This window comes from Vigna angularis, chromosome 11 (genome assembly GCF_016808095.1).
Source record: "Vigna angularis cultivar LongXiaoDou No.4 chromosome 11, ASM1680809v1, whole genome shotgun sequence".
Lineage (NCBI taxonomy): Eukaryota > Viridiplantae > Streptophyta > Magnoliopsida > Fabales > Fabaceae > Vigna > Vigna angularis.
Window position 1 is genome coordinate 25,091,262 of NC_068980.1, and position 72,089 is coordinate 25,163,350.

At 33.4% G+C, this 72,089-nt stretch overlaps 7 protein-coding genes and 1 non-coding gene across 12 annotated transcripts in view; 5 read left to right on the plus strand and 3 right to left on the minus strand.

The window, feature by feature from the left end:
- Nucleotides 1-10,584: 10,584 nt before the first annotated feature.
- LOC108333018 (pentatricopeptide repeat-containing protein At1g79080, chloroplastic) lies at nucleotides 10,585-12,804 on the minus strand. The gene has a single exon (XM_017568329.2). It carries the CDS (start codon nucleotides 12,519-12,521, stop codon nucleotides 10,806-10,808), a length of 1,716 nt encoding a protein of 571 aa, XP_017423818.1. The 5' UTR covers nucleotides 12,522-12,804; the 3' UTR covers nucleotides 10,585-10,805.
- A 784-nt stretch (nucleotides 12,805-13,588) lies between these two features.
- Nucleotides 13,589-16,664, plus strand: LOC108332593 (pentatricopeptide repeat-containing protein At2g29760, chloroplastic). Its single transcript, XM_017567915.2, has 2 exons — nucleotides 13,589-13,604; nucleotides 14,115-16,664. The coding sequence occupies exons 1-2, from the start codon at nucleotides 13,589-13,591 to the stop codon at nucleotides 16,265-16,267; spliced, it is 2,169 nt and encodes a 722-aa protein (XP_017423404.1). The 3' UTR covers nucleotides 16,268-16,664.
- Nucleotides 16,665-19,258: 2,594 nt separating this feature from the next.
- Nucleotides 19,259-19,771, plus strand: LOC108333688 (SEED MATURATION PROTEIN 1). Its single transcript, XM_017569165.2, has one exon. It carries the CDS (start codon nucleotides 19,317-19,319, stop codon nucleotides 19,584-19,586), a length of 270 nt encoding a protein of 89 aa, XP_017424654.1. The 5' UTR covers nucleotides 19,259-19,316; the 3' UTR covers nucleotides 19,587-19,771.
- Nucleotides 19,772-21,476: 1,705 nt separating this feature from the next.
- LOC108334035 (uncharacterized) lies at nucleotides 21,477-28,090 on the plus strand. The gene is made up of 3 exons (XM_017569629.2): nucleotides 21,477-21,798; nucleotides 26,254-26,418; nucleotides 27,829-28,090. Exons 1-3 carry the CDS (start codon nucleotides 21,504-21,506, stop codon nucleotides 27,843-27,845), a joined length of 477 nt encoding a protein of 158 aa, XP_017425118.1. The 5' UTR covers nucleotides 21,477-21,503; the 3' UTR covers nucleotides 27,846-28,090.
- Nucleotides 28,091-30,916: 2,826 nt separating this feature from the next.
- On the minus strand, nucleotides 30,917-33,952 carry LOC108334034 (uncharacterized). The gene is made up of 2 exons (XM_017569627.2): nucleotides 32,592-33,952; nucleotides 30,917-32,478 (listed from the first exon to the last, which is right to left on the minus strand). Exon 1 carries the CDS (start codon nucleotides 33,887-33,889, stop codon nucleotides 32,624-32,626), a length of 1,266 nt encoding a protein of 421 aa, XP_017425116.2. The 5' UTR covers nucleotides 33,890-33,952; the 3' UTR covers nucleotides 30,917-32,478; nucleotides 32,592-32,623.
- Nucleotides 32,032-32,110, minus strand: LOC128194870 (small nucleolar RNA Z122). Its single transcript, XR_008246319.1, has one exon. It is a non-coding gene; the product is annotated as a small nucleolar RNA Z122 (small nucleolar RNA).
- A 3,863-nt stretch (nucleotides 33,953-37,815) lies between the features above and the next one.
- On the plus strand, nucleotides 37,816-41,228 carry LOC128194791 (uncharacterized). Its single transcript, XM_052870923.1, has 4 exons — nucleotides 37,816-39,863; nucleotides 39,955-40,178; nucleotides 40,255-40,512; nucleotides 40,601-41,228. Exons 1-4 carry the CDS (start codon nucleotides 37,944-37,946, stop codon nucleotides 41,115-41,117), a joined length of 2,919 nt encoding a protein of 972 aa, XP_052726883.1. The 5' UTR covers nucleotides 37,816-37,943; the 3' UTR covers nucleotides 41,118-41,228.
- A 22,671-nt stretch (nucleotides 41,229-63,899) lies between these two features.
- The window catches only part of LOC108334328 (uncharacterized), a 15,502-nt gene continuing 7,312 nt past the window's right edge, over nucleotides 63,900-72,089 (plus strand). For 4 of the 5 annotated variants that reach the window (XR_008246120.1, XM_017570105.2, XM_017570104.2 and 1 more), the window contains exons 1-6: nucleotides 63,900-64,118; nucleotides 64,204-64,299; nucleotides 67,539-67,622; nucleotides 69,231-69,305; nucleotides 69,483-69,563; nucleotides 72,001-72,089. The exon at nucleotides 72,001-72,089 is cut by the window's right edge and continues 51 nt beyond it. Coding sequence is in view for 4 of the 5 variants with exons in the window: in XM_017570105.2 (XP_017425594.1) it covers nucleotides 63,996-64,118; nucleotides 64,204-64,299; nucleotides 67,539-67,622; nucleotides 69,231-69,305; nucleotides 69,483-69,563; nucleotides 72,001-72,089 (548 nt within the window). In the remaining variant the exon portion in view is untranslated. The remainder of the gene's footprint in view (nucleotides 64,119-64,203; nucleotides 64,300-67,538; nucleotides 67,623-69,230; nucleotides 69,306-69,482; nucleotides 69,564-72,000) is intronic. The other variant, XM_052870843.1, reaches the window with a different exon arrangement.

The following is a 72,089-nucleotide window of genomic DNA, read 5'->3' on the forward strand; positions in this document are numbered from 1 at the left end:
CTTTTGGAAAGTTATTTTTTAGACGAATGTAATATAAACATTTTCACTCTGCTCCATATTTGTATCACGGGAAGTTTGTTCCACATGTTGGATGATGTCAACTTCTTATTCATTATTAACATTTATTTCTTAATAATTATATGTTTCATCTCGTAAATTTGTTTGATCATCAAAGTCCACATTTTCTTCTTCATTATTAACATTCATTTCTTGATAACTTTGTTTGATCAAAATTCACATTTGTATCACTGAAGCTTTTTTTTTCCTGGAGAAAGTTAGGAAAAAGTTAGTTCACCATCTTGAGGGAGTCATCTTGTTCAGTATTAACTTTGTTTTCACAACTCTTCCAACTATTGTAGCCAATCTTTCAACCCCTTTACTTTTTTTTCTAAAGCTACCTTATTAAATTTCAATTCCTCTATTCTTTTTTCTAAAACTTCATTACTAGAAGCTCTTCTTGTATTAGAATGATTTTTTGGATACAATTTATAGTATTAAAATAAGGTAGCTTTAACAAAAGAGTAAAATAGTTGGAAGATACTGATATATTATATCTTTTATCTTTTAGTTAGTTTGTTATTATTTCTCATTTGTATTTTGGGCTTAGCTCATATTTCTTCTATTATAAATAGAGAACCCTATGTGTGTTAACACAAGTGAGATTAATTTAATATATAGTTTTTCACTATATTCAACATGATATCAGAGCAGATTCTTTGATCTTCTTCCGAGTCTATGTTGTCTGCTGGCGGCCGACCTCCATTTTCTCTTCTTCTCAGTGCAGCCAGTCGCCGACCATCGTCGCTTTCCGCTGCCGTCGCTGCTATCGTTGTCGCCGCCACTTTCCGCTGCCGCCGCCGTCGCCACCGCCGGCCACCGTCACAGTTTCGACGGGTGACCAGCGGATCTGGACCGTCTCTTTAAGCGACGGCCAACCACGCCGGTTTCGAGAGCCAGTTCTCAGTTACGCGCCGCCACGCAACGCTTCTTTCCGGCCAGTCCGTCGCCAGCCGCCGGTCGCCGTCACAGTTTCGACTGGTGACCAGCATATCTGAAGCGTCTCCTCGAGCGACGCCCAACCCCGCCGGAGACAAGCACAGACTCCGCTCAACGCGCCTCCACACGCTGTCTTCTTCTCTTCAGATCTCGGGCGCGTGTTCTGCACGCGCTGCCTTCCCAGTGTCAGAGTTTCACCGCGACACCTCCATAGCTCTCGCCGGACCTCCCTCTCTCTGTTCAGACCTCAGAGCAGTCATTGCTTCCATCTTCGTAACGCCGTTGATGATCCAGGCACCGTTTTCCGCTGTACAAGCACTGTTTGTCGCTGTCCAGCCATTGTTTGCCGCCGTCTTCCGCTGTCCAGGCGCTGTCTTCCGCTGTCCGGCGCCGTTTGCCGCTGTCCGACGCCGTCCGGCGCCGTTTGCCGCTGTCCGACGCCGTTCGGCGCTGTTTGCCGCCGTTCGGCACATTTTGCCGCCGTTCGACACTGTTTGCCGCCGTTCGACACCGTATGTCGTTGTCCAGGCACCGTATGCTTCCAACAACTGTAGGCCCCCATCACCTCGTCAGTTAGTGATGTCAGTCCCTGTAGTTTTGTCGCTTCCAGCCACTACAGGCCCCATCAGTCAGTGATGTCAATTTAGTCCCTACAATTTTATAGTAGTCAACCGCCGCTGCAGCAACTACCGTCTCAGACAGACGCAACTGTGTCAGTTCTTCTTGGGCTAGAGTTTAGCCCGATCTTCTTGTGATACACTGCTAAGTATCACCACTTGGGAGTTGTCCAGCAAAGAATTTTGGACCTCCAATCTTTGGATCTTTGATGCCTTTATTTCAGCATTATAGCTTAGTATTTTGTTTCTGTTTTAGTGGTCTAGCAACTGTGATATTCCACATTTCCGCCCTTCACACTAAGGGGGAGTACGTTTCCAAGACACTGCAAGTCACATATATATGGGTGTAGTCCCTACAGTTTTGTAGATTTCAGCTACTACTGTTGATCCCGTCACCCAGCCATCATTGATGAGGATTTAGTGTAGTCCCTGCAGTTTTGTAGCTCTTAGCTTTCAGCTACCACTGTTGATCCCGTCACTCATCCATCATTGATTGGAAATCAGTCCTTGCAGTTTGTCATTGTCCACCACTGTTTTCCTTCATCCACTTTTGAAGTTGAAGTTTCACAAGCTGCTGTTAGTCCATCTATGTTTGCCTCACACTCTTGAAGACAAATCATCTAGTTCAACACTGAGTTCATCTATTCCAAGCTTAGTTCATACAATTTGTATGCTCCAGCTTGAGGGGAGTGTTAGATATATTATATCTTTTATCTTTTAGTTAGTTTGTTATTATTTCTCATTTGTATTTTGGGCTTAGCCCATATTTCTTCTATTATAAATAGAGAACCCTATGTGTGTTAACACAAGTGAGATTAATCTAATATATAGTTTTTCACTATATTCAACAGATACGATACAATATTTGGAAGAGTTGTGGAAGCAAAGAGTTAATATTAAACAAGATGATTCCCTCCAAGATGGTGGTGAACAAATTTTTTCCTAACTTCATACAAATATTGGTAAAGAAGCTTCATGTGATGCAAAGGTGGACTTTGATCAAACAAAATTTCAAGATGACACATATAGTTATCAAAAGATGAATGTTAATAATGAAGAAAAAAATGTAAATTTTGATGATGAAACAAATTTTCAAAATGACACATATGGTTATAAAAAATGAATCTTAATAATGAACAAGAAGTTGACATCATTCAACTTGTTGAACAAACTCTGTGTGATACAAATATGGAGTCGGATGGAGAATGTCTCTATCATGTAGATACGAATGTATCAATTATCTGAAAAATAACTTTAGAAAAAAAATTCAAAAGAATATCCTGAGATGATTTATTATAGAAAAACAAAAAAAAAATTGATCAAATAAACATTATGCTGTACTACACGTTATTTAGATCCATGATCGTCAAATAATAAAAATATTTAGAAATCAACTTTTTTCAGTCATTTAAAAGCAATATTTTTTTCTTTCGTTTGAAGTCTTCTCTCTTTAATATAATGTTTTACATGGTATGTTTTCATATGATAAGATTAATACGACATCTTTAACCGTAAATACATTTGAAACTTGTATCATGTTATATTTACGAGTGATGTGTTGTAAAAATATGTAAGAGTTATTTGAAGAACATTTCTTGTGCTATTGAACTATAATTGTTCAATCTGTGTTGTGGATGTAAATATGCAAGTTCTTCATGAAAATTTCATCGCTTGCATAAATACAAACCCCCTACCAATTTCATCGCTTGCATAAATATGCAAGTCTTTTTTAAGATATAAGGAGAAATTGGGGTGGTGCAAAATCTGTTAAGAGCTAGGAAAATACTTTTCTGTGTGCTTTACAACAAGACCTCTTGATTTCTTGGTGTAGGAATATCAAATACTGCTAGAACATTGGCTGCTATAACTGGAACAGTTGGAGCTGAGTTTTTTGTCAAACTAGTCGATTTCTTCCGAGGGTTTCTGTTGCTTACATTACTTCTTTATTTTCTTGCTACACTTTTCTACTGCCCATTCTACACTTTTCTTGCTTAAATTTTGACGATCCTGGTAAGTATAAATATATAAGTAATTTTCTTTTCAACTTGCAAATATGTTTAGAACTTTTCTTTTGTGGACACTAAAATCGTCCCGTGTTTAGTCTTTGCAATCTTGCAAACTAAACAAACAAATGTAGTGAGGATATGAAGTGAATAGTGTTTTTTTTTTAGTTAAAGAAACAAATATTGGATCTCACATAAATCTTCAAGCTTAGACTGTAAACAAATGTGACCTTTTACATTTAATTTTTATTATCTACATAAACTTATATTGTTACAGATTTATTCTGCTCACTTATAATAAATGAATCCTCCCTCAATGGTTACGTTTCCTCTCTAATGTCCATACTTATGTTATGTTTTACAGAATATTCTTTTGTACTTTAAATTACATTTTGTATTCTAATTTTGCTATATTAAATGTTGAACTCTTACTAGTTTGGAAATTGCTGATGAGATGTATTTCAAATTCTCTTAACAATTGTCTGATATGAAACCCACACAGTGTATTGTACAGTTCAGTTTCTTGTATAACAAAGGAGATAGCCGAATAATGACAAAGATGGTTACGCGTCTTAACATTCAAGCTTGTAAACTGTAAAACAGATATTAACCATCAACATAGTGTGAAATGATTGGTTTATTGGTTTCCAATATGCATTGACAGAAAACATTTGGAGTTTTTAAGTTAGGTTTAATATCTCTTTTGGTCCTTCGAAAGGGGACGAATGTTCAATTGGATCCTACCTTTTTTTAGAAGTTCAATGTGATCCCAAATTTTGTAAAAAGTGTGCAATTAAGTCCTTTTTGGAAACGGCGTTAATTTTTTAACGGAGCAGCTGACAGGGTGGACTGAAGTTTGCTACGTGGCTGTGTGAGGGTAATACGTGGTTTTCCTAATTCGAAAAATTCTAAATTTGAAAATTAGGAACCTAATTAAAATTAGAATTAAGAGGGAAAACTCCCAATCTGAAAGGATTATGAACCCTAAATTGGAAATCCCAATTTCTTTCTACCCTCTTCTTCTTATGTCTGCTTCGTCACGCTCATGTGAGGGAAAGATATAGTTTTCCCTTCTCTTCTTCTCCTTCGGCGCTGCTCTGCAACCATATGGCAGCTTCCTTTCTCTCACGTTGGGACAACTCGCGACAGCTTTGGGGTGGTCCGTGACGGCGGAGCTTGTGAGCGACACAGCGGCAGAGGCGCGACCCTTGGGGTTTCGATGGTGGTTCGCGCGGTGGGTCTCGAGCAACAGGTTTCCGGAGATCAACGAAACTTCGCCGAGGTTGGCCGCTGGATCTCTGGGTTTTGGTTTTTGTTTTTGGTTCTGGTTTTCTGTAGGTGGAGGGCTGGCCTCGCGGTATGGTTCGACTTCTTCGACCTGGTTCGTCGGCGGCGAAGGACGGAGCTTCTAGTTTATTCCTTCAGCGACGATCTTTGGTCTTGGAATGAGGGGAACTCAAGCAAAAAAAAATTCAAGTATACTATGTTTGCTAACAATAGATTCATCTCTGTATGTTTGCGTATGGAATTCGGCTAGCATATTCTATTCCTTCTAAATAACATGATTCCTGAATGCCGTGATCATTTTGGGTGACAAGAACAAGATGAATGCCACGTATCACCCTCACACAGCCACGAATCACCCTCACACAGCCATGTATTACCCTCTCACAGCCACATAGCTAACTTCAGTCCACCCTGTCAGCTACTCCGTTAAAAAATCAACACCGTTTCCAAAAAGGACTTGATTGCACACTTTTTACAAAATTTGGGACCACATTGAACTTCTAAAAAAAGGTAGGACTCAATTGAACATTTGCCCCCTTTCGAGGGACCAAAAGAGGTATTAAACCTTTTAAGTTATAATGTGTTCGGAGAATGTATCTAAAGAAAGGAGAGAAAAAAGTATAAAGTAATAACATTTCTTTTGTGATCATAACAGCTTAAAAAGTGATACGATTGTGTATTAAGGGTTAACGACATTGCTTTTTATGCAAGTTCTCTATATTCATTTTTGCTGGTACAAGCATATTTTTTTAATGCTTTTTTGTAGCCCTATCATTCTTCTAACTGGTTCTTTGAATAACAAAACCTGCTCTACGATTTTATTTTGTTTTTCACATTAGTTATTTCAAAATAATTAATTAAGTGAGCTTGCCTTATGGAGGACCTACATAAATGGAAGGATATCAGTCTTATCCATGCACTTGTTGGTGTACTGGTGATGATTTTTCAATGACAATGCTTAAGCAATATAATGCACCCACTTAAACCTGTCATTTTAGATTTTAGTCCGAAGGCCAGTCCTGACCTTTTCTAGAACTAGGCCCCAAAACTCATCATGTAATGTGGTTGACATTGCAAAGTAACTTTGGAATAATCAATTCCCAACTTTGAAAACAAAAAGACAGAGTGTGTTTATCTTAATTTTAGAGAAATGACATTGTATAATATTTTTAATATTTGAAAATGCTATTGGAGTATAAAACAATACAAGAAAAACAATGTGTTTAATTTTATATTTATGATATTGATCCCCAATTTATTATAATTTTATGTTGTTGGATTAATATCTAATTATTTTCAGATTTGTGATTTATTATTATATATTTTTCATGCTAAAAAGGAAAACCTATGGACTAGCTTGACCCATAAAGCTTGGTGGATATTTGACTCTAGATTTTTTTTTAATTAAAAATTACTTTTTAACAAAAGAAACAGAACTATTGAGCTAAACCTCTGCCAATTTTACAAATTATACAGAATTTATAGATATAGAACTCTGTAGTCTGATACGAGAGTGTCATTCACAAATATATAGACTATGTTTTCAAATGAAGTTTTTACATACCCATAATAAATTAAGATACTCGTAGTTAATGCATGTTGACATGTTAACATAAAAGACTAATATTTCATTAGTTATTTATGGATTGGTGTAGTGATCATTTGAAGATGACATGACAATATGGTTAGTCTACATTAAACAAAGTCTTACCTTCTGCAGACCCACTCGATTGATCGATTCTCGTAAAACATGTTAATAAAAAGCTTAACTTTTGGAAAGAACCTTCGTAAAACTAATTAATTTATAAAGTGAGATTTATATCTATTTGTATATTATACTTTCATTATATTTTTAGTTGATCTAGGAATAAATGTTCTTACATTAGTGATTCTGGTTTAACTAGTAGCAGTCTTGATTTGAATAACAGAGTTAAAAGCCAGCACTTTAACCTTAACTTAAAATGACAGTGATTTGCTCCTCTCTTATCAAGTAATAGAAAACACACCAAAGTCATAGCTTTGGAAATTTCTCACTTGTGAACAATTACTACCCTGCTATCTCTTGAACAATAGGAATGAACATTGCAACAATATCAACAAAACCAATCTCATCCCCACAAAAAAAGTTACCTATTTATACTTATTAACTACCTGACCATCTTTGCAGACGTTCTCTGTCTCAACTAGAATTTCCAATCTACCTATTTATACTTACCATTCTGTTTCCAGTGTCCAATGGTTCTTTTGCACCAATTGTAACCTATGCGCCTATCTAATTTAGGCTTCTTAGACTTAAGATTCCAAAAACCCGTGGCTTCTCATGTTCTACATACTGAGCAATTTGATTTAAGCCTAATCCCTTAATCAATCCAAAATACCTATCTAAAGTATCAGAATCAAACTTTAGGTTCTAGCTACTTCCACACAGGATTCACATTAAAGTCTTACACATTAGCTAGCCAAACCTTAACTCTGGCTTATCGTTACAAATCCTATGAATCATTGCTTCTACTCAGTTTTTAGTTAGCATGTAATACTGTGAAACTGTGAAAATCTCATTGCCCAAACCAGCTTTAGTTTCAGTTTGCCAACCCAACTTTCTGAACTAAAAAATCAAAGCAGTAACACCATAACCAATTAGTTTCAGTACCTATCAATCTTCACGTATTTGGCACCAGACTTCTTATGTACTAATGAAGATCAAAGGACTGGTTTCTACCACTACCAACTTATATATTAAACTTGCAACCAGAGGTAACACCGCAATATCTCCTATCACGTTAAACAAACTTGCACTTAACCAATTCCAAGCGCATTGAACTACTTACCTTGGTTACTAAATATTCATTTCTTAACCAAAATCTCAGTTAATGGTGTGGTTTTCTGGATTATAAACTATATCAGGTGAAATTCTCCAGCAATCATACAACATTGCACCTTAATCAATCAATTAATCCAATGTTCCTAGAGAACCTATCTAAATTCCTATTCTGCTTGAAACCCCTATTCGGACCAATTTCACAACGTCACATACAAATATTGCTAAACATAACTAAAACCTTATTCTAATCAAAGTACATGTTAATTTGCATTCATCATATTAGAAAGAATCGTTCACCCATTATATAATCATAACACCATATTTCACAGAATCAAAGATAATGTTTAGCGCCGCTTACCTCGGCTCTTCTTAGTTTCTTTTCTCTGCACCACCAGAATTCTCCTAACCTTGAGATTGATCCAGCAGCTTGCTCTACTGTTCTATTAAAATGCTCCCAGGAAGTTCAAATGAAATATATACAATTTAATGCTAAACTGCATAAGAAGTAAAGTAAGGACTTTAAACATAAGAGGGGGGGGGGGGGGGGGGGGGGGGGGAATAATACTGAGCTATTTTTTAATTTAACATATTCTAAGTCGGACAATTGACTGATGAGAAAATGGGTCATGGTCCACCCAGCCCCGTATAAGTGAGGATTTATAAATCCATTATTATTTTATAAATAATATACCTATCAAGGTAAATAATTCACGTTTATTTTTTACAACATCAATTGCTATCTGATGCACCTTAATAACTTAGGCATCAAAGTGCCATTTGCAGGCATACACTACCATCCATCTATGGAGGACAAGCACCAATGAGAGAGTGGAAAGAAACCCACTTGATGCATGCATAGAAGATTGAGGAAGTCCATAAAAATCATCTTCATAGGATACATTCGATGATATTCTGTGAAGAAAGAGAAAAACTACGCATATGCTCACTAGAACTAGTGATAGAAAGGGAGAGGCCACTACAAGTGAGAGAGCACTAGCGAGGAAGCCATATTTAATTGTTACACTAGTGATAGAACAAGTTTAAATACACTTGTTACAACTACTCAAAGTCAGATTACAACATTTAATTGGCTTTTTCTCAAAATCACATGCAGTTTCTTTTTTCAACATGCCTTTTTCACATTGATCAAACCAGATGGCTAAAATTCGTTTATGACTTTTATGCAAAGTAACAAAAGTCTAAACAAGTTAATTCTGCAATTTGGAATGTGAAGAAAAGGTTTACAATGACTCAAGAATAGAAATACCAGGAGTTCAGCAATGGACTTATGCTAAACAACAGATTTGAAAATTAAAAAAAATGACTCAAGCAAAGAAGATGCAGCTCGCGGCCAACTGCTAAATCAGAATTTGCTATTGTGTTCACGATTACAACCAAGCTATGCTTAGGCATTTGATGGCTTATGTGGTATGTACTTGTTACTAACTCAATTGAATCTCAAAACAAATTTGAAAGTTGTAAACAGCTTTAAATTGCCAAAACAGATTGCACAACTCAGCAACACTTTGAATGCTAGACTGATGCCACTTATCTTGCACCCGAGCTTTCAATTAATTTGTCATAGCTCATATGGTGTGTACATATTAAACACACAGCCAGCTCACAACAGAATCACGAAATGCTTCTAGTAATGGGCCCTTGAATAGAGTTTGGGCTTAGGCCCAAGTCATCAAGTGGACTGGCACATCTCTGTCCACAAGGACTGATAATATCATTGCTTAAGATGGCTTGAAACATCTCGACTTTTGCATAGGGATATAGCCTTTCGTACGAAGTCAGAGGCTAAAGATGTGTTGCGTCTTGCAAAGGCAACTATGTTGTATGTACTGAGGAGATAAATAGAAGGTATGAAAGAAACATTCCTAGAATATTTTCTTATCTCTAAATGTTCTTTTGATTCTTATGTAGACTTTTGGATAAAGGTATTGTACTGAGATGATCTACACAAAAAAAAGAGAACACAATACAACATGAAAAATAGTACTACATACATACATTAAAGCGTCAGACAATTAAGTGTCTAGGCATTATATGAGAATAAACATTTATGCACTATCTGTTTGAGTAACACATAGCATTTAGGATAAGTTTTATGTATAATGTTTAGCGCTTTGCGATTTTATCCTAAACGGTTTACATTGTTAAACACAATTTCATTTAGACGTTTTTTTAAACTTCAAAGCAATGTTTGCTTAGACGATCCTATCTTAACATATAGTGTTAGACGATCTTGTCTTAATAGACAATTGACTCATCAGGTAAATGGATCATGGCCCACCCAAGCCATATAAGTAACGACCCATAAACCCATAATTGTTATGTGACGTACTCTACTAACTTGGACATCAGAGTGTCTTTTGTAGATACACCACCATCCATCCACAGAGAACGAGCACTAAGAAGAGGGCAGAAGGAAACCCACTTGATGTATAGAAGATTAAGGAAGTCCATAAAGATCATCTTTACAAGATACATTTGGCTTCGGAAGTAGAAATAGTAAGCATAAATTTGATATATTCGAACAACAAATTTTGCTTTTAGAATTCATAGTTTGAAATAAATGAAATACTTTCAATGAAGAGGGTAAGAATTTGGATTAGTTTTTATGTGTTGTTTCTCAACTATTTCTTCAAAATATAGTGATGAAGACTAATTTTGATGTTTTATAAGATATATTAAAGAATTTTAATGCTCGTAACAAAAACTCCAGCATGAACCGGGGTAAGCATATATTCATTAGGCAATAAAAATGGCATGGAAAATAATTTATTACCAAAAAACAAACCTACAAATGGATAATACAGATCATTCGAAGAATTCAAATTGCCAAAATATGTTAAATCTAAAGCAAGGGAGAGAATGCAATCAGCATTATATTATCTGCTTGAGCCTTTTCATTATTCATCTCTAGACACTATGTTCAATCAAAATTGCAAGCATTTGGTAACTTGTTTTACTTACCTAATTAACAATCTAAAAGGACAAAACAAGCTGAGAAAACTCCATTCATATCTGAAGGCAGTCATAGGCCTACCTACTTTCTGTTAGGGGTATATGTCACTATTCTGCTGCTATTAATTCCTTGAAGTCGAATTGCATACAAAGCCTTTCAACAGTACTTTGGCTCAGAACCTCCTTCCCACACAACTCTTTCAACAGGTCTGCAGCTATATCTGTCTTCTCTTCAAAAGCAAGTCCTTCCACAATAATGGTATAGGTATTCTCATTAGGCACACATCCTTTGTTAACCATCATCAGAAATATCTCTATTGATATGTCTGTTCTCCGAGCTTTGCAAAATCCAAGTATAAGTGCGTTGTAGTTATCAATATTAGGAACGTGGTCATTTTCTTCCAAAATCCTGAATACCTTAAGAGCCTCATCTAGCATTCCCTCCCTACACATTCCTCTTATCATAGATGAATAAGTAAAGGAATCTGGAGTAAATCCATACTTTGTCATTTCGTATAACATCTGAAAGGCTGCATATGTGTTCCCTTTCCTACACAGGCTTGCAATCACGTTTTTGTAAAAATCATGCATGGGGTTGCTTTGTTTATTACTCAAGTTTTGGATTATAAAGAAAGCCTCCTGTACTTTACCTTGCTCACACAGCATTGCAACAGCACAGTACGTTCCATCATTAGGATTACAACGCCGGTGAATCATTTGGTCTATGCATTGAACAACAAGATCCACTTTCCCTTCCTTGCAGAGTCGTGCAACAATCGGATTATAGCTAGTAGCACTCACCTTGAATCCACTCCTTGTCATTTCATCCAAAACCTGAAAAGCTTGTTCTGTTCTTCCGTGAAATGAAAGTGAAGTAATCAATATGTTGTAAGTGACCACCGAGGGAGACTGGTCCCTTTTATCCATCTCTGCAAGAAGTTCGTTAGCTTCCTCCCACCGCCCTTCATAGCACAAGCTCCTCAGCAAAATGTTGTAACTCACAACACTAGGACTGAACCCTTTTGCAGGCAATTCCCTGAAAAGCCTGATAGCTTCTTCAGTTCTCTCTTCCTTGCACAACCCAGTTAACAGCACATTGTAACTAACCAAATTAGGCTCTCCACCCTGGGCAATTATCTCATCAAGAAGCTTCATGGCCTCATCCACTCCCCTTTCCTTGTACGCAGCTTGGAGAAGGAAAGAAAATGTGAATGCATTTGGAACCAAGCCCTTCTTTCTCAACTTATCCAAAAGCTGCAAGCTCTGCTTCAAGTTACCATGCATGCAAAGGCCTTTAACAAGAGTGTTATAGGTAACAGTATTAGTTGGAAGACCATGCCCCTCCATCTTCTCAACCAACTGAAGAGCATACCCAACATTGCCTCTCCTGCATAGAAAATTGACCAAGTATGTATAAGAGGCTGCATCAGGTATAATACCTGAATCAACCATCATATCCATCACCTTAACAGCCTTTCTAGCTTTGTTAAACTTGCAAAGATCATACAAAAGCTGAGTTGCTTGAGTCACCTCTGGCTTTTGGCCCTTACCCACCAAATACTCTAAATGGAGAAATGCATCATAGACCCTTAACTCTCTGTCCCTAGGGTCATTCCTCCCACCTCTCCAATTGGGGAGATTAAAAACCGCATCTTTTGGGGTAATGGCAATCTGGGTCGAAGCCGAAACCCTAGAAAAACCCTTGTTCATGGAAAAAGTGTGAAGATTCGGAACCTGGGAGTGCAAGAAACCGCCACAAGTGGGTCGTTTGGTTTTGGGGGATAAATTTGCAGCTGGTGACACAGTATTCAGAAGTGAAGCCATGATCGAAGTAGGAAAATGATGTATAACGATGGTGAATGAGTCCTAGTTGATCAAGTTTTGCAGATAGAACAAAAACTAAGAAACATTGTGGACAGGTTCTGCTTGCAATAGGTATGTTGAAACTAGTTACAGTGGATACACAGTGAAGTGTGAAGATTGATTCCTCGCGAGAATTAACAAGTGAGAAAGTGAGTGTGAAAGAGAAAGAGAGAAAGGTACCAACAACTGAAGATTTTCATTCAACAGCGTCCGCTACGTTCCCACCACACCTACGTTTTATCGTGTTATCCTCATGACACAAATAGTTGTGTTTTTTTTTTGAGATAAAAATGGTTTCTTTATTTTCACTGTATTCCAACTCAAAAAATTCTCTGAAACTTTGAAATTTTTTATAGAATTTCGAAATTAGTTAAAACAATATTTTAATATATTTAAAAATTCGTTAAAGAAAAAATTTTCAGTTAATTTTAATTTTTTTTCAATAAATTTTAAAATTCGTTAAAAATAAAATAAGGTGTATAATTTTTTAAAATACATACAAAAAAAAATGTGAGATGGTGTAAAAAAATACTCACCATTTTTTATCCTAACCATAAAAAAAAATGGATTGTATGAAAATAGAACAAATAAAAAAAAATATTTGCTAAAAGAAAATATAGTTATTTGATAATTATTCACAGAAAAATACATAGTTTTTTTAGTAGTTATTACGATTGTTGGAAATCTCATAAACTAGAAATAAACATGAGAATATGAGTGAATGTAAGTTTTACCAATTTTGTGAAGTTTAAAACATATAAATATATTAAACATATATTTTGTTTACGAAACCAATATTTAAATGTTAAGATCGGAGAACCTCTGGAGTATTTGAATTTGTTGGTCTCATCTCACATTGTATATTTTCTAATTAAACATGAGTTTAGGAAAAATACGTACATAGAATAAATTAGTCTCTAAGTCACTGAATTATTTTATGACTAGTGATTAGGCTTTTAAATTAAAAAAATGTAGTAAATTATTAGTTTACTAGAGTTAATTTAGTTGGATTAAGGTTACTCGAAACGATGATTAGTAGCCAATGTAATATTTGACAAGTATTTGTTTAAATAATTAGTTCTTTTAATATTTGTTATATCCATTGAATATAAATTTTTTCAAAGACTGATTAGTAGATATAAACTTTTAAATATATAAACTTTTAAATCTTCTTGTAGATTATGTTAAGTTAATTTTTAATTAAAATTCATTCTCTTTTTTATTTATATGTTGATTTAAAAAAACAATTTTAATAATTTAAAGCAAGTTAAATAGGCTTCGAAACTTGCATAATTATTTTTAACAGAAATCAACATATTATTTACTAATGCTGTAAGAGGTGTATCTTTTTTTATTCATTTTAAAAATAATCGTCCTCTTAACTTTTTTTCTCTAGAAATTCTTTTGATAAAAAGGCAATTACCTTTTCAAAAGAAAAAAAGGGAGCTTAATAATTGAAGAATATTAGAAACCATTAAAATTTACCCGACCCGATAGAGCTGAATCCGAATACAAAAAATGGATCCAAATGAATGAAATGAAGATTGTGAGTAGTTGTAGTCTTTGGCTCTGTTTTGCTACCTTTGTCAGTTCTCGCTCTCATAAAACTTAATCCTTCCTTGCGGAAGCAGCCACCTTCAACAAAGGTGGCTCCCTCTGTGAGCACTAACCTTCCATCTCACTTGGGTCACAGTCTTGTCAAGGCAGCTTTGAATGTCGGTGATTTAAGGCGTGCCCAACAACTGTTTGATAATATTCCTCAACCAGACCCCACCACTTGTTATACATTAATTTCAGCTCTCACTATTTATGGATTTCCACATGAGGCTTTAAGGCTCTATGCTTCGCTTCGGGAACGTAAGATCAAACCCCAGAACACAGTGTTTCTGGCTGTTGCCAAGGCCTCTGGTGCCTCTGGTGATCTCTTGAGAGTCAAGGAGATTCATGATGATTCCATTCGATGTGGGATGATTTCTGATGTTTTCTTAGGAAATGCATTGATTCATGCCTATGGGAAGTGTAGATGCACTGAAGGTGCAAGACGGGTTTTTGATGATTTGGTTGTGAAAGATGTGGTTTCTTGGACCTCCATGTCTTCATGCTATGTCAATTGTGGATTGCCCAGACAAGGCCTAGCTGTTTTTCGCGAGATGGGACGGAATGGGGTGAAGCCTAATTCAGTGACAGTGTCTAGCATTTTGCCTGCGTGCTCGGAATTGAAAGATCTGAAGTCTGGAAGGGCTATTCATGGATATGCAATGAGACATGGGATGATGGAAAATGTGTATGTCTGCAGTGCTCTTGTGAGCATGTATGCTAGATGTTTGAGTGTTAAACCGGCTAGACTAGTTTTTGATTTGATGCCTCATCGAGATGTTGTGTCTTGGAATGGACTTTTATCGGCATACTTCACAAACAAAGAATATGAGAGGGGTCTTGCCCTGTTTTCCCAAATGAGGAGCAAAGGAGTCAAAGCAGATGAAGCTACATGGAATGCTGTTATTGGGGGTTGCATGGAAAACGGGAAAATAGAGGAGGCAGTGGAGATGCTTAGGAAGATGCAAAACATGGGATTTAAACCTAATCAAATTACAATTAGTAGTTTTTTACCGGCTTGCTCTTTTTTAGAAAGCTTGAGGATGGGCAGGGAGGTACATTGCTATGTCGTTAGGCATTGGTTAATTTGGGACTTGACAACCATGACTGCGATGGTATACATGTATGCTAAATGTGGTGACTTGAATCTTTCAAGGAATGTGTTTGATATGATGCACAGAAAAGATGTTGTTGCTTGGAACACGATGATAATTGCTAATGCAATGCATGGAAATGGAAAAGAAGTACTTATGCTGTTCGAGAGCATGCTTCAGTCAGGGATGAAGCCCAATTCTGTTACTTTTACTGGTGTTCTGTCTGGTTGTAGCCACTCAAGGTTGGTAGAGGAAGGACTCCAGATCTTTAATTCAATGGGTAGGGATCATCAAGTCGAACCTGATGCTAATCACTATGCATGCATGGTTGATGTCTTCAGCCGTGCTGGTCGGCTTGGTGAGGCGTACGAGTTCATACAGGGAATGCCTATGGAGCCAACTGCCAGTGCTTGGGGAGCACTTCTTGGTGCTTGTAGAGTTTATAAGAATGTGGAATTGGCAAAAATTTCAGCCAATAAATTATTTGAGATTGAACCCAACAACCCTGGAAATTATGTTTTATTATTCAACATCCTTGTCACAGCCAAATTGTGGAGTGAAGCTTCAAAAGCGAGAATATTGATGAAAGAGAGAGGAGTTACAAAAACTCCAGGCTGTAGTTGGCTTCAAGTGGGAAATAGAGTTTACACTTTTGTTGTTGGAGACAAAAATAACATGGAGAGTGATAAAATCTATGACTTTTTGAATGAGTTAGATGAGAAAATGAAATTGGCCGGATATAAGCCTGACACTGATTATGTTCTGCAAGATGTTGACCAAGAGGAAAAAGCTGCTAGTCTTTGTAGCCATAGTGAGAGGCTCGCTGTTGCATTTGGGATTCTTAATTTGAATGGACAGTCATCTCTACGGGTTTTCAAGAATTTGAGAATTTGTGGTGACTGTCACAATGTCATTAAGTACATTTCTAAAATTGTTGGCGTGACAATCATCGTTAGAGACTCCTTGAGGTTTCATCATTTCAGAAATGGAAATTGTTCTTGTCAAGACTTGTGGTGATTATTTGAATCAGGCTGTTGTTCTTCTAAGAACTTGTTGGATATGATCTTTAAATTCTTTTAGGTTCAACAGCGGTTAGGTCAGCCATTATGCCCATGTCAGATTCTTAGCAAAAAATCAAATTCCTCTCAAGAAAATGCTTCGATGAGGTTGCTTGCACCGTGCATTCATCATGCAGTTAAAACAATATCGGAGGACCTTTTTCTGATTATTCTACGTATTTTGTGATAAAATATGCTTCAGTTATATATGGATAGAATCGAATAGACTGAATGAATATAAGTTGATTACTTGTTGAAATAAGTTCTGTGCATGAACTTCCACTTCATTGAAAGCCACCTTAGAGTTGCCTCTATGGATGGATGGCATGCAATGAGTTCTCTTCCTTTCTCTCTCACTTAACTTTTCTCTGTCTTCAAACGAGTCTAGTGTGTCCTACTAATCTTACTCATCTCCATTAAAACAAAGTGACACATAATGGTTTACATTATTTGGCTTATTCTCCACATAGGAAAGGAGTCCAATAACTCAACACTTACAACATATACTTACATGGAAACTCTTAAGGATCATAACTTTATTCTCCCTTAGCATCAAACTCTTTGTTGAGATAACCCAACAAAACATACATAATACATTCATAGGAAAAACTCATCACAAATATTACATAAACTCTATGCCCATTTATACACAAACTCTTACCCAATAATAACCACAAATAATCATAATCATATACACATGTATCAAAACAAGGATTACTAATCAAGATAATCAAGAACACATATAACATACAACCATAAACAAACAAAGGTAAGTTTTCTCATACCTTGATCAATCATAATGATTTATCTACAACCATAAAACACCACCAATCTTTCTCTGTATTAAGAGTTTTTCGTCGTTTTCTCTCTTCATCTCTCAAAATGTCAATCTCCTCTCTAAACACCAAACCACTCCTTAATTAATTTTTACACCAATTAAATAAAGGTAAAAGATTATTTTACCCCTAGCCAAAATTATAAAAATAAAGAAATAACAAAAATAATTATGTTATAACAAAAATATATACTCAACAATCCTAATTTCCACAAAAAAAACCCAAAGTTTCAACATTACTTTATTTTTAAAACTCTTATTTTCCTAAATCTTACCATAAACACATTCATTTAATGTTTATTTATAGACTCGTTTAATTAGTGTATAGAGAGAACTATGAAGAAAATTCAACAATAAAATTATTTATTAATAATTAAATATAATAATGATAAATATAGTATTTTATTGAAATTTTTAGAATAAGATTATTACATGATAACTTTTTTATTTAGTTGTGTAAGACATAAAAATATATATTATGTTTTGAAATAATATTATTTTAAGACATAAAAGTAAAGTATATGTTTTTAAATTTAATTTTTTAAATGATTAAGTAGTTAGAAATCATGAAAGGATAAAATTAAAAATGAAAAAAATAGTATAAAAATAATACTTTAAATATAATTTATTGAATAACCAAATAATTAAAAATTATAAAAAGATAAAATTAGGAATGAGAAAAATAATATAGAAAAAAATATTAATGCTTTAAATATAAGTTATGCTTTAATAATAAATATATTCAAAATATATTAGAAATTCTTTTTAATGATTTTTAAAATGTATTTAGTGAGACATTTGAAAGAAGTAATTATTTATTTATTTTAAAAATCAGATAATTTTTAAAATAAATGTTAGGAATGTCTATTATCGATCAAATTGATTAATAAAAGAATTTTAATTTTAAACATAATTGATAATTTAGAGATTGATATACAGATTTTAAATTTAAGAAACTAATAGTGTTATTTAATAACTAGAATAATAATTTATTATATATTAAATAAACATTTGTAATAATAATTTATTAGATATTAAATAATAATTTGTAATATTACTAAATATATATTATTTCAAAAGGAAAAAAGTTAAATATATTCTTTTAAATTTGATTTTATTAAATGAGCAAGTAATTATAAATATAAAAGGATAAAATAATAGTATAAGAGGATTAGTACTTTAAATATAAATTATTATTTAGTAATTTATTAAATGATTAAGTCATTAAAAAGTATAAAAAGATAAAGTTAAGAATGAAACAAATAGTATAAAAATAATTAATACTTTAAATATAAATTATTTTTTAATAATAAATATATTAAAAACATGTTAAAAAAGATTTTTAATGACCACTGAATGCAGACACCTTAAAAAAGTCATTATTTATTAATTTTAAAAATCAATTTAAATTTAAAATAATTTTTTGAGATACACATCATAAATTAAATTAATTAGTAATATAATTTTAACTTTAAACATAATTAATTCGAAATTAAAATTGAAGATTTTAAATTAATACTGTTATTTAAGACTAAAATCATAATTTATTAGATAAAGACGAATTTTTATGAGTGTTTAAATTTTTATTATTAATAAATATATATTAGTTTTCAAATAATATTATTTTAGAATATAAATTTAAATTTAATTTAATTTTTATTTGTAAATATATTTTTAAATTTAATTTTATTAAATAATCAAGTAATTAAAACTTAAAAAATGATAAAATTAAGAATAAAAAAATTATAAAAATATATTTTCATTTCAAAGACAAATTAGCTTAAAGTTAAAACTAATAAATAAAAAAATAAGTTAAAAATCAACTTTTAAAATAGTAAAATAAATATAAATAATAAAGTAAATTAATATTAAATAGTTGTTTGTCATAATAATTTTACCTCAGCTAAAGTTTTCCTAAACAAGGTTAACCATTAACATTTCTGGGTTTTCTAGTTCGAGAAAAAACTCAGTTACATTCTAGTTCTGTCCTTCATCCACCACATGTCACCATTCACTACATCCTCAACCTTTGTCACACACACTTGTCGCATAACCATGCAAAGAGCAAGCCACGTATCACAGCAATTAGGGCAATAAAGCCACCCAATTTCAGCCATCATCTCTCATCATGCAAATCTTCAACTGAATAACAGCAGAGTTGAGTAAAGCAATCATGGCGAAGAGCAAAGATGACATAAAGTATGGAACAGCACAGGCAAGACTTTCAGAAGATGAAGCAGTAAGAGTGGCGTATGTCAATGGCACTCCCCTTGAAGGGGGAATGATCTCTCATTCTCAACCAGTTGATATGTTTGAAAGTGCACGCAATGTTGCAAACAATGGTGCACCAAAAGATTCAAACGCTGATAATAATCAATCTCAGATGCAGAAAAGTCACAGACCAGAAGAAGCTTCTTCTGCAGAATTCACCAGGGATGGATAAACTCTGAACGCCATCAACGACACAACAACCTTAAAACTTTATGCGTGTGTGGTTTTGTAGTCTTTCTTGAACCTTTGTTTTGTTTCTTTTTTGTTTTGATTTTTCCCAGTGACGTGCATGGCATGTTATCAACAAAGAATGTGATCACTTCCTATGTTTTTCTAATAAATTAGAGGTTTTGTTCAGACTATTCCATTTTTTTCTTTTCATATGATGTTTTGGCATGCTTGTTTGATAGGTTTCTAAATATTCAAGGAAGAGGTGAAAAGTCATCACATATATGGTGAATTTAAGTACCAAACTTAGACTAAGGATGGAGTAATTAAAAATAAATTTTTTACATATACCTCTCTCAATGTTTCTACACTCTTCCAATACTAATTAAAAAATAATATTTTTTACAATAATTAAAATGTTGAAATAAATAATCACTTAAAAGTATTGGCTTAACTAACATTTTTCGTAATATTTATGGAGTTTATCAATATTCTTTAAATTTTATTATTTTGACTTTAACATCAGTGGAACAAGACCACGTGTAATTTATCTTGGTATTTTTTGTTCTTTGAATTTTCTTTTGGGTTTCAAAAGCTGATGTGTGATAGTTCAAAAGTTGTTTAGGAGTCCTTATTTATTGAATGGAAATCTTTCCATAAGTAATGCTCTTTAGTCTCTCCCAAGGGTACTAGCTACTATATGCATCATAATTTCATACGTGGCATAACTTTCTTTTAGAATAAGAAGTTTTCTAATGAATCTTTTAAGTATGCCAAGTCTTCCTTTATTAAAAAGATAGAATCCTTCAAAAGTAATATATCGATGTAAATATTTCATCATTTTCATATAATTTCATTATATCATCAAAGCAAACATAATTTCATTATATCATCAAAGTAAACTGTTCCAGATATTCCACCTAGTTTACATGTCTTTTTTTTACCCTTTTAAATAAAAGACTCATGATGTCCTTAGAGCTATTGAGAACATATAATTCATTATTATAACTAATTCATTATTATAAGTAGATAGTTCAAGGTAGGTTTGCTAGTTTAAATCTTTGGAAAAATCAGACAAAACTAAAATAGGTGTATGATTTTTGCTAAAGTATGCTACAGGATGCATCACACTCTAGTTCAAATCTTTGGAAAAAACTAAAATAGTTAACTTAGTTAGGTGTATAAGTTAACTTAGTTTTCAAAATCTTAATAAAAGATAAAGTTTTTCACCCCAAATAGTATCTCTACACATGTATCATACAAAAAACCACATGAATTCATTTTAATAAAAAAATAAAAAAGAAATATACAAATGAATCAAATCTTATTTGAAATAACCTTCTTATATGTTTACCCAAATCTCGCTTTGCATAACAGAATGTAAATATATATTCTCTACAAAATTATCAAGAATAAAATACTAGAGATACAAAATCCAGATAGACTATTAAATGGTGAAAAAATAATGCGTAACACTGGCTTTGCAAAAATAGAAAGAGAAACAAGGAAGAATAGTGTGTTGATTGGAGTTAGTTGAGTGGGTACAGATGGACTATGGTTCCAAGTTTATATTATACGACTTACCACGGCAACTGTATATTTCTTTTATTATAATAATAAAAATTGATTTTTATCACAATTATTAAAAAATGAGATCTAAAATAAATAATTATTATAATTTTATTATATATTTTTTGTTATAGATAATAAACTTGAAGTTATAAAAATATATAAAGATAAGATAATAAAAAGTTTATATTAATAAAAAAAAATCAGTGAATAAAAAAACAAAAAAATTAAAACTATTAATAAATCAATAATTTTTATTGATAAATATATATTATAGATAATAAATATATAAATTTATTTTGGTTTACTCGAAAACCTTCTTTATTTCTCTTTAATTAATGCACACCAAGGCATGAAAAAGGAGAATAATCAGGTTTTTCTCACTCCTCCCTCTCCGGTCACACTATCACTTACCTCCGTGAACCCAAACCATATGGAAACCCAGGAAAACGACAGCCTCGTCGTCGAGGCGGAGCCTTCCACTTCCGCTCCCGACGGCGACGATCCCCTCCGTCAGAGCTCCGAAGTGTTGGCGAGAGGCTTGTCTTCCATGCTCTCTTCGGTGATTACCGATTTCGATTGCAGAGCTAACCAAACTCTCCGAAGCCAGGACCACCTCTCTTCCGTCCTCGATCGTCTCACGGGAGGTTTATCTTTGTTTCTTCTTTTTTTACAACATTGTGCTAGGTTTTCGTTTTCCGTTGTTATTTGTCTTTGTCAGCAATTCAATTTACAAGCAGTGCATTGCAAGTAGTTTTTATTTTTTCCCTTTATGTTATTATTGCTATAGTTATCTGTTGAATTAGTTGAAAATTGGATTTAGTTCTATGATTGGTTAATTAGTTGAATAGGAGGCTCTTCTGTACCAACAGAGTCTTACTCGTTGTTGGCAAATAGCCTTGTCCCCGACCCAAAATTTTGTGAACAATGCGGAGTAGAATTTATAGATTCTCGAATACGTAGATATCAAATGGGCTATATAAAACTGGCATGTGTAGTAACTCATGCGTGGTATTTGAAACGTCTTCCTAGTTATATCGCAAATCTTTTAGATAAACCTCTAAAAGAATTAGAAAGTCTAGTATACGGCGATGTGTGATTTGATAAAAAATTTTATTGTACAGATTCCAAATGAGAAACTGTCATTTCATTTAATTGGGATGCCTGAATCTAACATGTCTATTGGGCTTAATTATGGATGTATTAAAAACTCTCTAATAAAAAGGGAATTAGTCTAGGGTCAATTCAGTAACAACAAAAAGATGAAATTCTAAATATAAATTTATAACTCTATCCATCCCGTGAAAAAAAAAAATCACGTAGAATTAGCTATTCTATCTTTTTTTAGAAAGAACTGAAATTATGTTATACAAAATGATCAACCTCTTAAAGTGATCTCAGTTTTTCCAGAGTCCTTAGCCCCTGCACGAGCATACCCTGGGTCACCCAAACAAAATTATAATTGTAGTTTTCTTTATCTTTTTCAATTCATAATACTTTTATGATATTGCTATTGCTTTTCTGATTATTATTTTTTTTACTGTCTTTGGACTGTTAACGATATTAGGTTAACTATATTAGGTTAACTATATTAGGTTAACGATATTAGGTTAACTATATTAGGTTAACTATATTAGGTTAACTATATTAGGTTAACGATATTAGGTTAACGATATTAGGTTAACGATATTAGGTTAACGATATTAGGTTAACGATATTAGGTTAACGATATTAGGTTAACGATATTAGGTTAACGATATTAGGTTAACGATATTAGGTTAACGATATTAGTTTGAGAGTCAGTTGTGTTATGACTTTTGAAAATTTAACAAACTGTAAAATAAGCTAATCTAATCCAAAGGTTAAGTCACCTTACTTGGGGAATTGAGGTCATGTCAAATTGCATGTATATTGTGAGTGAGCTGATCATGCGAAGAAATTCCTTGGGTTCTACTTACTATATGAAATTGTGAAGTAGTAAGTCTAGTAGTAAACTATAACACTATTGTGTTTAACTTACTAGTGTCCCAAAGAGCTCATTATTGTATGGATGGAACTAATACCGGAATATACATTTTTGTGGATGTACAACAAACACAGGTTTTTTATAATTTATACCACACATATATTAATACTAAAAACCAAAAGATTAAAAATTCAAACATATTACTAGAGATTGAAAAGAAATAATTCTTGAGGGCTTGATTGATCTATCATAATCTTCTATTTATAAAAATAAATTGATAAAGAATACATGATAAATAGGTAACCTAGACACAATATAATCATGATAAATAGGGTAACCCTAGACACAATATAATCATGATAAATAGTCTAACCTAGACACAATATAATCATGATAAATAGTCTAACCTAGACACAATATAATCATTATAAATAGGATCACTCTAGACACAATATAATCATGATAAATAGGATAAATATTCTAACAATATTTATGTTTAATAATCGAAAATCACATTCTTAAGCTAAGCACGTTAGTCAATCAGAACAAAAATCAAGAAATTAAGTGTGATTTTCTAAGCAGATGATACTATGATTGCTTCAGGGTGAAATTGAAGTTTAAAAAAAACAGAATAATTAGAGACAAAACACAGATAGAACAGAAGGGGTGATCATTAGACAGACTAAGGAGTACTTAGGAGGAGGACACGAGAGAAAAAATAAACAGGGTTGAGTGACAGAACAGAAGCAGGGCAAGAACCTTAAGACTTTTGTGAGAAATGAAAGCAATAAAGGAAGTGTACGCAATTGATGAAACAGAGTATGTACAAAACAGAAAAGTGGGTAAGCCTAGGCTGTGCTGAAAAATGCTTGGCCTGAAATTAGGGATGTAAAAAATGGAGCCAAACAGATTTTAAACATCAAAACTGAACCAAAAAAAAGTTAAAACTTGATCAAACCAAAACCGTAAAAAGAACAACTTTTATTGTGGTTTAGATTGGTTTTTTCACTTGCTGTTAAAACTAAACCAAACCAAACCACTCCAATAATGTGCTTATATTATTTGTAAAATTATGTAATGGTATTTTGAAATCATGAATGATAATATGTGATTCTATGTGGGTTGGAGAATAACATTGACTATATATGACTAATTGATTGTGAATGGTTCATTACATACTTCTTTATTTTTATAATGGGTGTTGGGGATCTTACATTGTCCGGAGATATGGTCAAATTATAATATACAAATGAAGTGCAAATCTCATCTTTTAAACAATTTTGAGAAATGGAATTAAGTTTAAAGTCCACTTTTTAAGAATAGGTCTATGAAGCAATTATTATCATATTCTACTTCTCTATTACTTATGGTTATGTAAATAAAATGTTCAAGGGTTAATCATGATTCAATTAGTTATCAGATTCCACACTAATTTGTTAGTTGTTATATTGAAGATATTTCAAAAGTCAATTTGTACCTATTTGAACAGCAAGAGATCGGTTCGTTTTAGTATGGATTCAAAACTGCCTTCAAATCGAACCATATTGAACCCTATATACTTTTATGTTTGGTTCAAATCATTTTTTGTCTAAAAACCAAACCATTTATGACCCCACTAAATCCGGCAAGCACTTGTTGGTTTGTGTCAAAACAGGCAAGAAAGCAATTCATGCTGCATGAATGAAGCTTTGAACAAGGTTTCTGAATACCATCCCTGACACAGTGAAATAATGCTATTCTGTCATCAGTTTCAGCTCTTACAGCCACTACGGTGAACTGCTCCACTATTTTAATTCTGTAGTGACCAAGGCTGCTCCATGTTGCCACTGTAGTGAACTACTGACTACTACTTTGCTATACGGTCAAGAGAGAGAACAGTTAATCACAATTTTTCTTGTGGTTCTTAGGTTTGTCTCTCCAAATGCTTTGGAAACGTTGGAAACAACTTAAACCTGAGTCTTGAGCGAGAAAAGTAGGCACCTTTAGTACTTGATCATAACTTTTAGCCTCAATCTCTCTAACCTTTATATTTTGGAAACTTGGAAAAGCCTTGAAGAGAAGAAAGTATTGCTTGTTATTGTAAGTATACTGGAAGATGGAAGAATGTGCAATTCATGAAGATGCATTGTCTAGTGTACTGGAGGTGCACGGGATTTTGATTTCTGTGGTTCGACTTAGTTTTTGTTCGTCACATAGTATCTAAAGTTGCACAGTAGTTATAGTCTAATTTTATGCATTTGCTTGCTTTAGTTGCTATTGGAAGAAGAATTTATCTGATGGCCCTGCTAGATACAATTATTGGACACTCTCGAATAATGTTTGCATTACGATTCTGTTATTAATTTAGCATGATGCATATACTGAAATAAGCAAGTTAAGCCGGAAAGTTATATGCTCCTGATGGGCTAATTGTTTCCGGTTTTTTCTTTCTTAAATTACTGTTTGCAACTGACAATTCTGCTGTTGTTAATCGGGTTTGATACCTTTGGTTTAACCCTCTTATAAAATTCTTATGTTGGAAACAGTTATGCCAATGAACTATGTGGTCCATATGGGCAAAATTGTGTAGAGGGTTGATTTCATAGCCTCTCGGTGGGGAACATTTTACTCAGAAAAGTTAATATCTATTTGAATTAATGCCTTGGTTTGAACATTTATTTTAAAACTCTAGAGAAGACTTCATTCCATGTCAGTGAAAACATCTATGGTATAGTGTAGCATATTTTTTGAAATATGCTTTGCTTAACCTCCATAAAAGAGTGTTTTACTATCAAGTGTTGAAAACAGAGCGTGAAAGTTATGTGTATAAAGCCAATTAGATATTCCACTGACTTTAAAATGTAAAATAAACTACACTCCTCCTAAGATAACTAACCTATATACTTGTCTGCATTATGGCAAAATTCTAGTGCTCTTGTAGTCTCCCTCCATGTTGTCTTCATTAGCATGTCAAACTTGTGGCTATGGTATACTAGTTTTTCCTTTGCTAACATGCTGTAATTTCTGTTCAGTCCTTCAGTCATGCTTGATCTCAATGCCTCTACTAAAGATTCTCCTATTACTTTAAGATGTCTTAATTTCTTATTACTCTAGGTGTCCAGTTTGCTGACCTGAAATTCATCTTTTTCTTTGGCAGAACTTGATCAGTTGCTTGAAGATGCACCTTTGCCATTCATAATGCAGCATGCTGCCAAGATTTCTAGTGTTAGGAAAAGAGTTTCATCCCTGAATTCACTTCTAAAGTCCATACAAGGGCGGATTGATAATATAGATCGCATGATATCTTTTGGTACTGCTCATGGTATAGACATGTCTCCAGAGACTTTATTTCATGGTTGTTTTCTAATAATTACTAACTGAGTATTGGATTTTTTTTGCTTTTGCTGGTCTCCGCCCCTGTGTATGCTCTCCCTTTAGTCAGTTTACAGTTTTATCTCTCTGTGCAAAGTTTAGATAAAATATGCACTCAAACTTTCTGACCATTTTTGTCAACAATCTATATCCGAAAGGTTCTAGATGAATTTACCAGTCATTGTTACATATTTCATCATGACAAAATCAAAAATTGAAGCATGTGAGATTATAATTTTCTTCCTTAGTAGGGGCAAGTGACTCTGGTCAAATGATTTCAAATATGTGCTATTGTACGGTAGGAATTTTGTTTTGCTTTATTTAAATTTCCTTATTATTGTGATTAATATAATTGTTATATTTGCTTTTATCATCTCAAATAGCTTGTGCCTCTGTGCTTGTGTTAAGTTGTCCGAGAGTCCAGGTTCAGCTTGTCAACTGTCAAAGTGTAATCTTCTCGGCTATATTTAAACCTTGGCTGCAAATTTTTCCTCTATTAAATGAATTAGTAAAAGCTCTCTTCCACGTAAACACCATCGAAAACTAATACTTTGTGCTATATATATTTGAAGTTAATAGTTCGTGTCTTTCACCACTTTCATGCAAACAAGTTATAAGCTGAACTACATCAGTTTACATCACTGTGTACGACTTAAGGATTCCTCTTCTTAGCCTAGCTCATAGCTCTGACCTGGTTTCCTCTTAGTTGGAGAAAGCTCCCTGACAACTTTTTCTTTACTTTACAATCGAGTTTTATCCTTTAGGCTTTAAGAGGAACTGTTGAATCCACATACACTTGCCATGAGAGAACTGGAATCAATCACTCTAGCTGGCATTTTCCAGATCAATCATGGAGTCATTGTGATAGTTATCTTATCGGGTAGACCACAAGGATCACGGCTGTTCTGGCCTGATAAGGAAAGTGGTCAGTATCCACTGTATGCTTAAATCTGCTTCTAGGGCCACTGAAGATTTTGACAACCCTATTAGTGATGATATCTACTGTAGCTTGAGCTGATTAGGATTGACTACTAGACAAATGATCAGAAGTCCTAGCATGTGACAATCTGAATTGATAACTTGCCAAAGTGAACGCTGTGCCTTTTTAGTTGACAGGAAGGTCGAGCTTGCATTTTGCATAAGATTTTTCGCAACAAGCAGACAAGATAGTGATTTTTTTTTTTTATTTATAGTGGCTAGTTCTTGGATAAATAGTTTTGTCAAAGAACTTCGAAGACTAAAATGAGGATGAATGATTTGTACTCCATTAGTTAGCCTTGACTTAATTAATAATATGCATACTTCAACCTTCTTTGAATCCCTTTTCTTATACCAACTTATTTTGTGTGCAATTTTGCAGAGAAAAACAACCAATGAAGTTCTAGGTGAAATGTCGTCAGAATAAGCAGCTTCCATTCTTCCCTCATGTACTTAATATGTAATGTATCCTTCAATTGAATTCTTATTGTCAAGCACATACCAGCTTAGTGCCAGTTAAGGAGTAAGGATTTTAGAATAGGAATCCAGTAACAAGCTGTATTTGGGTTACTTTTGACACTTCGTGTTCAAAGTCTCAAGTAAAATTCATTTCATTCATTAAGGAATTCTTATTTTGAACTGAACCTGTCTTAAATGATAAATTTTATATTAACAAATATAAGAATTGGAAAATTCTATTACCTTTGATAGTATTTACAAGTAGTCATTTTATTTCAATTTTATGCTTCTCTATACCTATCCCATTCCCTGCTTTTAGGAAATGGGGGGAAAATGAGGAAAGCAGGAAGCCATAGCATGGTGGGGCTACTTAACAGGTTCCTCATCTAAATTAGCATACGTTGTTTGTTGGTAATAAATCGGGCCGTTTGATTCATTGAACGTGTGAGACAGAGTCTGCAAATGCAACCCAATTCCATTGAACTATTGGTACCTTCTAGACCATCTAGATGCCTAGAAGGTGATATATAGTCGTAATATATTCATGACGTGCATTGTTTATATATAAATACTGAAGATTGGAACGATATGGTGACACATGCAAAATTTGCCTAGCATTACCAGATCTTATTTCCCGAAGTAAGTGGCCAGAATCATGCCTTTGTTTGCTGTTGTCGTTTTGCTGCACCACTGAGTGAAGAAGAAAAGGAAAGAAAGGAAATAACATAACATCTCAGCTCCAACCAAAGGTTCTTCTGATTGAGGTACAGTAAAACCGTAAAAAGTTGTCCAATGCATGCAGTACTAAATTCCAAAGGGACCCAAGCCCATTGCAGTTTTTATGACATGCGCTAACATAACAACAACAAATTATCCTTGACAGTCCAGCTCATGAAGATACTGTGATGTAACTCCAGTAGTTCACATGCCCCCACACTGTAGTACGGACTTCACAGGTGGTGGTAGCATTATTCTATTTCTAAAACATCCATCCTCTCACCTGCTCTTCAATCTTACAAGGGGGACCTGCAATGTTGATGAAGATGAGGACAGAGATATGTTCCCAAGTCAGTCATCTCTTCCTTCAAATTTCTTTCATGTCAAAAAGTAGAAGGACTAATACTAATAATTGAAATGAAGTGATGAATGGAGTGATTAATTTAATCATATCTTCCCTCTTTTTTAACTGTTTTATCTTTCACTATACAGAAATTATTTGTTATTTGTGTCTGTCTGCCCTCCTCATCTTTAGATTCTCACCCTTTTTAGCCGTTAGCATTTTAGCAACAGCACCCTCCTTTTCTCATCCCTTTTGTGCACTGACCCAGTGACCCACTCCCTATGCAAGAGAGAGGGGAGGGACGGGGGAGGGGGTTGGGGTTGGCAGTGAAGCATATGATAGGGTAAAAGGGATTGGATGAGGGGGAATCTGTGCAGAGACCCAACTGTACATAAGCACGTTCTCTCTTTGATGCCCCAAAACTCTCCCATCAGCCTTTTGCAGGCTCCCTTATTATTCAACAAACATATTGTTTTCTTTATGAGACACAGAAAATCAGAGCAAGGAGATCATGCTTTAAATACACTCCCTCCCTCCCTCCCTCCCTCCTATTAAATGATACTACTAGGTCTAGTAGTATTTAATTAATTTATTTAATGGGAGGGCTTTCATTAATTAACCTGAGGTTGCTTTTCAGCTGATTTAGCTCGCAAGATAGAAATCATTGCACTATCCATCCTCATCTCCATATAAAGCAAAAGAGAGAAAGTAATGACAAAGTTGAGCTCACTAACCAAAACAACCAAACTATTATAAGTCACGTCACACAATCCTGACCTCGCTGGCTGGCTTGCTGGCTTTCGTGATGAAATTAATTAAGAATACGAATAAACTAGCAAAATATGGCAAGAATCTAGGGGTTATTTGGCTTTAGGGAATACTACTAAAAAAATAACAACCACATGCACTTTCCTCCTCCACATGAGAAAAGACACAAGTAGCCTTGCGATGCTGCATTGGGACACAGTAAACAGACACCGGCAGCATGACTATAAAAAGAAGTGTTGGTAGGTGCATCCATTTTCACGTTGTCACAAAGCCCAAACTCTAATGGGAACAAATGTGGTATTATAATGGGGACTACTCCCTTAGGACTGGTCAACACAGCTCACCCATATCATATCATATCAGATGCATCAAAATCCGAGTATGGACGAAAAAGCCTATAAATATATAAAAAGAAAAAGAAAAGGTGAGCAAGACGGCTCATCATGCCTGCAATACTGCCTAGGTAGGGTTTTCAGGTTTTCACGCTTTTCTTCATTTCTACACACTATCGGGTGCAATAAATTGCTCCAGTGTCCAGTATTTCATGCCATGCACCCTCTACTTGTCACATTACTTTTATGTCTCAACTTTCTCATATACCATTTTTATCATTATCTTCAAAATTAGATTTTAATTTTTTTAATAATTATCGATAAATAAAGATATTTATTTTCATGAACATCAAAAGCAATATTTAGTATCAGACCTTATAAGTTATATAACCACTGAGAATATTAAAAATAGCAGTAAACATATATTATCATACTTCATTTTTTTTTTCATTTATTTGTTTATGAGAATTAATTATTTATATGGATATGGACGAAGAATATTCTCGGAGCACTGTGTTATAAGGGGTGGAATAGATATAGCATGATGTGCAACGGCTTGAATGGGAAAGTGTCGAATAAATAGTTCACAGCATAAATAACCACAACTGAATTTTTGTGAAAAAACCAACTCAAGTCTATCGTTTAGACAATTACGAATTATGACATCATCAATTCTTTCTCTTTCAATTTTGAAAGGAAAACATCTACTCTCACCCATCTTTTGTTTCCTTCATCGCTTTACTCATTCCTTGTTGAACGTAAGAGGTCTCGGTATTATTTCGTTAAAAGGACAAAAGAAGTTGTATATCGAGTTTAACAAATAAAAGTTGCCTCCACCAATATAGACAGAGTGATGCAGACGATACAAGATTGATTTTACTTATTTATTTAGAGAATTAAAAATGACCACGCTCTCTTCACATGGGTTTTGGCTTTTATGGTGGCTAATATAGCCTGAGAGTATGACAACATGTTGACCACGTGATTATAGACTATTCCTAACTACTAAAAAAACTAAACAAAAATGGAAGCATCATTATTTTATATCTCCTTGGTTGGTGCCTTTTTCGTTGCCGTTGCTGAAGAGTTGTTTGTTTGATCGCAGCTTGGTACCAGTGGAGTACAAGATGCGTGTGTAAAGATACAGATATAATATATATATATTATATGGATGAAGTTTGGGATTCGGAAATGTGAATAAATGGATCATGAACCGAGGCAACTAAACCGACAGAGGGTCCAATCTAATTAGGAGTTTAATCCCCAAGAATATAATTTGAATGTGACCAAGACCCGTGATAGTACCACGGAACTAGAACCATTTACTATCACCATAAAGGATGGATGGAAAAGGCGAAGGGGTCCAAAGCCATTCAACTTTTCAACATATCCCTTCCCTCAATTATGCACTTTGCTTATACCAAATATCAAATTGCTTCTAGCAAACAGGAAATGGTCCTACCATATCTAATTACCAACGGACCCCATCACATCCATGACTCAGATCTTTTCATCCAATGGATCAATCATAAAGTGAACAAAAAACTTCATCCAACAAACCATAAAACCCTGACGGACAACAAACATAGATCACCCAATTTGAGGGTGTTCTGTTCCACCCCTCCATCAATATCTCGGACACACACAAAGGGCAAATTTATAGTGAAATCATGTTCGATTATTCATTCAACCATCATAATCCCTTCTGGGAAACTCATTTCATCTCCAAGATCAAAGTACACACATCTTGATTAAAAGAATTAAAAAAAGAGAGTGAGAACAACACTGCCCCCACCCTATTGAATCTTCCATAAAGGTCACACACTCAGCTTCAGGTGTGGACCACCCCCAAACTAATTCCACCCAAGAAAATAAAACACAATATATCCGTACACCACACATCATAGATTTAAAAATAGACCATAATTGGTCACTTAGATTTAATTAAAACTTCATTGTAATAAGGTTTGGGATCAGACTGACGTGCAAATAATAATTCAGCAGAGCTGGCGCCTCTGTTTGAATTTTTGGCATCATTTCCCAAAACCCTTCACAACATAGAAAAAAATAACCACAAAACAAAAACCACAAACAGACACGAGATAAACTCAACATGTTACCCCCACAGATCTCGAAACATTTTAATTAATACTAATAAAAAAAATCACTTTTTTACTTTCCCACTATCAATTTAAAAAAAAATAACAGCGCCGTAAAAAAACAAAGAGCTCACTGTTACAAACACAGTAACGGGATCTTTTATCAATTATCATCTTGCTGAGAAAACAACAAAGGGCATCTAAAAATCCATCGAATCCCACCTCGCGTATTTACATTAATCATCCTAAAACTTTAACAAAATCAAATTAAATGAACCAACCAACCAAACCCCCAAATCAACACCGTCCTCTTCCTGCAATATTTCCATTCCGGAATTAGATAAAAACAAAACAGAGAGAGATGGATTGATCAAGTGGCAAAAAGATGAAAAAAAGACCAAAAAAAAAGCCTAGTCAATAATGTTACCCTTTTTCTTCCTCTAAAGAAGGGTATTTACGTCAATTCCGATTAGTCCTACCACTTTGGTGATGCCCCCTGTTACTCCCCGTCGTTTCTTTCTTCTGCGGCGAAGAAAACAGTTGCCCGAACCCAAAAACAGAACCGGATTTGGACGCGCCCCGGAGGGAGCAAACGGGGACGTTGAGAACGGGCGTGACTCTGACGTTAGCGGAATAAGAACGTTCCATGCCACGGTGCTTGAAGCGGGGCCCACCGTTGAACGTGCTGGGAGAACTCGAGCTTCGTTCCAAGCTCTGGAACACGATTTTGCCCGAAGAGTTCATTCTAGGGCTGTCCACAGAAACGCCCCTGCACCCAACCGTTTCCGATTCTCTTCGGATCGGACTCCTCCCAGGGCGGGAAGGCTGATCCAAAACGGTTTTGTTCGAGTCAAAGGACCCAGCGCGAGGTTTGACTAATCGGATTCTAGGGTTAGGGTTTCGGTGGATCGAGATCTGGCTGAGGTTAGGGTTTACGTTTGAGGTCATATTGGTGTTGGGGTTTGATTTTTCAGAATCGAGCGAGAGGCGAGGGAGGTCGTCGTGGTCGTGGCTGGACGAGGAGGATGAGAGAGATAGACGAGAGGAGATCGATAGGGATTCGGCGTCACAGGAGTTGGTGAGAAGTGGGGCGTTTTCGGAGCTGGTAGAAGACGACACCGTTTTGCGGTGTAGGAGGTTTTTTAGGGATTTGGAGGTGGTGGAAGGGGAGGGTTTGGTAGGGGTGGTGGTGTGGTAGAGTTTTTTTAGGCCGAGGAGGTCTTTCCAGCGGGAGGAACAGCGTGGGGCTTTGGGGGAGAAGACATATGGGTCAGTAGCCGTAGTGGCAGCAGTGGCTGAAGGGGATTTGGGAGTTTGAGGGGAGATTGTTGCCGTTGCGGCGTTGGTTAGGGTTAGGGTTTGGAAGGTGGTGGTTGTGGTGGTTGTTGTGATGGTTGGGGTTTTGAGGTGGAGAGGGACAAGTTTGCCGTCGGAGAAGAGCTGGTCGGCGGGGAGCATGGTGGCGGGGGAATCGAGGGGGAACTCGAAGTCCGGTTCGGGTTCGGATCCGCGAGGTGAGAGCCAGGGAGGGAGGTCAAGGAAGGTTGTTTCCGGCGAGATTGCGATGTTGTTGACGCAAGCAGAAGCCATTGTGAGAGGATCATGCAACGGTGTGTTTGTTTTGTGAGAAGTTGCAGAATGAATGAAGAAAGAAGCGAAGAAGAAGAAGAAGATGAAGAGGTTAAGGTTAAGGTTAACAATGGTAGGTGGCAGAAGGAGACGCATATATAACAGTTCTCTCAGCCTACATGGAAACTAGGGCCACGTGTCTCCCTCTTTTCTCTCTCTCCCCTTTCTCCACAAAATTAAAATATTCACTTCATCATTAATACTAAAGTCTGTCCTTTTATATTATTACAATATTATATGAAATTCAATGCATAAATAAACCTATTTTTTTATTATTTATTTGTAGAAATTATGTCGAGGTTCAAGCTTATCTCATGTTTTGTTTGATGAGTCAATTTTCATTTCCAAACCCTGTCCCATTGCTCTTATCCTCTTAAGCCCATTTTTTTTTTTTAAATATATTAGACACACATTAATTTTTTGTATTTAATTAGCTTTTTTTTTACATTTTATTCTATTCTTTTCTTGACAAATATAAAAGTTTATTTTTTTATCATTATTTTACTTTTGTACTGCATGTTGTATGTAAAAATGTGTTATTATGTCACGTTTTTTTTATCTAATCAATTCATACAATATAATATTCAAACTTATATCTAATATATTTTTTTATAATTAGAAAAACATGTATAAATAATATTAATAATTTACAATTATCTTGAAGTCATGTTAATTTAAAATTAATTCAAATATTTAAGATACTAAAGATTTTGATTAATATTTAATTTCAACTTTTTAGTATTATTATAAATGTTACAGCATACATATTTATGACCAATAATAATAATAGTTATTATTTCAACATTATCGTAGCATAACTATAACAAAACATTGAACAATAATATTTAGGGTGAATATAAATTATTTTCAATATAGATTATCAATATCGAATTTAATACTGTTATTATTATGGTATGTTAAAAATAATAATTTAATTATTATTAATTGAAAAAAATGAGTGATTAACTATTATTATTAATTTAACTATTATTTTTAATAAAATTATAAATATAGTATTAATTAGAGAAATAGTATTTAAAAATATTCAATGTATATTAAATTTATAAATAGTATTATAAATATATGGATAAATATGGTATAACATTATAAATATATTGTTATAATTAAATGTAATTTATTATTGATAACTAGATATAATATTTATTATACAAAATAGATATATCATCATTAATTTAAAGTTACGTTAATAATATTAATTACTTGTATTTTAATATAATTTTTTAATATATATATATGTATATATTAATATTATAACAAACTAAGGTCTACATCAAGTTTATTTGGACTTTAGTTATAACTGATGTCTAATTTTAAGCCTAATTATCTATCTATCTATATTATTTTGTCGATATCTAGAATTGTGGATTGATGATTTTGGACATTCCAGTAGCATTGGAAATATACGATCCAGGCCTTTAATTTGACATCCTGCAATATATTATTTTAATGACGATAAAATGGAGAAAATTAATTTTCAAGTTAGGTTACAAAATTTCACTTAGATGTAGATGCATTGAACTGCTAAGTTGTTAGAAATTGGGTTTTCGTTACAGTGGCCAATATTATCTCTTCTATATTTTTTTCAAGTATTTTTATTTCATTTTTCTACATTTCAGACATTTATTTAATTCTAAATTTTTGTTGGTGTTATAAATGAAGATTTTTCAAGCTTTTACATCTTACATTCTTTTTTTTAGTGATTTTATATATAGAACATTTTATTCATAGTGTTTCAGTCATTTCTACTATTTTATTCATCTGTTTGAAAATTTCTTTTATTATGTAAAGAATTTTTCATGCAAATAGGAAAACTTATTTTAAATATTTTAAAAGAAAACACTTTTTATAACTATTAAAGTTTTAACTTTCATAAAAGTAACACATTCTAGAATAAGTTTTTTTATTTGTTATAAAATATTCAGAGTTTTTATGTTTTCTGTATAAGCGTCTAAAAAGTCTATTTTAATCATCATAAAAAGTTTTTACTATATTAGTGTAGCTTTTGAATAAGGATAGTAAACAAAATCATTTCTGTAGATATTTCTCAAATTAGTGTTTGCTTTGATGGAGAATCTCATTACTTAGTTATGGGTCCTCTTATCATAATATTCACATTTAATTATTTGACTTGTTCTATATTTATAAAATTCATTCACATTTTCAAAGTATTTTCTCTCTTATCATCATCTTGATTAATAATGACGTATCATCAATTTTAAGTTTCACATTAGATTATTTTCATTCTTCTTTAATAATTTTTTTATTATTTATTTCTTTTACATGAGAATCTTTTACTCTTTGAAGTTCAAGGGTTTAATGGTGTAATCCTTTCATTTACTAAATTGTATAAAACAAACTTATTTTCTTACTTTTTTATTTTAATTTTTGTTTCATTTGAAGAATTTTTTGTTTCGCTCAAACAATTTTTCTTAGATTTCAATAGTTTGACTAGTTCTATATTTGAAAAGTTTTATTAAATCTCTCAAGATGTTTTATTTCTAATCATATCCTTACTTGTATATTATTTACTTTGTGCAATTTCGTTTAGTGATATAAAAAATCGTTTCTAAGAAACATTTTTTTCTTAATTTTACTTCTTTTTAATATTTCAATTTATTATTTTTTTTATCATGTAAAACAGTATTTTAGTGATTTTTTATATAATTATATCTATTTTTCTACTCATTCTCATAAATGTAATTCTATCATCACAATTATATAAACATATTTTATTAACTATAGTATAATAATTTAATGTCATTATCACGAAGTTTAAAATATAAAAAAACTTCGAATATTTCATTTGTGTATTATAATCGTTATTAATGTATAAAAAAGATATTTCATTATAATTTAGAGAAAGAAAGTAAACAGATACTTGAAATATTTTTAAACTTGAATATTTATTTTCTTTTTTAATTTTAAAAAATTATTTTTTAACTTTATTGGTATTTTTTTTAACATTTTCAAAATTAATGGATGTTTTGGTTGCCATGAAATTTGATTTGTATAATTGTGTTTTATTTTATATAATTCTTTCACTTTTATCCAATTTTTATTTGGTATTCTGATTTAAAATTTATACCATTATTTTTTTTTTAATATTTGACACTAAATATGTTCTTTTGATATTTAATTTTTTGATAATATAATGTTTCCTTTTAAGTGATTTTTAATTTTTCTAAAAAAATTAATTAATTGATATTTAAACTGATAACGAATATGGATATAAATGATTATTAGAATGAGACAAAAAAATTATATATATTAAGTATGAGAATGGGGATAAGTATTCAATTTTACTTTGTAGGATAAAGATAGATTAACGAAACATATCCCCTCTAGCCAATTGTTATCCTTAATTTTGAGATCACTCAACTAGTTAAAAGAAGGTTTAATCCTTTTCTACATCCCTATTTATGTACGAATGTCTCAATTGAGTCCTCGTTTTTTAAAGTGTATCAAAATGGTCCCTAATTTTGAAAATTGAGATCAATTGAGTCCTTCCCGTTAAGTTGGCTGGACGGCGTTAAAAAAATTGATGAGTGGGATGCTGAGATGACGAAATGTTACTGACGTGGCATTGACATGGCTTAATGGTGAGTTTTTTAGATTTAAAAAACGTGAAATTTGTAAACCAAAACGCAACGTTCTGATTTTGAACATAAACAACGAACGCTTTATCAGAAGGACGAATCCCTAAATTGAAGAGGGTTTTGTCGAGAGTTGTCTTTTGTGGTTCCAATTTGGCGGACAATAGGTATCGTTTCTAGATTTGCGAGTGATCTATCGGTGGTATTTCGGTAGAATCAGGAAGGTTTTGGCGGTGAAGCACGTGGAAAGCAGTGGCGAAAGTGTTCGAAGTGAACCACGTGTTCAGGTTAGTAAATGTGCTTTTGATTGAATTTTGTGATGAATTTGTCCTTTATGGTTGTCGGAACCTGTTGTATGTTGTATATTGTTTCGTTTTCGATTGCAATGTGGTCCCTCGTTATTAAAGCGTTGTTTGATTGTCTTTTTCAGTGGGTTGTGGTTTGAATATATTGTTAATGCTTTTTTTTTGTGGTCCCCCATTGTTAAAGTCTTTTCTTACTTTATAGGTTAAAATATAATTGTTGTGTTGTACGTAATGGAAGGAAATTTTGAAGTTGTTTTTCACCATGGTGGAAAGTTCATAAATGAAGGAAAACTTAAGTATGAGGGGGAGAGTACAAGTTTATCCTTTGACCCAGACATGTGGAGCTATTTCCTTGTAGTCGGTGTAATAAAAGGTCTAGGTTATGATGGGTTTAAGGAGTTGTTGTACTGCGTTGGTGGTGGTTCTGTTTTGGAAAATAGGTTGGAACCTTTGTTGGATGACATAGGAGCCATGCACATGATTACCTTAGCCAGGCTTAATGGTGAGGTTCATCTATTTGTTGTTCACAATGTCTCTGAACCTGAGGTGATAAATATGTTAGAATATATTCCTCAAAATACAGATGAAGTAGAAGTTGAACCTGTAGGTATGGTTATGGGTGAAGGTGAAGAGGAAGGCGGGGGTATGGTTGTTGAACCTGTTGTAGAAGAAAGAATTGAGGCTGATGATGTTGTTGAAGGAGAAATTGAAACAGAGGTTGGTGGGGGTGAATGTGAACAACATAGTGAAAGACAATTTGAGGTGGCTGTTAATGAAGGTGAGAGAGGACAGTGTGATGGAATCAATGAAAGTGTTGTGGTGTCAGAACAAAGAGTTGAGGTTGATGATGTTGTTGAAGGAGTAATTCAAACAGAATGTGAACAACACAGTGAAAGTCAATTTGAGGTGGCTGTTAATGAAGGTGAGAGAGGTGAGGATGATGATGTTGTTGAAGGACAAATTGAAACACATGTTGGTGTGGGTGAGGTTGAAGAGGATGGTTGTGATGTTCGAACCTGGACCAGTAGTGGTCATGATGATGGCAATGAGGAGGTTAATTACGACTGTATGGAAGGTCTGGTTGATGTTAATCTTGAGTGTGATTTAGAAGAGGAGGTAGGAGACAGGGTGGCAGATTGGTTTGGTAATGTTGAAGTTGATGTGCAATCTGATGATAGTGATGTGGATGATGGAATCAATAGTGATCATCATAGAGGTTTGTCCGATGATGAATGGAAATCTGATGAATTAGACAGTGGAGCAGACAGTGGAGCAGAAGATGATGAAGAGGAGGGTTATGGGAAGTTTGTAACCTTCTGCATGCCTAAGACCATGGTAGATTATAAATGGGATGTGGGAACTTATTTTGCTAAGAAGGAAGACTTTGTGGATGCCATTAAAACATATGGAATAGAAAATAGCAGAAATATTAAATATATTAAAAATGATAAGAAGAGAATGAGGGTAAAATGTATGGGTGCTAAAGGAGAGTGCCCCTGGATGGCATATTGTGCTTATATGGAAGCCATTCATACGTGGCAATTAAGGACTATTGTTGATGACCACATATGTAGTAGAGAGCACAAATTAAGATTAGTTAATGCAAAATGGCTCAGTAAAAGGTTGGAAAAAATTGTTAGAGAAAATCCACAAGTAAAGGGAAAGGAAATTCGTGAGAAGATAAATCGAAAATGGAATGTAGGTGTATCTAGATGTATGGCTTATAGGGCAAAGGCCATTGCTTCAGACAATGTTGATGGGTCTTTCAAAGACCAATATAGAAGGATTTATGATTATGCCAATGAGGTTTTAGCTCGTAATCCAGGATCCACAGTAAAAGTCAAAGTTCAAGAGAATGTGGATGGAATCAGTTTTATGAGGTTTTATACATGTCTAAAGGCCTGCAAGGATAGTTTTGTGTCCTGCAGGCCAATAATTGGGTTGGATGGTGCTTTTCTGAAAGGAAAGTATGGTGGTGAAATGTTAACTGCTGTTGGTAGAGACGCAAATGATCAAATGTTACCTCTTGCGTATGCCGTGGTCGAAGTAGAGAACAAGGATACTTGGAAATGGTTCCTCCAATTTCTGGTTGAAGATCTCGGTGGGGAGGAAGTAAGTTCATCATTTACATTCATGTCGGACCAGCAAAAGGTAATGCACATGACCTATTCCCCGATTATGTTAATTATCTTTGAGGTTGAAATCATATCTCTAACAACACTGTCATAATTTGATTCAACAGGGACTACTACAAGCTGTACAAGAAGTAGTGCCTGGAGTTGATCAACGTTTCTGTGTTAGGCACTTATACGCTAATTTTAGAAAGAAATTCCCTGGAAAACAACTCAAGCGTTTGATGTGGAAGGCAGCTACAGCAACCCATCCACAAGCATGGGAAGCAGAAATGAGAAATATTAAACAGCTTAACGATGAGGCTTTCAAATACTTGTTAAAAATCCCTCCCAGGTTTGTATTTAAATTTCTATTGTTAAAAATCTGCCAAATATTCACAGTAACATTGATGAACATATATATGTTGTAGGTACTGGTCAAGATCAAGATTTAGCAGCAAGGCTCAGTGTGATACTTTGGTTAACAACTTGTCGGAGGCTTTCAATAGTGTAATGGTGCATACAAGGTCTAAGCCAATCGTAACCATGATGGAGGAAATCCGGCTTTACTTGATGAAGAGATGGGCAACTAACAGGACAAAAAGTCAATCACTTTCTGGGAACATTTGTCCAAAAATCAAGAGTAGACTAAAGAAGGAGTCTCAGTTAACTAAATATTGGATACCGTGGTAAGAATGAGGTTTGTTCACTTATGATTTGTTTTAAAATGTGTTAGTGGTTTATGATTATAATGTGTTTCTTGTTTTGATTTTAAAGCTGGTCAGCAAACAAGATTTTTGAAGTTCGCCATGTGTCCCAAGCCGGTGAAAAATTTGTAGTCAATTTAGATGAAAATTTGTGTACATGCAAGAAGTGGGAAATCACTGCCATACCATGTTGCCACTCGTTAGCTGCTATGAAATTCCTAAATCTTGATGCAGAGGAATTCATTCCATGTTGCTTTAGGAAGTCAACATATGAAGAAACATACTCTTCAATTATCTATCCAATAAATGGTAACAATATGTGGGAGATTACCACATATGAAGATGTTCTCCCTCCACCAAAAAGAACTTTGCCTGGAAGACCAAAGAAGAAGCGAAGGTTGGAGCAATGGGAGTTGGTGAAGGATGACAAAAGAATGAGGAAGGGTGGTTTTAAGAAAAGATGTGGCATTTGTAAGGAACTCGGCCACAACAGGACTTCTTGCACCAAAGCACAACAAACACAACAAAGTACCCCATCAACTCAACCAAACATCCCATCATCAAATGAAGAACAAGCTGCAGTTTAAGGGGATAAATGAACAACTTTAATGTATTTTTTAATGTGTCTTTGTATTAGACAGCAACTTCGTGCTCTTTTGTTGTATTAGACAGTACTTTGGTTATCTTATGCTAATTTTGATGTTAAATCCTCTTTTTTTGTCTTCTTTTGTAAATAATTTTTATGTCTTCTTTTGTAAATAAGAGCACGCTCGTCCACTGTGTACGCATTAGAGAACGCTCCCTCAGCGACAAAAAAGACGCTCGTCCACTATGGACACTCGACAGAACGCTGGCCAAGCGATAAGAGCACGCTCGTCCACTGTGCACGCTCGTCCCCTGTGTACGCATTAGAGAACGCTCCCTCAGCGACAAAAAAGACGCTCGTCCACTATGGACACTCGACAGAACGCTGGCCAAGCGATAAGAGCACGCTCGTCCACTGTGGACGCTCGTCCCCTGTGTACGCATTAGAGAACGCTCCCTCAACGACAAAAAAGACGCTCGTCCACTATGGACACTCGAGAGAACGCTGGCCAAGCGATAAGAGCACGCTCGTCCACTGTGCACGCTCGTCCACTGTGCACGCGCGTCCACTGTCGACGCTCGTCCCCTGTGTACGCATTAGAGAACGCTCCCTCAGCGACAAAAAAGACGCTCGTCCACTATGGACACTCGAGAGAACGCTCCCTCAGCGACAAAAAAGACGCTCGTCCACAGACTCCTATAAAAAACCTCAGATATGCATACACATTTTTTTAGACTCATCACATTTCATAACAAAAATAAAGTTTTAACTAGTAAGAAGTCTGACTTTCATTGAAATGGAAGAAAAGTACAACACGGTTACAACCCATCAGCCCATTCTCATCAACATTGATACGCAAATTGTATTTATTACACATAAAAGAAAAACCAAAAATATCAACACCTTCATCCAGTTCTGAACAACCAACAAAGATTTCTCAAACTTAACTAAAATTTTCCTATAACTATCCATTTCTTCACTGTGCACCGAACTTTCTTTGTTTCCTTCACGCTTCAAGCATTTCCCCCTTTCCTCTTCCACAACATCATTGAACCATTTGAAGTAGTTGCAACCACCCTCTTCAGCACCACTCTGTATAAACAACAATCGATTCTCAAAAACACTTCCACATAATACAAACGTCAAATAAATCATACCTTATACTTCGAGCATCCCCAAAATTGCTTGCCACGATTCTTCAGAGTTTTAGCAGTTCTCAGCGCGCATCTCAGTCCACAGTGGCAAATCGGTGAACACAAATTACGGTTTTCCTTCCGCCACACACTGCATGTCGACGAACAACAAGAATGCTCCTTCGACATCGTCTTCGAACAACTACGTTCTTAAACCCACCCACCTGCGACGAACAACGACATTTTTAAACCCACCCCACCTGCGACGAACAACCACGTTCTTAAACCCACCTACCTGCGTCGAACAACGACGTTCTTAAACCCACCCACCTGCGACGAACAACCATGTTCTTAAACCCACCTACCTGCGTCGAACAACTACGTTCTTAAACCCACCCTCCTGCGTCAACCGATTTGGGGATTTCTTCAATTTAGGGATTCCTCCTTCTCATAAAGCTTTCGTGGTTTATGTTCAAAATCAAAACGTTGCGTTTTGATTTACAAATTTCATGTTTTTTAAATCTAAAAAACTCACCATTAAGCCAGGTCAATGCCACGTCAGTAACATTTCGTCATCTCAGCATCCCACTCATCAATTTTTTTAACATCGTCCAGCCAACTTAACGGGAAGGACTCAATTGATCTCAATTTTCAAAATTAGGGACCATTTTGATACACTTTAAAAAACGAGGACCCAATTGAGACATTCGTACATAAATAGGGATGTAGAAAAGGATTAAACCTTAAAAAAAAGTTGCTTTGGTATGATAAATACTAATACTAAAAATTTTAGTGGTTTAAGATGCAAATAGTAATAATATGTTTTACATTCTAACCTTCGTTGTTTTAGTTATTTTTTTTAGAGTTGTCAAAATGGGTCACAACCTGCAGGCTAATCTAGTCCACCATGGGTTTGAGTCGGGTTGGGTTTGAAAAACTTGTATTTTTTTATGCGGGTCAGATTTTAACCCGGCTCATTTAAATCCGGCTCATGCGGGTTGAACCCGTGGTGGGCCGGGTTGGCCCACCAACCCACCAACCTAATTTTATTTTATTAAATTTTAATTTTAATTTTATAAAAAATATTTATTATTTTGTTTTTGCTTGAAAAAATTATTTAAGTTCTTTATTTTCAAAATTAATTAAACACTCATGTTAGGAGTGAAATTTGAGAATGAAATTTGTTTAGATTTGAATTATAGAAAGTTTGTAATTTTTTTTTTAAAAAAATTGTAATTAAGTGAGCCAACCCGGTCGAGCCGGGTTCGAATTTTTCTGGCTCGCTAATAAATGAGTCGAGTTGGGTTGGCTCACTAAGTGACCAACCCGTGGTGGGCCGGGTCGGGTCGGGCCGGGTGGCCCATTTTGACAGCTCTAATTTTCTTGCATGTCATTAGATTTCCTAGTTTTGTCATTTGATGTTTTCTTTTCTTTATTGTCTTAGTGTGTTTTTTGTGGCATCAATCATTTGTGTTGCTTTCTCTTGAAATATTAGGACCTGGAAAAGTTTACACTCTTTTAGAAGAGCTTGAGTGATAGCCTAGCCTTTGTGCATGTGTGAGTAAACCCAAACACTTTGAGGGTGCTATATTGGTGCTTGTTTGGTCTTGGATTTTTTAGCTTGTCTAACTATATACATCTTTTGTTTTGGTTTGAGTGATTTTTTGTAGGAGATCATCAATATGATACAATTGTGGAAGAAATGGAGTAAGAATCACCATTGAATTACTCCACGAGTCGTGGTGCAACACAATAAAAAATCGATTTTAGTGAGGTTGATTGAACAATTGAAGTTACATGAGAAGGAGATGATAATTTAGTAGATTTCATTAATAAATTAATGCTTATCTTGCTTTAATTGTGTAAAATCCATGATAACTACCCCAATTTTACTTGTTTTGCATAAATAAATGAATTTAAAGAGCCAAAGTTGTATTTTGAAGAAAAACAGAAGAATTCAAAAACTTTTCAATAATTTTTTCACAGCATGGTTGCGATCCCATTTACTACTACTAAACTATACAAAAGGGTTAGTAAAATAATAAAGAAGATAAAGAAAATATTAAAGAGCGAAGTAACAAAAGATAGAAAGAAAGAAGTTTATAAAGAGATTTAAAAAGATTAAAAAAAACTATGATAAAGAAAAAAATGTTGATTTTCAAAATAGGATTTATCATTAGTTATCTAAAGATTATTGTTCAATTAATTATTATATTAGATTTTCAAATTAATCAATGTAAATTCTTGATTAATTTGTTGTCACTCTTAACCAAAGTACATTGTCAATTAAAAGCAAAAACTTTGTATATTAATCATTGTAAATTTAACCAAAGTACATTCTCAATTAAATATTACTATGGTTAATCATGTCTATTATTTTACCTCTTATATCAACTAAAAAACTAATTAATCAAAGTACATTCTTGATTAATTCTTATTAAAGTTTTTACCTCTAATCAAAGTACATTCTCAATTATTAGGTAAAACTCATTCAATGCAGTTAAGAAATTATAGCACAATCAACTCTAAAAGGCTTAACACTCCATGAAATGTTGAAATAACATGAAAATAGAAGAATAGAAGGTGGAAAGAAGAGAAGGTAGACGAAATTTGAACCTCCGAAAGGGTTCCTAAACTTCCTAATGTGTTTCCCCAAGTCTCTTTGTATAGAAATTGGATTGGGCTTTGTTTCAACATTTTCTGTTGTTGTAATCTTCTTTATGATAATGTAATCTCCTCCAATTATCTTCTAAATAATGCAATATCTTCAAAATATATTTGATTGTTGGAAAATCTAAAAATATTTGAGAAGATATATGCTAGATTAAAAAAAGATTTGGTAAATATTATCTTTTGATATTTATTGATATAATTAAATTAGGTAATTATTTAACAATATTAAATAAAATATCTTAAGATATATTTTTCCCAAATTGTCTTTAATCATAAACATTTATCAATTATCAAGGTTCTTTTGGTAGAAAAAAAAATAGAGAAAACCACAAGATCCAATTTTTGTTGCTTATTCTCTCTTCTTGCCTTAGCCAAATTTCTTCACTTTTTCATGATATGCTTGGATTGACTTCTTGTGGTCTTCATTATTTGATATTCTTGGATTTATCTTTAAGGTGTCATGACACTTTACCCAATTTTTTTCACACCTCAATGAGCTCAACTTAACTGCAACTACACTAACACACCTCAAAATATCTAAAGAACATTTATGCAATTAAAACACTATTTGTAACATGTTTTTGTATCTCATGCTAAATAAACTCATTTATAACAAATCATAATTAAAATATTCTATTAAAGTACAAAAACCAATTAAGAATCCAATGTTAAAGGCTAAATGAGGGCATGAATATGCATTCATCACACTTTCACACTTATCCTTTTGTACTCCTGGGCAAAACTTAGTAATTTCAAAACTTTATTCCGGATCAATATTCATATCAACGTTAAACCAAAGGAAAATAACTTCACTAGAAACTAATCAAATTTCTAAATCAAGTTGCCATGAATTATGCGAATGGGAGAACTCTATTTTAAACACATGAGTTAATCTTTTGAATTTATCAAGAAATCAAGTATGAAAGAGATCACTCAAGTTAAAAGGTATATTCACTCACCAATGCTCTCTTAAGTGTTTAGGCTTGTGTTTGTACTCAAAATACTCATGTATGTAAACAATATCATAACTTATCAAGATTCTAATATTCACATACTTTTGAAAAAACATGCATTCAAAGATCATGAGGTCTTTCAAAGGTTGTAATGTGGCCAAGGCAAAGGTAGGAAAAGTTTAGGATATAGAAGCTTTAAAAATTTGAAAAGAAAGAATTAAAGAGCAAAAATGTTGGAAAACAAATATATTATTTTCTTTCTTCACTTTTTGAAAAAACAATTATCCTTCTTTTTCTACATTTTGTTTCCCACTTTTACTTTTTCTGTTCTCTTTTTTTTTTCTTTCAACTTCTTTTTTTCCATGAAACTTTTTTTTCCTTTCGCCATTTTTATTACTCACCCACAAACTTTATTCATCACTCATTCCTAACATAATCCATTAGCTCCTTCTTTCATCGTAAGATATGGGATAATATAGTCTTTTTCTTTTCAAGATTTTGCAAGCTAAATATTAGAGTATAAACAAAAAATGAGCAAGTTACTCAAGAAAAATAGGAATGACACACGGTGATCCATCCATCACAATTATATTCAAAACTCACGAGACTAAAAGCTCTTTCGCAAAAAAATTAACCAAGTAATTCTCAAATTATCTCAATTAATAATTTATAATTATGAATCAATTGGACTAGCTTCTAATCAATTCAAAAATACATTCAACATAAAACATGACTATTATTTCAAAATTATGATAGTTCCAACTACTAAGCTAACCTTGTTAAAAAGAATAGTTTAAACTTAATTATAAATAATAATAATATATTAATTTTAACTATAAGAGAAAAGTGATATAAAAAATAACCTTCATTTCCTTAGTTTTTTATTAAGAAAACGAGAAAATAGTTTAAACTTGTTCCATATATACCTTTACAATTTAAATTCAATTTTCCTTTTATGTTAATTTTTTAAGATATTTTTTAAAAATAAAATGGTGAAGAAACTAAAAATGACAATGTCTTAAAATGAAGAGATTCACTCTAATAATGTTATTTTAATAACTTAGAATCGAAATAGGAATATTTTTTTACAAACCAACGTTAAGAGAATCTTATGCATTAAAATAACTAGCACATCACGTGTTTTTTCACAACAAGAAGATTTTAAAACAAAGATTTTGTTAAGCATGGTTGAGAAATGGTTTAGACAGGTGAATATCACCGACTATACATGTTTTGTTTGAAAGGTTGTTGATGGTACCATGCATTTGTCTTCATTTGTCAGTTAGAAACACTTTTAACCCATCTTTGTTTTTTATCATTCACAACACAAAATTGGGCATATGATTCGGTTCTGATTATCGGAATGAGCAAAATAACACAAGATAGTGAATGTCAGTGTCGTGTCTCATGTCTCTTTGGTTGTAGCCATGGCAGAACACCCAGGTAAATAAGTTAATGGATTTTGCTCTATTCTATCTTCATGCTCATCTTATTCTCACCAACTTAACACAATAATAAAAAATTTGGTGCATCCTGTTTCTTTGTTCAGGTTGCTACAACGAATTTTTTGGGTTTTTCAAACATGTCTCATGTTGCTTGTTTAACATTTTTTAGTATATATATATATATATATATATATATATATATATATATATATATATATATATATATATATATATATATATATATAAATCATTTTTAAAATTTGGCTTAATACCAATTCTTAGTTTTGTTAAGTGTATTCAAAGTGGTCATACATTTTGAAATATTATCAGTTGTCTTGTATTTAATAAAAATGGTTCAAGTTAGTCATTTTTACTTACGACGTTAAAAATGTTAACGGTTCAAGTTGTCAAATTTTTTAATCAAAGAGGGACTAAAATAAACATTCAAAATATGAGACAATTTTGAACACCGTTAACGTTTTTAACACCGTAAGTAAAAGTGACCTACTTGAACTATTTTTACAAAATATGGTACAATTGTGAACATCTCAAAAAAGGTATTGTACATAGTAATTCCGGGACTTAGACAACCACCGGTGTTTCTCCCACCCTTTACTACCAACAACTTTGGAGGGGGACTGCTCGCAGGGAAGTTCACCTCACACACTGTGCAGCATGACCGTCCGTTCTACCACTATGGGAAGTAAGGCCGGTTTATCATGTGGGCGGCCGCTCAAGACCGGCCGCTCGGTAAACCAAGTTGTTAAAACAAAGATTAAGGTAAATCAGGATTAGAGCTATTGGACTGGATTTGAGATGTGATTAACTTTTCACTAATCCCAAGCCCATAGCAAAAACTATAAATAGAGGTAAGAGGTAGGCAGGTTGCATTTACTACGCATTCATTACTGTTTCATAAAATCGCCAACAGTTCCCGTACTGACTTAGACATCGGAGAATCTTTGACAGGTTCTCCCGGACAGTAGGAGCAGACAGCAGAGTTTGGAGCGAGACCGGACGTCAAGCAGAAGAGAAGACTTTATGGAAACATTTAGTAACTTAGTTCCAAATAACCGAAAGAGGTATGAACATTCTGAACATACCTAACAAAACTAAAGACCAAAATTAGTATTAAGCCTAAAAATTTCTAAAAGAGTTAGTAAAGAAAGATATAGGTTTGTGTGTATAAAATTGGGCTTCAATTTTAAAAACTTTTAAATAAACTTTTCTGTCATATTTTCAGAAATTGATTTTAAGTTGTGTTTGCATTTTAACTCTATTTCCGCGTTCAAAGTGTTCACACATCAATTAAAAGTGGTATAACACATTTTTTTTTTCTATTTGGGTGGATTGAAAGTTGTGAGATATGAAACATACATTAAGGTAAAATTAATTAGTTTTTAATTATACATTTCATTTAAACTCAAATATACAAAAAAAAATATATTTTTACACTAATTAAGAAAATCCGCTAACATCGTATTTAAATTTGATATAATGAATAAATAAGAATAATAGAAAATATGACCATTAAGTGAAGAGGGTTTTAGGAATATAGAAGTAAAATTAGTTATGTTATTGATATTTAAATTCACCTCAATAGATTACATAATAGAGAAATTTTCGTTTAACAAATTTTAATTTGGTTGAGCAAATTTCAAATAAACGCTTAATTTTAGCTATTTAATCTAAGAATTTAATGAGTTGTGTTGCGTAAAGTTTTTTATTTATAAATATTATATATCATATACTTTAGCATATATAATTAACACCTGGAGACATTAAATCACAAACCAGCACCCTCCAAAAATAGAAAAGAGTTTTTTTGTTGTGACGAAGTGACAATTGAGAGAGCATAAATTAAAGACTTAAGAAAGTTGTGATGAAAATGAAGATGATCACACACAACACAATTCATTGCATAACATATGATGATGGTGATTTTGAGAGACAAGAAGTGAAAATAATGATGCAAAAGTGAACCCGACAAAGAGAACAGTAATAATGAAAAAATAGTGATGTCTTTTAATCAACTTTTACAAGACAATATTCCGACATTTATGCATACCTAAAGCTCCTTTTTTATTTTTTATTTCATTTTCTTCTCACATTTTTTCACTTTATAATTCTTTAATTCTTTGGTTTAACAAGAACCTACTTCTACAACTTTTCTATTTCATGGTTTTCGAAAATTTTCATTCTATTTTTATTTTATGCAAGAAATTTCTAAGTAATAAGTTGAATTCAGTCTCTCATTCGGTTAATTGAAATAAAAAAAATTATGATTAAGCTTTTTTTTATATATATATATATATATATATATATATATATATATATATATATATATATATATATATATATATATATATATATATATATATATAAGTTTTAATATGTAAACCAAATCCACTTATTATACATTCGAGTTAGTTTGGGTTAGAAAAAATTTAACTTTTTAAATATGGATTAGATTGGATCTGATTTATTTAACTTGTGAATAAAATAAGTTTAAGTTGAATTGAAAATGAATTAATTTATAATCTATTATTAATAATTAAAATTCTTTATTTATATTTTTTATAAATTATTTGTTATAGTTATTTATTATTTCTAATTATGTAAGTGGATAATGATGTTTGAATATAGTTTGTAAGTTATGTAAATTGATATGTTAATTCTCAATCAGTATCTTTATAATAGTTTTTGATAATAGTGAACATTTTAATTTTAATTAAACTATTATAAAATAATAAGTTGAGCTAATCCATTTTGATGGTACAATAATAAATATGTAAAATTATTTAAAAGCATGAGACATTCTTAGATCGACTTATCAATCTGTAGTAGATCGAGTATAAATACAAAATTTTTGTATCATAAAATGAATTAGATTAAGTTCATTTATTTTTAAATCAACTGTAATAATCAATTCATGTGAATCAGTTACATTTCTAATTAAATCACCAATTGAAGCAGGTTATTACAAAATTAAAATAAATTTCAGAAGTTTTAGACAAGGAGATGGATAGAATTATATTATAATTTAAATTACTATTAATGGTTTAAACTATTATTATTGTTATTGGACATTATTTTAAAGATTTTTTTTTTATAAACTGTAAGTTCGATTTAGTTTAGATGAATTTATTCAGAAACAAATACTTTTTTAAATTTAAACTAAAATAACAATTCAATTGTTTTTTAAGAGTAAGTCATTTTTTAACGTGACTCAATATCAATTTATTCTTTTAACAACCCATTAACTATAGTAAAAAAATAATCGAAAATTATAATGTACCGATTATATATAAGCATTTTTATTGAATTCTATATTTAGTCATTAATTATGGATTATTTTAATTTTATGTAAACATATAACGATAATGAAATTATAATTTAAGAGTTTGAGATTTTGATTTTTAGTTGAGTAGACCGAATAATATTTTAACAAAAATAAATGAAGGATTTATTATTTTGTTTAGTATTGGATTTTGCCATTCTCTTGTTTAATGTTTTCAATGTAAGAGATAGGTTGAAATTTCTTCTCAACTATAATTAAGACTAAAACTAAATGATAACATTACGGTGAGTTCAAATTCTTGGTTTTGTGAAATTAATTTAAATTTAAAATTTTATTTCTTGAATATGATATTAAAATAATTAAAAAATTATTTTTGATGTTTGTTAAATTTATTGTATCATATATTATTAATATGAATTATGAGGAAACACCAATAAAATCTGAACAATATAAGAGATTGATATCACTCTCCTTATTCAAAATTTTAAGACAATGAGTTAATAAATCTTTCACCTTTATACAATACTTTACTTTTTTTATTAGACTTGGACTCACACTTGAATTTCTAACCATAAGTAAATATGATTAAATTATAATAAATAATTACAAATTTTACTTCATAAATTTAATTTTTTAAAATTAAATTAGACATATTACTTTTATTACAATGATAATATATATATATATATATATATATATATATATATATATATATATATATATATATATATATATATATATATAAGCTTCATGGAAGAAAAGTTGAATATGGTTGTCTTTGAGAGATTTTAAAATCCGAATGGAAAATAGAGAGCTACGACTGATGGATGATTAGAGAGTGGAGAACAGAAGAACGTGACAAGTCTTGAAAGTGGTAAGCAATTCGTTAATTGAATGACTTTAAAATACGTTGTTTTGGAGTCTCTTAAGTCTTTTCGATGTAGCATTTGTGACTTTGCATTATTTTGTCTTCTGTTGTAATAGTTGGACTTATTGTAAAAGATACTACTTGTTTAGGATAATGAAGAAAAAGATGTTTCGAGACTCATAATAAGTGGCAGAGAAAAAATACAACATTATTAAATTCTATTTTTCTTTAATTAAGTTTATAACATCATGTTTAGGAAAACAAATCTTTATAATATTTTTGATAGTTTTTATACAAAAGACTGATTTTCTTTTTATTATATTTTAACTAAATTAATTATCTAGAAACCATTTTTCAATAAACTTATCTAAACAAATCACTATTTGAATTATAATTAATTATAACATGATTGATTATGCATAATGGATATTGGAATAATTTGATTTACGAAATCGTTTCACCTCACCCTAATTTCTGTGCATGTTGTAATTTGTGTACATTAATTAAGAACTAATTAGAAATCATGGTCACTATAATTTTTAAATAATTGTTAACAAGTTTAACAAAATTACAATATAATGTATGATTGAATAATAAATCTATCTCTAGTTAATGCATAAACTATTTTTTCTTTCAAATTATTATTATTATTTTCCTTTTTCTTGCTAGCATTATTGGAAAGAATGAGAAAATAACCAAAATTCATGTTTATTTTTATTTGATATAAAATATGCATTCACTTTGTGAATGGTTACTATGTTGAAAAACTTAATTACCTGTTTCTAATATAGTTTAAAGTGAAAATGTGAGTTAGGTTGAATTTTGAAAAATCCAGCATCCAATTCAATAAAAAAAATCTTAGATTGTATATTGAGAAAATTTACTTTCCTTTTAAACCTGATCCAAATATAACCCAACCTTAAATTGAATCCCAAATTCAAGTGACGTAAACTATCACATCATTTATAAAAGATTAACTCACTTTGAGACGAGATAGTTAAATTTGATTCAATCATAAAAAATCAAGTCTAATTTTGTTAAGTTAAATAGAGTTACATGATGATTTGACTTGTTAAATATCTTTAATTTTTTCATCCTCAACACTTAATTTAACGTTTTACTTAAGATAATTAAATCCAATACTGGATATAAATCAATAACTTAGTAAAGTATGTTATTGATTGTGTTTTGTAAAGAAGCGATGAGAGATAGTGAAAAATGTGTTTGTTTGGTTTGGTCCATGATTATGTTTAGTTTGCATGCGAAGACCTAGCCACCATTTCTGCATATCAAAAAAGCTTCATTCAGAAGATGAAACCTTTTGTTGACCAGTCAAGTGTGGGTTGATGGAACTAACTTTTGTACTTTGAAATGAAAAAAAAAAGAGTAACTTTTGTACTTAATAAAAAATTATTATTATTTATGGATATGGTTGATGGTAAAAAGTTTGAGTTGGAAAAAGTTTGAAGACAGGCATGACTACTGTTCATTAAAGAATACGCATATGAAAAAATTCAGGGACATGCAATGAAAGGTAAGAGATAGACCTGAGTTAGGTTATGACAATCCACTTCATCATCATGTTGGTGAACATAACTAACACATAAGGAATACTTTTTCCAATTTATAAGTTAAATTGTAATTTTGGGACTTATTATTATCTTTTATAATCTTAATTCTAGAATTGATATAAAATTCAGTATTTAAGTTTAACTTTTAATTTTACATTATATTTCATTTTGACCCGAGAAAATAATTTTACATTATATGGATTGGTCCTCTCTGGTCAAACTTGTTGTTTTGAAAGTTACGTAAGAATAATTTTTTCAACTTGTGTTGTATATTTTAGAAATGTTTTATGCTAAGCTACCAATTTGGGTAATCTTTGTTAGGTGTTGTCAACTTTAAATAGATTTTGTTTAGTATTGTCAACTTTAAGCAGACTCTGCTTAGATGCTACTGATTTGAGGCGAGCTTCACTTTTATGTGGTCGACTTGAGACGTGTTTCACTTTTGATGTGACTAAGTTTAAGCAGGTCGTCGATTTAAGGCATGTTTGGTGGAGCTGACTTGCTTCTATACTGGATTTCTTTATCGATACTTCATTTTAAGAAATCTTCATTGTTATTTGAGTTCTCTCTATGATTGTTCTAACATTTATTGTGTTTTCTTTCAAATTCGCTTATTATCAAAGGAAGTGAAGGTGACCAAGGTGAAAACCGAGTGAGACTTCTTGGGTGGCTTGTGTATTAAGGTCAGTCGAGAGATAATGAATAGAGACATAGAATTAGTACAAAGTTCCAATCGTGCCGTTTAGTTGACCTCTGGACTTCAAGCAACCAAGGGACGAGAAAACGACATTGATAACAAAGGCTGAGATGGATGAGATGAGTGTTGGTGATCTACCTGAATAAAAAGGTTTGTGAGTTTTGAGGCTGATGTTGTTGGTCTAGATGAGGAGAGTACCAACTTTATGATTAACGAGCTAACAACCTATGTTGAGAGTTTTGAGAAAGAGGTGGGCCGCCTTCTTTAGTCCCTGTTTGGACTTGGGGTAGTGGACAACTCATATACTCTATCATTGGAATGTTGATCTGTTCTTGCTTATGTACTTAGGTATTGTCACCGAGTTGTTATCTGCTCTTGTACTTTGGTCAAGTTACCCATATACTAGAACGTCAAGTTGCTCCCGCACTTGGTCACTAAACACTAAATTGTTTTTTGTGCTCGACCTGTGTTTCTCCTTCTATTTTGTTTGAGTGACTTAATGCCTCGCCTTGTCTGGAAGACTTTTAGTTGGTTATTTGATGAAGTAACTTGGTTTTCTATTGACGTATCATGGTGTCTTGCTTGGAAGGCTTGTGGTGCTTTGCTTGGAGGACTTTTGGTGGCTTATTTGGAAGGCTTTCTGTAACACCCCTAAAATATAAAACATCTCACACCCAATTTATTTCATTAATAAAGAAAACATCATACAATATTACAATCCTCCATTTAGGAGTAACATAGTTCACACTGAAAATACATTATATTTTCACACATAATTAAAACACTCTTAGTCTTTTTTTTTTTTCTCTTAAAACATTCTTCAATTTTCTGCTGCTTCCTTCTTCACTTGAATTGGTTCAGACGTCGTTCCCTCATCTGCTCCCGTATAACAAAAATATTATACGATCATCGCAAAAATAAGATTTTTCCGGCACAAACAAACAAGTAAGGGTGAGCTACCATGCAAAGTTCAAAGAAAAGCATGACACTATTATTATACGTAATACATTCACCATAAATTCTAGCAAGATGCAATTATCATACTAGACTCTATTATCCGGATATAATGTTGATGGAAGTCTCGGGTGGTCATGCACTTGTGGTGATTTCAACAACAAAAATTTTGGCCAAATATAATATATCACATCACCCACAAGGTTAATCCATTAATGTCTATAAACATAGACTAGGACCTCCTACTACTCTCATAACATAACACATCCTTCTCTAATTGAGACTGGAAGATTATTAGAGTTTTAGGATCACCACCAACAACAGGACCCTCAACATCAACATATACACTAATACCATGCCAATTTAGAGTCTCTCCCCGAGACTCATACTATATTTCAAATGAATAATTTCATATCAAACATCACAATAAACACTCATAATAGAATTCATGCAAGATAATTATAAACAATTAACAATAATAAAGTATTACTATAAATGATCATATAAGAATACAATATTTGACAATCATAAAAATAATCTTAATATAAAAATTCATGGGGAAACAAGAAGTTGAATCTGGCAGAGCCGGTTAGACAACCTCTAATCCATCCAAAAGTACAATATAATTAAATAACAAGAATAATAACATATATGGGGAAATAAGAAGTTGAATCTGGCAGAGCCGGTTAGACAACTTCTAATCCTTCCAAAAATGCAATAAGTAAAGCAATAAATAGTTTGGGAAAACAAGAAATTGAATCTGGCAGAGCCGGTTAGACAATTTCTAATCCTTCCAAAATACAATAAAATAAATAAAGAAAAACAATAAAATGTTTGGGGAAACAAGAAATTGAATCTGGCAGAGCCGGTTAGACAATTTCTAATCCTTCCAAAATACAATAAAAACAAATAAGGAAAACAATAAAATGTTTGGGGAAACAAGAAATTGAATCTGGCAGAGCCGGTTAGACAATTTCTAATCCTTCCAAAATATAAAAATAAACAATTTAATAGCATACATATGGCATAACATAATCAACATCACATTTTACAACTATCACACTTGGATCTAAACACAGAAGCATATTCTCATCCAAAATTCAAAATCATACAGAAACAAAATACTTCACATTCAAGATTTAAGATCAACAAAAGTAACATATACAAGACTCAAAATAATACCAAACAAAATGTAACTCCCCTTACCTCTATTCCAGACTTAGTTTTCCTCTTCTCAAATCAGTCTCCGGAAACTTCCAGAATTTCCCCTCTTCAACTAGAATTTCTTCAAACTCTCTTCTCTCACAATTTCTCTAGAATTTTGGTGCAAATTTTCAGCCTCCCCCCCTTGGCTATTTATAGCCAAAAAATTTTACTATTCATTTTTACTATTCATTTTTACTATTCACTGTTACTATTCATTTTTACTATTCAAAAATTATTTTTTATTCACCATTCTTATCTCTGAATAATTGAGTTTTACGTGGAATGTTCTCTTCCACAATTTATTTTAATATTATTTTTTTTTTACTATTCACTATTCACTATTCACTATTTACTATTTACTATTCATTTTTTTTAACTCTTAAAATAAATTCTCAAATTTTTAACTCCTTCCTTTGAAATTATTATTATTGGTAACTATCATAAATTTTAATTTTTTTTTTCTTACCATACTATTATTAACTTTATAAAAATAAATAAAAAAAAACAACTATTTATTAAATTTAAATATTTTACATGGGTCTTACATTCTCCCCAACAACAAAAATTTTCGACCTCGAAAATTCGACACTTCACAAAAAAAGATAGGGATAAGAATGTTTTACATCATCTTCTAATTCCCAGGTAGAGTCACCTGTTTTTCTATCCCAAACTACTCTTACTAAGTTGATAGTTTTCCCTCTAAGCTCTTTGGTTTTAGTGTCTTCTATACAAACAAGTTGCACTTCTACGGATAGATCCTCTCTGATTTGAATATCTTCCACTTCTAAAATGTGAGAAGGATCATGAACATATTTTCTTAGTTGAGAAACGTGAAATACTGAATGGAGTTTGGCTAACTGAGGAGGTAATGCCATCTCGTAAGCGACTGACCCAATTCTTCTCAAAATTTGATATGGACCAATGAACTTAGGAGAAAGTTTCTTCGAACGAAGAGCCCTTCCTACTCCTGTAGTTGAAGTCACCCGCAAAAAGACATGATCTCCGACTGCAAACTCCAATGGTCTCCTTCTTTGATCAGCATAGGACTTTTGTCTACTCTGCGAAGCCTTCATTCTTTCTCGTATCAACTTTACTTTGTCTGTGGTCTGTTGTAGTAATTCAGGTCCTATCAGAGCCTTCTCACTGTCCTGGTACCAGCATAAAGGAGTTCGACATCGTCTTCCATACAGAGCCTCGTAAGGTGCCATTCCAATACTAGCATGAAAGCTATTGTTGTAAGTGAACTCCACCAAAGACAATACCTCATCCCAGACTCCCAAGTGATCCAAAACACATGTCCTCAACAAGTCCTCAAGTGATTGGATTGTTCTTTCAGATTGCCCATCGGTCTGGGGATGATACGCTGAACTCATCTGCAATCTACTGCCCATCTCACTCTGAAGTGTCTGCCAAAAGCGTGATGTGAATCGCGGATCTCTATCTGATATGATGCTAGAAGGAACGCCATGTAGTCTCACGATCTCCTTGATATACAGTTGTGCCAACTTTGCCATTGACATTCTCAAATTAATCGCCAAGAAATGAGCACTCTTGGTCAATCTATCTACAATCACCCAAATAGCATCATGTCCTCTGACTGTGCGTGGTAAATGAGTAACAAAATCCATAGCTATGCTATCCCATTTCCACTCAGGTATCTCAAGTTGCTGCAATAGACCTCCAGGTCTCTGATGCTCTACCTTAGCCTTCTGACAGGTTAAACAAGAAGCAACAAATTGCGCTACATCCCTCTTCATACCAGACCACCAAAAAGACTCCTTGAGGTCTTGATACATTTTAGTCATGCCAGGATGCATGCTAAAACGACTCTTATGACCTTCCTCAAGGATTAATCTTATCAACTCTGAATTGCTAGGAACACAGACTCTGCCTCTGAACCTCAGAATGCCATCAGCTCCCAAGGTAAAATCTTTACCTTGCTCAGTCCCAATCAAACTTGCTGATTTTTGAAGCTCAACATCTTTCAACTGCTCTACTTTGACACGCCTCAACAAGTCATTGGACACCACCAAATTACTGCATCTGATACTATCAGCTTCAAATTCCACCTGCAATCTCAAGTCTCTGAAGCTTTCTACCAACTCTAACTCTTTGACCATTAAGGATGAAATATGCACTGACTTCCTGCTCAATGCATCAGCCACCACATTAGCTTTCCCTGGGTGATACAGGAGATCAAAATCAAAATCTTTAAGAAACTCCATCCATCTCCTTTGTCTCATATTAAGCTCCTTCTGATCAAAGAGATACTTTAGGCTCTTATGATCGCTGAATACTTGGAATTGAGCTCCATAGAGGTAGTGCCGCCAAATCTTCAAGGAAAATACCACTGCTGCCAATTCCAAATCATGAGTAGGATAGTTCTTCTCATGAATCTTTAATTGTCTTGAAGCGTATGCCACCACTTTTCTTTCTTGCATGAGTACACAACCTAATCCCTGATGAGAAGCATCACAATAAACTTCAAACTTTTTACCTGGTTCAGGGATTACCAAAACCGGTGTACTGGTCAGTTTCTGCTTTAGCTCCAAAAAACTCTTCTCACACTTATCCGTCCAGACAAAAGGTTGATCTTTGCGAGTTAGTTGTGTTAAAGGCGCTACTATTCTAGAGAAATTCTCTATAAACCTTCTATAGTAGCCGGCTAATCCCACAAAACTCCTTATTTCTGTTATGGTTTTCGGTTTTTCCCACTGCAGCACTGCTTCAACTTTTGTTGGATCCACCGCTATACCTTGAGCTGATATAACATGTCCTAAGAATTTGACTTCTTGCATCCAAAACTCGCATTTTGACATCTTTGCATACAATTTCTTCTCCCTCAAGATCCCAAGGACGGTCCTTAAGTGTTCAACATGTTCTTCTTGAGTCTTAGAATAGATAAGTATGTCATCTATAAAGACTACGACAAACTTATCAAGGAATGGTCGGAAGATTCTGTTCATGAAATCCATGAACAGGGCTGGAGCATTAGTTACACCGAACGGCATAACTACATACTCGTAGTGTCCGTATCTGGATCTAAAAGTGGTCTTCTGTACATCTTCAGGCTTCACCAAAATTTGATGATATCCAGACCTGAGATCTATCTTTGAAAACACCTGAGCTCCATGCAACTGGTCCAACAGATCATCAATCCTAGGTAGAGGATATTTGTTCTTGATGGTTAGCTTGTTCAACTGTCTGTAGTCGATACACAATCTAGAGCTTCCATCCTTCTTCTTTACCAACAGTACTGGTGCTCCCCAAGGTGACACACTTGGTCGAATAAATTGCTTCTCCAACAATTCTTCAATTTGCTTCTTCAATTCAATTAACTCCGCCGGAGCCATTCGATATGGGGCTACTGATACTGGTCCAGCTCCGGGTATTAAATCAATGGAGAATTCTATTTCTCGTTGAGGAGGCAATCCTGGTACTTCTTCTGGGAACACATCATTAAACTCATTAACTATAGGAACATCGAGATTTTGTTCATTTTTCTCGACTTCCACATGAGTCAAGATAACGAAACACGAAGATCCTTCTTTGACTTCCTTTAACACTTGTTGTACTGACAGCAACTCCGCTTCTTCAGGATTAGGGAAAATCAACTCCTTTTTGCTACAATCAATAAGGATACGATTGGCAGATAACCAATCCATTCCTAAGATTACATCTAAACCTTGTAAGGGTAAAGATATAAGATGTACTTTGAACCTACGTCCTTCTACAATGATTGGACATTGAGGACACATCCTCGATGTTTTTATCAATTTAGAGGCTGGTGCAGATACCATGAGATCATACTGTAACTCTCTCACGGGTAGGTTCAACTCTTGAATAAGAGTTTCAGACAAAAAGGAGTGTGTCGCTCCAGAATCAAATAGAACATTAAACTCTCTACCAGCTATCATACAACATCCAATGATGAGATTACTTGATTTTGCAGCTTCTGCTCCAGTTAAAGCATAGACCCTTCCAGTTGCTTGAGGCCTGTTGTCAGTCCTTCTCTGTTGAATCGGTTGTTGAGGTTGAGCTGTTCCGCTTTTAGAGGGACAGTTTCTAGCAAAGTGTCCTTCTGCTCCGCAAAGGAAACATTTGTTGTGTGAAAGAAGTTGCGGACAAACGCTCTTCAGATGAGGTCCTCCGCAAACGAAACATCGGATTATTCTCTGCTGGTGTTGTTGTTGATGAGAATTCCTATGAGGTTGTGGTTTGACATAAGGTCGATTCCTTACATGTTGTCCAACTCGTGACCCAGATGGTCCTCCCACCCTTTGTAATTTTTGCTAAACTTCCATCTCCCTCCTTAACCTTTCCGCAACTTTGGCATGTTCAACTAAAGCAGAAAACTCTTTAATAGCTACAGGGTTCAAGGCTAGTTGTATGTCTGCTCTCAATCCATTTTTAAATTTTCTACACCTCCACTCTTCATTTGATGGTTGGGTGTAAAAACGTCCCAACTGTTTGAACTTGTCTGCATACTCAGCCACCGATTTGTCACCTTGCACTAGTTTCAAAAATTCCACCTCTTTTGCATGTCTTACACTGTCCGGAAAGTACTCAGCGTAAAACTTATTTTTAAAAACTTTCCAGCTAATAATCTCACCACCTTCCTGTAATACTAGCTTCATATTGTCCCACCAGTGTATTGCTTCTCCGAACAGCTGATACTCGGAATATGCCAACCTAGTTTCTGATGAACAATTTTTCGCATCGAAAATCTTTTCCATATTCCTTATCCATAAATCAGCCTCATCTGGGCTTGTTCTCCCATTAAAAGTAGGTGGACGGTGTTGTAGAAAGTTTTCCAAGGTCCATTCCTGAATCCTTTGAGCTCCTACAGACGTGCCATTCGCAGATAGTTGCCTTAAGGCTTCCACATGTTCTCTTTGACTGGCTTCAGAACTTAGCCTAGCCGCTTCTAATTGTTGTAGAGCAGTTTCGTGCTGTTGCACTAAAGCAGCGCCCTGTTGTTGAAGAGCAGAGGCGATAGTCTCCAAAGCTCTTGCCAAGCTAGGCACATTAGAGGATTCACCATTGGATTGCCCACGTGCCATTTCTCTCTATTCACACAGAGAATTATTGTTATTATGATTTATAATATGAGTTGGTAGGATAAATCCACAACTCTTAGGTAGTCTTAAGGACGAACCGCTCTGATACCACTAAATGTAACACCCCTAAAATATAAAACATCTCACACCCAATTTATTTCATTAATAAAGAAAACATCATACAATATTACAATCCTCCATTTAGGAGTAACATAGTTCACACTGGAAATACATTATATTTTCACACATAATTAAAACACTCTTAATCTTTTTTTTTCTCTTAAAACATTCTTCAATTTTCTGCTGCTTCCTTCTTCACTTGAATTGGTTCAGACGTCGTTCCCTCATCTGCTCCCGTATAACAAAAATATTATACGATCATCGCAAAAATAAGATTTTTCCGGCACAAACAAACAAGTAAGGGTGAGCTACCATGCAAAGTTCAAAGAAAAGCATGACACTATTATTATACGTAATACATTCACCATAAATTCTAGCAAGATGCAATTATCATACTAGACTCTATTATCCGGATATAATGTTGATGGAAGTCTCGGGTGGTCATGCACTTGTGGTGATTTCAACAACAAAAATTTTGGCCAAATATAATATATCACATCACCCACAAGGTTAATCCATTAATGTCTATAAACATAGACTAGGACCTCCTACTACTCTCACAACATAACACATCCTTCTCTAATTGAGACTGGAAGATTATTAGAGTTTTAGGATCACCACCAACAACAGGACCCTCAACATCAACATATACACTAATACCATGCCAATTTAGAGTCTCTCCCCGAGACTCATACTATATTTCAAATGAATAATTTCATATCAAACATCACAATAAACACTCATAATAGAATTCATGCAAGATAATTATAAACAATTAACAATAATAAAGTATTACTATAACTGATCATATAAGAATACAATATTTGACAATCATAAAAATAATCTTAATATAAAAATTCATGGGGAAACAAGAAGTTGAATCTGGCAGAGCCGGTTAGACAACCTCTAATCCATCCAAAAGTACAATATAATTAAATAACAAGAATAATAACATATATGGGGAAATAAGAAGTTGAATCTGGCAGAGCCGGTTAGACAACTTCTAATCCTTCCAAAAATGCAATAAGTAAAGCAATAAATAGTTTGGGGAAACAAGAAATTGAATCTGGCAGAGCCGGTTAGACAATTTCTAATCCTTCCAAAATACAATAAAATAAATAAAGAAAAACAATAAAATGTTTGGGGAAACAAGAAATTGAATCTGGCAGAGCCGGTTAGACAATTTCTAATCCTTCCAAAATACAATAAAAACAAATAAGGAAAACAATAAAATGTTTGGGGAAACAAGAAATTGAATCTGGCAGAGCCGGTTAGACAATTTCTAATCCTTCCAAAATATAAAAATAAACAATTTAATAGCATACATATGGCATAACATAATCAACATCACATTTTACAACTATCACACTTGGATCTAAACACAGAAGCATATTCTCATCCAAAATTCAAAATCATACAGAAACAAAATACTTCACATTCAAGATTTAAGATCAACAAAAGTAACATATACAAGACTCAAAATAATACCAAACAAAATGTAACTCCCCCTACCTCTATTCCAGACTTAGTTTTCCTCTTCTCAAATCAGTCTCCGGAAACTTCCAGAATTTCCCCTCTTCAACTAGAATTTCTTCAAACTCTCTTCTCTCACAATTTCTCTAGAATTTTGGTGCAAATTTTCAGCCTCCCCCCCTTGGCTATTTATAGCCAAAAAATTTTACTATTCATTTTTACTATTCATTTTTATTATTCACTTTTACTATTCATTTTTACTATTCAAAAATTATTTTTTATTCACCATTCTTATCTCTGAATAATTGAGTTTTACGTGGAATGTTCTCTTCCACAATTTATTTTAATATTATTTTTTTTTTACTATTCACTATTTACTATTTACTATTCATTTTTTTTTAACTCTTAAAATAAATTCTCAAATTTTTAACTCCTTCCTTTGAAATTATTATTATTGGTACCTATCATAAATTTTAATTTTTTTTTTCTTACCATACTATTATTAACTTTATAAAAATAAATAAAAAAAAACAACTATTTATTAAATTTAAATATTTTACATGGGTCTTGCACTTTCGATGTCTCACTTGAAATTAGACCTAATTTTTTTAATTCTATATAAATTATTGTGAATAGACTAATAAAGTCAATTTACTATTTATCTATTAAGATTAAATATTCATTAGGGAAGTTGACTGAGTTATACATAATTATAATTTTGTTTAGAGTATACAATTGTTTTTAGAAATTTTATCAGAAACAATTTTTTTTAAAATGTACTTATAATCAAATTAAAATTAATGTAATTTATTAATTACAAAAAATAATTAATTGGGACGTACACGGACTATATTTCTCTTTGTTATATCGAGATCTTAAAAATATCATTTGTTCTTCTCTAACTTGTTTGTGTAAATTACTACAAATAGTATTTCCATACGTTTCACTTAAATTGTGAGTACTTTTATTGAATTTTTGTATTAATGATTCACACACACCTTATAACCAACGTATCATATCAAAACAAGAATTTGGACTAATACCCATACAATATTAATGTCAATGAAGTTTATCATAGAACATTTAAAAATTGTCATAAAAATAAATTATATTCTATTTTTTTATATAAACACAATGTAAACGTGTAATCTCGGGAGTAATTTAACCACTATTATAACTTGAATGCAACTTATTTAAACGATTATTTTTAAACTCAATTACTTATAAATAATTAAGTTTATAAATTAAAATGTTAATAAAAGATTAAGTTCAAATAGTAATAATAAAATAATTAACTAGTGAATTACAGTAGAATAAAGTTACTGTTTTCAAATACCATTTCATCCGATCCGACTGTGCCCTTTGCAGCGGAACGGAGAAAGGGTGACAGTGTCACACAAGCTGTTTCCCTTACTGTTGGGTCCGATGGGTGAGTGCCGGTATTCGTGCAAGAGCGCTGTCGAGACCCTGGCATGGATCAACGACATCATCCACTTCCTTGCGCCTTATTCTTCCTTAATCAATGCTCACGTTGTCAATTTCTTCAAGGTTCATCTGAATTCCATTTTTCACTATTTTTTTTTTAATTTGTAATTTAATTAAGTATAAGGAAATGGTGATGATTGAATTTCAGGATAGGCTATGGGAGAATGTTGACGCCGAATGGATCGAATGCCTGCGCCGTGAACCTGTTCAAAATCTTCTCCTGATACCTTCTGGTGCAGTTCAGGTTGCTTTTTCCAATATTCCTTTTTCTTATTTATTTATTTTTATTTCTCTAATTTAGGTTTACTGTTTAGCTATATTTGCTGAAATGCATCCTTATGTTGTTTGAATTAGTTTATGCTTGCTTGCCTTGTTGATATAGATTATTTCTGATTCCGTTTTAAGAGCTCAGGTTTAGCTTTAGTATTTGATTTGGGATGCTTTGCTTAATTTGATTATGGCTACTTGTTATCTTTGCATTTTGTGTTTTATAGCTCCGATGTGATTGTCTTTCATTGCTAAAATTAAATTCCTCCATGACATTTGGGCTATGTTTGGTTTCACTTCTTCAAAATCACTGAAGTAAAGGAACTTCTGTATAAACTAAAATTAACATATATTTTGAAAATAGTGAAAACAAGGAATAGGGTTAATTTTCCCTTGTGTAGAAAATATACATTGGGTAATATATTTATAATGAAGAATAATAAAGGAAAATATAGACTAAGTCCGAACACACATAATATTGTAACTAACATAAGATATTTTAACTAACAATATCTTAACAATATTTAATACCCCTCCTCAATCTTGTGCTTATAAGTGACAAATTTGTTATGAATATGATCAATTCTAGGTCTTTGTAAAGACTTAGTAAAAATATTTGCTAACTTATTACTTGAGTTAACAAAGCCCGTCTTCATGTCTTCAGATATAATCTTTTCTTGAATAAAATGATAGTTAATTTCAACGTGCTTGATCCTTTCATAAAAGACAGGATTATAGCTAATATTAAGAACAACCTGATTGTCACATATAAGTGTCATTTGAGTGACATTTCCAATGGAATAATAGAAAAAATACCAAAATATGAGACATGAGTTGGTACCCAAATATCATAATGACTAATAGAAAAAATAGAATTACACCTTGGTTCAAATCCTTTTGGAAAGAAGATCTAATGTGTTTACCTAATTGGCATGAGGGATTTTCGAAGAGGACATGAAAGAAAATGAAGGAATGTTACTAGAGATATGGTCTAAGGCACTTGAGTCAAGGATCCATGGACTATGACCTTCCACAAATTGAGATATCCAAGCAGTTGACACATTGGACACGGAGGAGGATTGACCAAGATTAGAAGATTTTCCAGACTTGTACCTAAAAATTCTTGGTACTTTTCATTTGAAATTCTGGATTCTAGATCATCATATTTGGAAACATGAGTAGCTATGTCTGGATATCCATGTAAGGAAAAACATTTCTCTCGAGTATGGCCTATTTTCTTACAATATCTATATTGAGGATGCATACTACGATCACCACGTCCTCCTCGGTTGCTTCTACCTCCTCCTTTTCCTTGTGGTGCTACCATAGCTGATGTTTCAACACCATCAATTGAATTTTCCTTGTAGGTACGCGAAGAAGTTGAGTAACTAGGTTGTCCATTGATGGGACTTGATCACCAGCAAACATTTGATCACGAACATGATCAAAATCTGAGTGTAGACTTCTTAGAATTAGGATCATGTAAAACTTATCAAGCTTCTTGTTTATGCCTTCTAAAGAATCAACCATACATAAATTCTTCAATTCCTCTAAAGTAGCACGAGCCTTTCCTATGTAAGCGACCATATCATGATGGGCTTGTTTGAGGGAAGTCACTCTTTGAGTTGCATCAAAGAGACGTTGCACATCATTAGCAAAGATATCTTGTGCTCTTTTCAAAAAAGAGGAGCATGTTTTGTAAGGTCTCAAAATTTCTAAGACCTCTTGTTCGACAAATTGCCATAGGACAATGCATAATTGAAAATCAAGCTTCTGCCACTGAGATTTTTCTTCATCGGGTACAGTGGAAATATCTTGTTCAAGATGATCATGGTATCCTTGACCAAGAAACCATAACTCCATGGAAGAAGACCAAGATAAATAGTTTTTCGAGCCGAGTTTTGCAAAAGTAATGGTAGGAGTAGCAGATAGAGGTGTTCCAAAACCAGAAGCCATTCTAAGGCCAAACAGAAGAAGGAAAATTTGATTTTGAGAGTAGAAACCCTAGATCTGAGCTACTATCAACGAAACAACAAAACATAGGCTACAACACACTCAAGAGACTGAGGCGAAACAACTGGTAGTGGTGCGGTGATCTTCCGGCAAGGGGAAGGCGGTGCGTGACGGCGTTGGGAGGAGAATGAAGCGGCGACCACCAGGGATGGGTCGTGCTCCTTGAGGCGCACCTAACCCTTTACTTCGTCGGAGAAAAAGCTGCGACAGTCAGCGACAACTTCGACGACAAGAACTGAAAGCTCAAGCGGTTGGCTCTGGATACCAACTTAGAGAGTTGGGAGAGAAACTAAAATTTTATTATTACTGTTTTCTTAACCCTAATACATCATACTATCCTATTTATAATGGATAGTAGTTCAACATACAAAGGAAAAACAAAAGGCCCTAAAAAGCCTACTAGAAAAATACATTACATTTCAATAGGTAAAACGGTTCCTTAAAGAATTACGTTTTGTGAGATTCATCAAATGAAGATGTATGATGATAATCAAACTGCTCTGCACATTGCTTCCCATCTTGTGTTTCATGAGAGGACTAAACACATAAAAATTAACTATCTTTTTATTAGGGAAAAGGTTTTGCTTGTGGAAATCTGTATTGAGTTCGTTGGATTTAATGAACTTGTAGATGTGTTAACAAAATCCTTGAGAAGACCATGGATTGAATTGATTTGTTCCAAGCTTGGTACATACAATTTGTCTACCTTCAACTTGAGGGTGTGTGTTAGAATAGGTCTTAAATTGGCTTTATTGAAAAGTTGCTGTGTGCTGACCTAGGACTATAGATTTGACCTTTCTTATTCTTTTGTCTTCCCTCTCATTTATTGTATCTGAACTACCATTGTCAGTATAAATATGAGAACTTCGGAGAGGGGAATTAAGCTCTTTGATAAATTTTCTTTTCCTTATTTTTATCTCAAGTGGCTACTATTCTTATGCTGAAGTTATTTGCTTATTTGGGACAAAATAATTTATTTGGCTTTCACGGTATTTATTTAGTGAACAGTTATTTTTAAGGGTTTTCTTAGATTGATATGCTGCAGGATTGGATTTATTTTTTGCATTTATGTTTTTTTCTTCTTATGCTTGTCCTCTGTCTCATGTTTGCATCTTTCTGACTTTGGAAGGGTACATGTTCTGCTTTGTTAATAATGATATATGATATATTTTCTCTGTGCATGTAATAAAAACTTGGTGGCAGGATGAATGGCCAACTTCTCTGAAGGAGTTCATCCTAAAATTAAGGTCTATGGTATTTTGTCAAGATCAGGCAGATATGAACATGGTATGTAATCTTTTCCTTGTTACTCACCTTTACCATGGTAAAATCTGGGCTAGATCTTGTTGATTGAAATTTAAATATTTAATGAAAGGGCTTACACATTCTGTTTGGTTGTTTTGTATCTTACTATTATATTATCACGGGAAACAGAATCCATTGATTACAGATTTACTGTTGGGGCTCTATGTGGCAATGCATATTATTCATTTATCTTGTGCTACTTGTATTATGAGAGTGTCAATTGGACTTGTTTACACTGAATTTTCTCATGCACTTTCCATTTGAGCTAATGAAAACTTGGTGACTAGTTGTTGGAAAATGATATGGATCAACATGCTTAGATAAAAAAGAAAGAACTAAACAAGCATAATTTAGAAATGGAATTAAAAGACTAAAAATGAAAGAGAGGAAGGAAAGGAAACTTAGGGAAAAGAAGAATAATTAAGAAATGAAATTAAAAGACTAAAAATGAAAGAGAGAAAGGAAAGGAAACTTAGGGAAATGAAGCCACACCATCATACTAAGAGACAAAATTCTATCTCAAAAAAATAATGCAATTGAATGCAAAATACTCTTTACATTCAAATCTTAGGTGTATGTTACAAAGGAGGCCTTAGGTTGCTTGTATAGGTGTAGGAGAGGAAGAAGGTTGAGTAAACTAAGAGATGTGGGACTTAGAGACCTTAAATATGAAATGTAACTTCTAAAACAAGTTTTAGGTCCCACATTTCTCAATTCTACATCATCCTAAAGGTATATAAGCTACCTAACTAGCCTAAAGTTCATAAATAAAACTATATAAGAGGTAACTTGCATTACAAGCAAACTAAAGGAGAAAAACTTATTTATTTTTCTTCTTCTTTTTGTTCAAGTTATGTGAAGTCCCACATTGCTTGTACTTTAAAGAAAAGAAGAATATATAAGCTTCTCTACAACCAAACTAAGAGAAAGAAACTAGAAAGGCAAAAAATATAAGTCTATGAACAACCCATGCTACTAAAGGCCACAATACAAGCCATAAAATCTATGCTATGTCTTTTTATGCTTCTTGTCACTCTTTTAATCTCTTCATCCTTGCCCTATCTATAATCACAAAAAATCCATCTTAGTTTTAATCACCCTATCCCTCCTTAGTTCTAGTCTCTTTGGGGTTCCCTTAATTGTAACCTCAAGGGTGGTTGATTTAGTCCTACATCAATTAAGGATAGTTTTTAAGTTGAACTTATAAAGCTTAGACAACCCTCACCTTATAAGTTAGTTTTGTGGGGATTGCGTCAGATCCAAACCTAAATTCTAAGACTAAGTATTATTGAACCTTCAATTTATTGGTTATATCAATCCTTGAACTGCAATCCTTCATGTTATTTATATTATGATACCTTTGCACACTTTATTTTATATGCCCAATTTTTTGCCTTTATTTTTTCTCCATGACAATCTATGCAGGTTTGAAATAATTAAGATTACTTTTTCTGATCTTCAAAGTAGGAAAATTATTTTAAATATCTTATATACTTTTTGTACACAAGCTATATTTGTCTGGGATTTCTGCTCGAGAAGGTTTTGTATGTCATAATCTTGATTCGTATTAATTTTGTTCTATATTTGCAGGCATTACCTGGCCTGCAGATGACTTCACTTAATGGTGTTATTGCCCAGGGCATGAATGTAAAGAAAAAACATGAAGTGAGTCCCTGGCTATCAAATTTTTACAATTGTCTTCCCAAGAATTTACAAGGTCAAGGTTCTCTTTGGGATGAGATTTTTGGCAAACGAATTTTGATTTGTGGATGTCATTTTCCTTTTGATCAATAAATTGGTTGCAGTTCAATATATCATATAAGAAGATTTTCATGTGTGCAGGTAGAAATTCTTTCCGCTGTTATAAGTACAGTTGCAAACAGTGTGAGAGCTGATGCCATTGCTGATGTTGGTGCTGGTCAGGTGTAGATTCATTTTCTCTTGCTTACAGTTATGTTAAACTAGATATGAACCCTATGTATGTTTGACAAATCAAGGGACATTGCATGGTTAAAAGTAATTCTCTTTTAAAATCCACGGATGCAGTGATAGTTGCCTCAATGCCTCATAATTAATCTCGATACCCAAAAAATAATCAAGTCTGCCATGATGTTTGAGGGAGAAATTGCTGTTCAACTGAGCGAAGTGGAAGTGCCCGTGATAATAATGTCATCAACATACACCAAGATGTAAGTTTGACCATGTTGAGTGCAGAAAAATAAAGAGGGATCAAATTTGGTGGAGTGGAAACCAAGCGAAATAAGGCTGGATTGGAAGCCAAACCAAAGTCTTATCAGAAGCCTGAAAACCAGGGGCTTGGCTCATAAAAACAATTCAGGGGCTCATTGAGGAAGGTGTTGAAATATAATGTATTTTCTAGTGGGCTTTTGAGGAGCCTTATGTTTTTCCTTTTTTTATGTTGATCTACTATCCCTTAAATAGGGTAGTATGTGTATTAGGGTTAAGTGAACAACAATAATAAAATATTTTCAGTTTCTCTCTCAATTCTAAGAGAAGGCATTGTTGACATCCAAATGAAAGAGATCCCGGCCATATGTTAAAGCCTGAGAGAGAATAAGTCTAACGGTTAGAGGCTTGATAACTGGAGAAAAGGTTTCTTTGTAATTGTTATAAATAGAGAAGATTAGGAGAAATCTCCCTTGTGTTCTTTTCATACACATAAGGTAGTTTATTTATAATGTAAGATATGGGTCAAGGCCCTTAATACAGAATGGGCTGAGCCCAATTAACATAAACACACATCTTAACATCTAACAGTAATCAAAACCAGGAACTTGAGTAAAGCCTTTGGCAATCGACGAGCTTTGTACTTGTTTATACTACCACTAGGGTTTTGTTTGATGCAAAAAACCCATTTACAACCAACAACCTGATGACCACGAAGTAAAGGCACCAAATCCCAGGTGTGTTGATTGATAAGAGCCTCATATTCTGACTTCATAGCAGCAGCCCAGTGAGGAATTTTAATGGCCAGAGAAAACTTGGAAGGTTCAACAACTGTGAGTAATAATAATGAAGGACGAGTATCAGAAAATATTGGTGACCCAAAAATCCTTTATAAAGTTATAAAGGAAACCCTAACGGGTTATGGCGGAAATGTTGCGGTCAAAATGTAGAAGCAAAACCATAAAAGCACTACCTTGACTTAACTTGGAGACAAAGGCAAAAATCTTCTCCAATAGGAGGACATATGATCACTGCCTATGGAGAATCCTCTCCATTCCTAGACTGACATATGGTCACTAACTATGAGAAATCCTCTCCAATGTGAGCATGACACGTGGCCACTTTCACATGAGATGTCCCACACACCCTTGTCCACCAAACTAGGTTAAAACTTTGACCACATGGTCAACCTAAGCTCATGGAAGTCCACTTTGGGTCAAAATTGGGCCTTGACCTTTGTTGACCCAAGTGGTCTAAAAACCCTACACTACTTGGCCCAAAATACAAAGCCCAAATAAATCCTAGAGTACTTGGTCCAAAATACAAGATCCAAATTATTCCTACTCTACTAGAAGTTCCATGATGGTCCATGATGGCCAAGAGAAAAAGTCTAGGCCCATCTTCCACAAATGACCTCAAATCTTCTTGAATGTACTTGGCCATGGTTAGGGGGTATGCCATCACAAAATCATCAAAAAGGTGCATTCTCTCTCCTCCAAAAGTGTATGGTGGCTCTCACTCCATGATGTTCTCTTCTCCACTTCTAAGATGCTCTCCTTTTCCACTTCCAAGATTTTGTTTGATGTTCGTTCTATCTCTATTTCTTGAAAAAAACAGAAAAAGAATACAAAGGAAACTCAATCTTTTCACTCAAATTAACACTCGTTTACAACTAAGTTCAAAAGAACAGTCTGCTCAAAGAATATGATTGGTCTGAATATATAGACCAACTTCCCACGGAAACCGTTCCAAAGCACTTTCCCACCGACACACCTCTTTATTTACTCCTACTGACACTGCTTCATTTATTTAACTATTTCAAAACACTTTTCCACTGACACACTCCTTCATTTATTGTTCCTTCTATAATAAACCTTCCATACTCTATCATTCCTTCTATCATTCTCCTTTTCTCTAACAAAATGGAAGTCTATTTTTTCACAACAAGCTTAATTTGTGACTTCATTTAGTGATAGTTTTTGTCTTCTCTACTGTCTCTGTCAGATCTGTTCTTATCAGAGATGAAAATTCTGTATATTGATTGAGAAGTTTTGTAAACTTTTCTTGCCTATCAATGATTTTGTTGCCTGAATTTGCTTGTTTTTGCTTACTTATTTAAACTATATTTTTTTACTTTTATTTATATGTGATGCATATTATTTTATGTTTTTAGGGTTATCTTGCACAAGTACTTGGCTTTCAGTATCAATATCCTGTAATTGCAATTGATGCTTGTTCTCATCATGGGAGGGTTACTGATGC

Excerpts from the sequence above, each read along its gene's own strand:
- LOC108333018 (XM_017568329.2), bottom strand. The coding sequence starts at position 12,521 with ATGGCTTCACTTCTGAATACTGTGTCACCAGCTGCAAATTTATCCCCC.
- LOC108333688 (XM_017569165.2), top strand. The coding sequence starts at position 19,317 with ATGGCGAAGAGCAAAGATGACATAAAGTATGGAACAGCACAGGCAAGA.
- LOC108334035 (XM_017569629.2), top strand. The coding sequence starts at position 21,504 with ATGAAAAAGGAGAATAATCAGGTTTTTCTCACTCCTCCCTCTCCGGTC. Across the intron at positions 21,799-26,253 it reads CCTCGATCGTCTCACGGGAG|AACTTGATCAGTTGCTTGAA; the intron begins GTTTATCTTTGT and ends TTTCTTTGGCAG.
- LOC108334034 (XM_017569627.2), bottom strand. The coding sequence starts at position 33,889 with ATGCGTCTCCTTCTGCCACCTACCATTGTTAACCTTAACCTTAACCTC.
- LOC128194791 (XM_052870923.1), top strand. The coding sequence starts at position 37,944 with ATGGAAGGAAATTTTGAAGTTGTTTTTCACCATGGTGGAAAGTTCATA. Across the intron at positions 39,864-39,954 it reads TCATGTCGGACCAGCAAAAG|GGACTACTACAAGCTGTACA; the intron begins GTAATGCACATG and ends TTGATTCAACAG. Across the intron at positions 40,179-40,254 it reads TTGTTAAAAATCCCTCCCAG|GTACTGGTCAAGATCAAGAT; the intron begins GTTTGTATTTAA and ends TATATGTTGTAG.